This window comes from Tachysurus fulvidraco, chromosome 8 (genome assembly GCF_022655615.1).
Source record: "Tachysurus fulvidraco isolate hzauxx_2018 chromosome 8, HZAU_PFXX_2.0, whole genome shotgun sequence".
In the NCBI taxonomy this organism is placed as follows: Eukaryota; Metazoa; Chordata; class Actinopteri; order Siluriformes; family Bagridae; genus Tachysurus; species Tachysurus fulvidraco.
Genome location: NC_062525.1, coordinates 23,421,151 through 23,492,442, shown reverse-complemented (window position 1 = coordinate 23,492,442; position 71,292 = coordinate 23,421,151). Strand labels below are relative to the sequence as shown.

General features: G+C 40.8%; 4 protein-coding genes across 6 annotated transcripts in view; all 4 read right to left on the bottom strand.

Moving 5' to 3' along the window:
• Positions 1 to 5,124: 5,124 nt before the first annotated feature.
• On the bottom strand, positions 5,125 to 13,740 carry LOC113653613 (inactive all-trans-retinol 13,14-reductase-like). Of its 2 annotated transcripts, XR_007143670.1 has the most exons (12): positions 13,453 to 13,740; positions 12,398 to 12,580; positions 11,189 to 11,430; positions 10,895 to 11,090; positions 10,071 to 10,268; positions 9,681 to 9,800; positions 9,430 to 9,568; positions 8,689 to 8,798; positions 8,308 to 8,474; positions 7,293 to 7,335; positions 6,136 to 6,295; positions 5,581 to 5,714 (listed from the first exon to the last, which is right to left on the bottom strand). XR_007143670.1 is itself a non-coding variant. In XM_027163310.2 (11 exons), exons 1-11 carry the CDS (start codon positions 13,607 to 13,609, stop codon positions 5,578 to 5,580), a joined length of 1,809 nt encoding a protein of 602 aa, XP_027019111.2. In that variant the 5' UTR covers positions 13,610 to 13,736; the 3' UTR covers positions 5,125 to 5,577. The 2 variants fall into 2 exon arrangements, 1 of the variants encoding a protein (XP_027019111.2); XM_027163310.2 differs by lacking the exon at positions 7,293 to 7,335 and having other exon boundaries at positions 5,125 to 5,714; positions 13,453 to 13,736.
• A 4,991-nt stretch (positions 13,741 to 18,731) lies between these two features.
• On the bottom strand, positions 18,732 to 44,689 carry LOC113653612 (inactive all-trans-retinol 13,14-reductase-like). Of its 2 annotated transcripts, none has more exons than XM_027163309.2 (12): positions 44,608 to 44,689; positions 42,166 to 42,323; positions 41,840 to 42,022; positions 34,950 to 35,191; positions 34,656 to 34,851; positions 33,818 to 34,015; positions 33,377 to 33,496; positions 33,126 to 33,264; positions 27,185 to 27,294; positions 26,835 to 27,001; positions 20,155 to 20,314; positions 18,732 to 19,921 (listed from the first exon to the last, which is right to left on the bottom strand). In XM_027163309.2, exons 2-12 carry the CDS (start codon positions 42,320 to 42,322, stop codon positions 19,755 to 19,757), a joined length of 1,839 nt encoding a protein of 612 aa, XP_027019110.2. In that variant the 5' UTR covers position 42,323; positions 44,608 to 44,689; the 3' UTR covers positions 18,732 to 19,754. The 2 variants fall into 2 exon arrangements, with proteins under 2 accessions (XP_027019110.2, XP_027019108.2); XM_027163307.2 differs by having other exon boundaries at positions 42,166 to 42,344; positions 44,608 to 44,664.
• Positions 44,690 to 45,519: 830 nt separating this feature from the next.
• On the bottom strand, positions 45,520 to 49,883 carry LOC113653620 (inactive all-trans-retinol 13,14-reductase-like). The gene is made up of 4 exons (XM_027163318.2): positions 49,629 to 49,883; positions 49,292 to 49,458; positions 48,230 to 48,389; positions 45,520 to 47,996 (listed from the first exon to the last, which is right to left on the bottom strand). The coding sequence occupies exons 1-4, from the start codon at positions 49,735 to 49,737 to the stop codon at positions 47,830 to 47,832; spliced, it is 603 nt and encodes a 200-aa protein (XP_027019119.2). The 5' UTR covers positions 49,738 to 49,883; the 3' UTR covers positions 45,520 to 47,829.
• A 10,345-nt stretch (positions 49,884 to 60,228) lies between these two features.
• Positions 60,229 to 71,292, bottom strand: part of LOC113653618 (mucin-2-like) — a 21,818-nt gene continuing 10,754 nt past the window's right edge. Inside the window, exons 2-5 of the mRNA XM_047817844.1 lie at positions 66,655 to 69,533; positions 62,232 to 66,597; positions 62,049 to 62,125; positions 60,229 to 61,454 (exon numbers count right to left, since the gene is read on the bottom strand). Of these exons, the coding sequence (XP_047673800.1) occupies positions 61,377 to 61,454; positions 62,049 to 62,125; positions 62,232 to 66,597; positions 66,655 to 69,533 (7,400 nt within the window). The 3' untranslated portion in view covers positions 60,229 to 61,376. The remainder of the gene's footprint in view (positions 61,455 to 62,048; positions 62,126 to 62,231; positions 66,598 to 66,654; positions 69,534 to 71,292) is intronic.

Sequence of the window (71,292 nt, the reverse complement as noted above, 5' to 3'; positions counted from 1 at the left end):
GAATGTTTCATGTGAATATCAACCAAAGCTCTCGAGCTGCTGCCACATGATTAGCTGAATAAATAACTGCATGAGTGAGCATGAGTTCCTAATAAATTGACAAGATGTCACCCTGTGTATCTTTTCAATGAGATTTCACCATAAAAACAAGTTCCTAAGAAATTAATCCATGAGATTTCTTACTTAAGCATTTTGTTAGTAAAGGTTTTTAACGATCTGCAATGCCTCCTTCGAATAAACAGTGCAGGCTATTTGTTGGTACTTCAAGTATTAAAGTGTACAGCAGGGGGCAGGGCTTTTTAATTACACATCTACACATCATCCAATTAGTGTTTGGGCCTCAGAAACAAGCCCAGGCAGAAAACACATTTGTTTAAGCAAGGCTTTTGTGCATAGATATTTTTCTTAGTTAAAAGAGCAGATCTGGAGGATTCATAGACATTGGTGTGGTTTGGTGAAGTGGGATGTTTGGATGTTCTCGCCACCTCACTCGACAGTGAAGTAGCTGGATGCTTGACTTCCCAGGAAGCCCTCATGTCTGTGTCACCTCCTAGCTTTTACATTTACCCAGTTGAGAAGACGCCACTGTCCAGAGCGACTTCTGTTTTTTTATCATTTTGTGCAATTGAGGGTTGTAGGGCCTTACTCACGGGCCCAGTGGTGGTAGCTTTGTGGACAATGTATTCAAACTCACACCCTCCTGATTGGTAGTCCAACACCATAACCGAATAGGCCACCACATCCCATCTGTCCCTTTTAGATATGCTGTCCTAACTAGTCCCTGCTTGCACTTGGCACATAATGTACATAGTCTTAAAACAATGCATGATCACCAGCCTACCTAATATTCTGTCTATATGTCTCTCTCTGTTGAGCTACACATGATGCTCCTCAGAAACCAGTGGACCTAAATGCTTCTGTTCTCTGGACCTGCTTGGTCTATCCTGATGCCCCACTTCTGGATAGAGTCTCATCACTTGGACATGATGCTCACTGCTGCTGAAGATGCATCACACAGACAACCTGGATTTTCTTTGGCAAGCACTTGGAGACCATGGTGATGTTCAAAGGACTTTCCCTGAAAACAATAATTAATGCCTCACACCTCCAGGGTTGAGGGTTTGATTCCCGCCTCTGCTTTGTGTGTGTGGAGTTTGCATGTTCTCCCCGTGCCTCGGGGGTTTCCTCCGGGTACTCCGGTTTCCTCCCCCGGTCCAAAGACATGCATGGTAGGTTGATTGGCATCTCTGGAAAATTGTCCGTAGTGTGTGTGTGCATGAGTGAATGAGAGTGTGTGCGTGCCCTGTGATGGGTTGGCACTCCGTCCAGGTCGTATCCTGCATCGATGCCCGATGACACCTGAGATAGATACAGGCTCCCCGTGACCCAAGAAGTTCAGATAAGCGGTAGAAAATGAATGAATGAATGATTTGGGGATGAAATGTCTCTGAGGTAAATATCACTTTAAGGATCAGTTAAAGGCTGAAGTTCTGAATGTGCAGCCAGACAGACTTTAAATAACACGAGCATCACCCTAATCCTAATCCTAATCACATAACACCTAATATTTGTAACTTTTCACAGCGTGAAGGATTTAACGGAAGATCAAACTAGTTACAGGCTCCGTTTTCTTCCTGAACGAACCCTAAAATGAGTTTCAGATCTATTCCTGTGATGTCTGGAGGTGAGAGTAGAGTAATGTGATCGTTTTAATGCCCTATTGATTATGGCACCTTGTAAACAACAGGGGGAGATGGAGAGGCGGATGAAAAGAGGAAAGACGATCTCTGGTGTTTAAAGCCAAGAGTTCAGCCAAATCTCTGGAATCAATGTGTGCTGTTGCTGTTAACATAGCAAAGCAACATATAAGCAAAGAAAAATAAATAATTAAACCCATGCTTCACAGGTTCCCTGCAAAATCTGTTATTCTAGCTAATGCAGATTTCCGCTCAGTGCTCTTCTTTAATCTAACCCATAAAGCCTCGTTACAAATCTTTCCGTTCTTCTTCTCCCTCTCTGATAGATTTGCTCCATGTTACTCTTTTCCCACTTTCTGTCTTTGTTCTGCACTTTGTAAACCTCCCAAAATGGCCTCCCTCCCTCTGTTTTTTTTTCTTCTCTGAAGTGCATGTAACATAAGTTATAACCCGACGATCTGCACAATCCGCACATCTGAAATGGAAAAAGGTGGAGCGGCTGCCAAGAGGAATTCCAGCGTTATGAGTCGACCGACCGGCACGTCTCCAGTGATGAAACACTCCAGAAACCTAGATATATGATAGCAAATAATAAAGCAAGGAGATATTACCATGTACCCGCTATGACATAAATTTACAATCATTAAACCGACACTTTATTATTATTAATTCTATTATATTTTATTCTTAACCAGCTCGGATTTAAGACTACCTTATTATTATTATTGTTTTTTTTATCTTCTAGTTTTATAAAGCTGTCTTAGTAATCCTGCATATAACAGAAAGCAGAAAGCTAATAAAAGATAACAATTTAGCTTTCTGTCCGTCATCATTTGCTGAAACTTCTTCGTGTTTCATTAATTACAGAAATGGCTGCATGAGTCGTCCTGGCCAGCGTTGCAGCCATTTTACTGTTCTGTTCTTGTCTGGAACGATTTCTCCTCCCCTTTCCTTCACATTAGTTATAAACTCTCTCTCTCTCTCTCTCTCTCTCTCTCTCTCTCTCTCTCTCTCTCTCTCTCTCTCTCTCTCAAATACACACACACAACCAATGTAGGATTTCTGAGATCCCACTTATTCTCTAGCAGGGACATTCAGACAATATGAAGGAATCAAATTAATATTTATTAAAGCTTCGCACACGTCTTTCCTCAATTCTATACTATAAATGATAGACTTTATGACTATAAAGAGTCATTTTAGGGAAGAAAATGACTTCATAGTAACTTTTCATATGAATTGCCTTATGTAAATTCTTCCAAATTTGGATAGAGTGACATGAAAAGATGTCTGAACTGAGAAGAAACACTGAACAGTGGACTACTCGAGCTTCTCCTGGTGTTTAGGTGACCTTACAGTGTGTTAGTATGTTATTCTTCCCCACCCTTTTCAAGTTCTCTCTCTCTCTCTCTCTCTCTCTCTCTCTCTCTCTCTCTCTCTCTCTCTCTCTCTCTCTCTCTCTCTCTGTGTGTGTGTGTGTGTGGGGAAGAAAAAACATGATTAAAACCAGCTGCCTCTATTGGCCTCAACACAGCTGGGAAAGTCAGAAACAAAGGAAGCCTGGCCAAGCGCTGCTTGTAGGAGGGACATGTGGAAGACAAATACGTAGTGGAAAAGACACCAAGGAGAGACACATTTCTGTGGATGTGATATTTACAAAAAAAAAATATATTCATTCATTCATTCATTCATTCATTCATTCATTCATTCATTCATTTTCTACCGCTTATCCGAACTTCTCGGGTCACGGGGAGCCTGTGTCTATCTCAGGCGTCATCGGGCATCGAGGCAGGATACACCCTGGACGGAGTGCCAACCCAGGGCACACACACACACACACACACACTCTCATTCACTCACACACACACTACGGACAATTTTCCAGAGATGCCAATCAACCTACCATGCATGTCTATGGAGGAAACCGGAGTACCCGGAGGAAACCCCCGAGGCACGGGGAGAACATGCAAACTCCACACACACACAAGGTGGAGGCGGGAATCGAACCCCCAACACATGGAGGTTTGAGGCAAACGTGCTAACCACTAAGCCACCGTGCCCCCCTAATATATATACATAATAAATTAGTTTGGTGTTCATCAGAGCACTAAGGTCAAAGTCTACCGGTTTCTCCCTCTCATTCAAATGGCTTTCTATTTCATCTTGCTTTAGTTTTTTTTAATTCCTCTTCATCTTTCACAGAATACTTTACCTAAATAATTAGAAAAAAAAATGCCACATTTAGAACCCTTAAGCATTTATTTTATTGTCTGGAGGAACATCTTTCCCTTTACTACTATGTCTTTTCCTTTATTCGCAACCTTTTTGTCACAGGAACAACATTATAAGTATAAATGAAAGGAAATCCGAGCTTCTACATATAGTGAACCAGAGAATGTAACAGCCTCTAACTGCATGCTATGGTTTACAAAATGTTATTTTACCAGGAATCAGATTTTTCTCCGTCTGCCTTCTGACCTCCACCTGCTAGTTCAGCACAGTGGGAGTCTTCAGGAGATTGCACACTGAACTGCATTACTGTAACATGTCTGCTAATGTCAGTAATCCAGCGAACTACATGTGAGATGAGAGGAAACCAGAGAACGCAGAGGAATCCCACACAGACTAAAAGCTTATCTAAGAGCTGTGAGACGCTAACGTTACCTGGGCATGTTTTCATCAATTAGATAATGAACGGTCAAATATGCAATATACAAATACCATTAGTCAGTGAACTGGTAATTTAGATAAAATATCAATAAATCAGATCATCTCTAAGTGACCACATGATATCTCTGTATCTCACTGTGTTGACAGCGAATAGAGAAGAGCAGAGAGCTGGATGAGAGTTTGCATCCCGCTGCAGCTCCACACAGTGAAAGCATTCATCCCTCTCGCCTCCTAACCGTGTCTCCACCACAGCACTAGTCATTCATCAGGGTTCATGTTATGCCAACCAATCTGCACACTATTCCCAGAGGAAATGTCCACTTAGTTGACGAGGTGTGAGGTTTCCTGTAACGCCTTTGATTCCTGATCAGGAGCGAACCACACACAGGTCAGAACAACACCGGCATGAGGATTCACCTTAAACAGTTAAAGGCTTAATATCAGGTGTTGATTTGGGTTATTTATCCTGCCAGCACACAGGGACACACTTCCCTCTCTAGAGTAATATTCTGTCAAACCGTGTACTGAAATACAAATACAGGTCTATTAAGAGTGAGGAAATTCCCAAACACTATGATGTAAATGCAGAGTTAAACCAATGCCTTCCATCCATCCATCCATCATCCATCCATCCATCCATCCATCCATCCATCCTCTCTGTTCAGGGTTGCAGGAAATATATAATCTGCAGATTAAGAGTGCAAAGTTACAGCTCTAAGTGATAGTTATGGGTGGAAATGAAGGGGTGTGGTCTTTCTTTGCAATGTTATTAAAAAAATAATTTAATCTATGCATGAATTCCATATATACAGTAGATTTCAATTGAAACATATTGGATATGTTTGCTCTTTTATGGACATTTTTTAAATAATTTTTTATAAGGAATTAACAACAAATATTTCTTCCCGCATTTTTTTCTAACTTTTTCTGTTATTACAGCATTACATGTATGAATTCAAATAAATCTAGAAAGCGATCTAGAGGAATGAAAGTGTGTGACTGTGTGATGTAGTTTAAAAACGAAAAAAAAAATTACTGTAGGATGTCATTTTACCATGAATATTATGACATTTATAGAATGTTATATTTCTATAACATTTTGTAATCAAGATAAAATGCTAATTCATCGCTAATTAGCCGCTCATTGCTTCCATCGGTGGACGTAGCTTTTCCCTCTGATTCACTGCAGCTTTTTGACGTGTTCAGCAGTTCATCTCGCCTTCATCCTCTTCAGCTTCTTCTTTAGCATCATTAGGTCGATGTACACAATCTGTTTGAGCACCGTGGAAGCACAGAGAAGGCCACCGTGTAATGCACCTGCGATACCACAGCTAAACACGTCCTGACCTGCAAACCCGAACAAACACACAGAGTAACGTATTGGGTGAATAATCCATGGAATACAAGCTCACTGTGATGGAGCTCAACAAAAACAGGCACTCGTAGATATAACAATGAGGACAAGGAATCCTTAGGATTTCATAAAGATTCTATTGACCAACCCTTATTGACCAATTCTTTCCATAGCATGACTAACAACCATAGAAACATTTATGCCATTTAGTAGACACGCATGTCCAGAGTGACTTATCTCTTTTTGTATATACAGTATATAACTGAGCAACTGTGGGTTAAGGGTCTTGCTCAAAAGGCCCAGCAGTGACCAAACTCACAACCTTCCGTTCAGTGGCCTTAACCACTAAGTTCCCACATCCTCCACATACCAGACTCACTGTAGCTATGGAATATCACACAGGGCTTGTTGTACCTGAAATGAAGAGATTTTTGACAGGGGTATCACAACGGTTTCTGGCCAAAGCTTCTGCTTGGAAACGCTCCAAGTTGTGCTCAGCTGAGTACATGGCTCCAAGGTAAGAACCAAGATAGTGTGTGTTGGATAACGGACTGGAGACCTCCTGAAATACCAACTAGGGGAGAAAGAGGTAGAAAAACATGACAGAAAGTTCATGAATTAAAGCAACGGTTTTCAAGTGAATTCATACAAGTTATGTTTCAGCAGTGCAAAGCATGAAAACATGCGAACTTCAAGCCACAGTTACCATACGTTCACAGAAACTGGACAAGCCTATACTCAATCCTGTCTAACAATACAACCTGATGTAGTATTCTGCTTCTGTAGTCCATCCATCTCAAGGTTTGACATGGTGTGCATTCTGTGATGTCTTTCTTCTCAACACAGTTATAAAGCATGCTTGTTTCAGCCTTTTTGTTAGTGTGAAAGAGCCTGGACTCTGATCTCTCCGACACACGGGGTTGCAGCTCACTGGACATTTTTTGTTGTTTTGCACAATTGTGTAACTGCTGTCCATGGAAATCTCAGGTAATCAGCAGTCTTTCCAATCTAGGACTTTCCAATCTCCCCTTTATCTCCAACATCATAGAAAAGGTTGTAAAACAGCAGTTATGCTCATATCTACACAAGACTAACATTCATGAAATGTCAGGATACCAGTCAGGATCTGGGCCACATCCTAGCACAGAGACAGCACTGGTTCAAGTGGTAAATGACCTACTATTGGCCTCTGATCAGGGTTGAGTCTCTCTGCTGGTCTTACTTGACCTTACTGCAGCTTTTGACAATACTGACCATACTATACACCTTGTTGAACTAGAAAGCTAGAAAAGTCTGACAAGCCAAAAGTACTAGTACTAGTACCATAAGCAGCAAGACATCTGCTTTCTGATTACAGGGTAACTCTGGATGGACTTTGTTTCATCCTCTGCAGCAGTAAGATACCTTCTTGTGATGGAGCTTGAGGCTCATGTAGATAATATTACTAGGATTGTCCTCTTTCATCTCAGAACTATTGCTTAGAAATATAATGTCAATGACGTGATGCAGAAAAACTAGCTCATGCTTTTGTTACCTCTAGGGTTGATTATATATTATTGATAATGTCTTACTTTCTGGATGTTCCAGTAGGTGCATAAACAAGCTCCAGTTAGCCTAGAATGCGAGGGTTAGAGATGTTACTAAAATCAGAAGATATAAACACATCCCTCATATCTTATCCACACTATATTGGCTCCATGTCACATTTTCCATTACTTATAAAGCATTGAAATGTCTGGAGGTGCAGTACCTGTGTGAACTATTTTTTTATTTTTTTTTATGATCTTGGCATTCAAAACGCTATTAGGTTATCAGAAGCATACCTAATAGTACTGTGGAAGTCATGACCTAATGGTTAGAGAGTTGTGGGTTTGAGTCTCGGGCAGGCAATACCACGACTGAGGTGCCCTTGAGCAAGGCACCGAACCCCCCCAACTGCTCCCCGGGTGCCGCAGCATGAATGACTGCCCACTGTTCCGGGTGTGTGTTCACGGTGTGTGTGTGCACTTTGGATGGGTTAAATGCAGAGCACGAATTCTGAGTATGGGTCATGTCACTTTCACTAATATCCTGTCATTCTCTGCATCTCGGTCAAGCTACTCCTGATATACCAGTGAGTCTGAAAACTTCTGCTCTTCTGATCCATTCTGATGCACTACATCTGGTTAGAATCTCCTCACTTGGAGACCAGTCCAAGTGTGAAAAGACCCACATGGACATTCTTCAACAAGACATGACTGTTATACTTCAAATGGTTCCTCTCTTGGTTTGTTTCAAGGAGTTTTTCCTTTCCAACATCACCTCTGGCTTGTTCATTTGGGGTAAATTAAAAAAAAAATAAAGGTTAATAAAGGCTTCTATTCTATTCTGTACCCATTGTAATCCCAGACTGCTGTACTTTACTGACAGAACTGAAACCCAGTGTGAGCTGGTGTAGCCTCATTCTAAGGTCAAGATTTCAGAATGACATTTTTTTCACAATGAAGACATTTAGAAACTGCTCTGCCTTTATCTGTGCTCTAACTTTAATCGTCTGTGGCTTCGTTCAAATTATTAGCGCTGGTGCATCGTTGAAACGACGGCTACCTTGTCTCTCAGTTTGGGGAACTGGCTGCAGGCCCAGTCAAAGACATTGTTGGCAAATCTCATCTTGTAAGCTGAATAGTCATCCCCTCTTTTCCTTACTGGAGTGTCCTTCCACTCTTCAAACCATTCATACTTGACCATTATCAGCATGGTCATGCAAGATTTACCTGAAAAATGAACAGGACATGGTAATAATATTGGACTCAGTATTCAAACATTCAAAAATGAAGAGAAAGTCTTATTCTTCGAACGGACAGTAAACGGTGTGTGGTTCGAACTTGGAATCAGTACTGCATTTGGCATCGGATACTTGCCACATCACTGACCTGCATCTGGTAGTTTTAAAATCCAAACATTTTCTGCTGAATACTGAGGTTGTACCTGGTTGACGGATCTTTGACGTGGGATCTTTGGCAGATGGAAACGTAAAATACGTCATAGGAATGTTATCTGGAGCTTCCTCCTTCTCCAGACTGAAGTACTCATCCATCCTTAATATATAAACACAACATTAGAAGTGTAAAACCTCAGTGCAGTGCCACATGTGCTTAACAGGAATAGCTGTGCAGAAGCATGCTGGGTTTGAACATGTTCTTCCCACAGCCTGCAATATAATAAAAATAAAACCATGTCCAAGTGAAAAAAAGTGTTCTGGGTTTCTGAGTTCTGGGATTGTGCTGTGGTTAAATTTTTCTCAAGGATTAGACAACAGCACAACCTAGTGGGCTTTTTTATGAGAACAAGTCTGATGAGAAAACTAGAGCAAACATTTCAGAAAGTAAAATGTAAAGGAAAACTTCTTAAGGAAAACTAACAACCAATAAAATTACAAAGAATACAGATCCAATAAACTATCATATCTTCCTTTTACAAAGCAGATAATAAACAATGTTAAATGTAACAACAAACCAGTTTTCTTAATTATTCAAATAATTGATAATTAAAATAATAAACTGCTGTGGTATAAGGGGAATAAAACACTCCATAATATGCTGTTTATAAAATGAAAATATTTCACATCTGGTAGTAAAGGCTACTTGCTGCACTGATGTGCCCCATCAATTTTTTTTAACTATAACAAAACACCACATTGTGTCATATTCGGTACATAATAGTACTAACATGGCATCCATGTCATTAGACTTAAAGAGCCACGTGTTGTTGGATTTGATGCCCAGCTCCTCCTGTGTGGCATCGAAACCCGAGAACACTAAAAGACATCCTCGTCCAGGTCTCATCACATTCAGTCTCTTCTGAATCTCTGCAACATGAAATCATATCATGAAAACATAGGTCATGTTTAGTGCTGCATTTAACATGTATTAACATTTTAACACCTGATAATCCACCTAAAAAAGAAATAAAGTGATGACCTGGTTTGGTTTGTATATGTGGTGGAAGAAGTTTCTGAAAGGTGTTGAAGACTCCACAGTTGGAGATGATAACAGGAGCCCGCACTTCCACGTCTTCTTGGTTTTTTCTCACAGTGACGCCTAAAACAAAGCAAAATATACTACAGTGTGTTCCAGAGGTTCAGTAGAAATAATACCCAACAACTCATAAACTGTCACACTGTTTTGTATCATATTCATATCAATCATTGTGTTTTTAAGCTAAAAGAGGGAAAATTAGGCTAAAATCTAACTTTGCTAAACTGAACCCCATTCATCTGTGAGACTTCAGTGATTATTAATAAAACTATGGAAAAATCTGCGTTATAGTAAACATATTAGAATATGGCTGTAATCATCTCTCTCACTCACCATACGCAGCTCCGTTATTATCAAGCAGGATGCGATTTACAGGAGCACGGACCAGCACACGTCCACCGTATTTCTGAATGACCTTAGTGATGTGGAATGGGATTTCACTGGCACCACCTTTTGGGTAGTATGCTCCACGCTTGTAGTGGTGCAACAGCAAAGCATTAATGACACTGCTGGACTCTTTCGGTGGAACACCTGTCAATTAAAAAAATTAGTAACTAAATTCTAAAGAGTTTTATTGAATATTTTCACAGAAGTTATTTCCACACTTGTACTGTAGACTCTCGTCCTAATATCAAGGAAATATGACTATGTATTTGTCGGTAATTCTATATGAATATATGTATTTACATCTCATTTATAAAAATGAGCACTAGAGGGTTAAGGGCCTTTTTCAGGGGCCCAGAAGTTGCAGCTTGTTGGTACTGGGATTTGAGCTCACAACCTTCCAAGCAGTTTTCTAACACCTTAACCACTGAGCTACTACATTTCCATATATAGGTTATACCTGTAACTAAAAAGTCCAAAGCCTATTCCAGGAACATACCCTGAATGGGATGACACACTACCACAGGGCACCTGCACACACTCATAGCTTTGTGTACCCAATCCACCTACCAAAACATTTTTGGACAGTGTGATGAAACTAGAGAACATGTAGGAAACCCACTCAAACAAACAAACAAAAAAACCCAAGCTCAGGATGAAGCGAAGAACCCCGGAGCTCTTAGCCATCAACGCTACCTGTTGCACCACCATGCCACCACTGCTAGGTAAAACTGCCTGATTAATATATAGATTAATTACAAGAAGTGTCTCACCATAGAAAACATAATTGAAGATTAATTGGAGGTCCTTGTTGGAGGTCAGACTGTTGGCAAGTGTAGTGGCATCAGTGCCTACAAGGCGGAAGATGGAGGAGCAGAAATCAGCAATGCCACTTTTAAGCAGGAACAGTGCTATCCACTGAGGAATCAACTTCAGTGCAGTCAATAATGGTGTCTTCCTGGCTGAGATCTGAGGAAAAATACATGCATGTTTTTTTAGAGGGAAATGACAAAACTCCTCCAAAAGCTGAGAGATGATTCTGAGGTAAGAGATCTGATGTAAGATACCTTCATGATTTTGAAGAACTCCTCTACAGCTTTGGTATCATCAGGGAACTGTGCTTTCAGATGCTCCTCCATCTCAGTTTTGCCACTGTAAATTGTGTATTTCCTGACTTTCTCTCCGCTGCCTATCACTAAAGTGTCAAAATGCTTGTCCAGTTCCACAAACTGTAGTTGTCCTTCTGAGATCTGGTCCATAATGATCTTAAACAGACTGTTCTCATGGAGCTGACCAATGTAATGTAATCCTGTAGAGATAGATATACAGTATGACAGCACACTGCTGAAACCTGCATTTCTTTTATTTTTTTCTAATTGTTTTAACTTGAATTTTGTTGGTTGCGATAGCACATTAAACATGGGAAAAGGTCTGAACTAAAAGAACCCTTAAAATTCATCAAATTTGTTTGTAATTTATTTCTTATTTGTTCAAGTTACAACTAAGACCCTTCAGACTAGAACCATTTTTTACTGCAATAACAATTTTAGGTATGTTTTATTGGATTGAGACCTGGACTTGGGTTTTATCAACAACTCCTGTGTTGCTTTGGCATCACTGTCCTACTGATTTTTTTTTTAGTCTTAGAGTATCCATGGATCTTAAAATGCCCAATTACTTCTGAGGAAATGCATCACCACAGCATTGAATATCATGGGTCTTCAAAGCCACATCCCATTATTTAGCTGGGTCACTCTACTGCTTTCTGGCAAACTCAGACTCATAAAATTCCTTCATGCATTGACGCTGGGTTTTGAGCCATAGCCTTGTCTCACTAGCACCTGTGTGATATGATGCAGCTTTGATTTCCTCACAGTTCATACTTAGAAATCAAATAGTTTGGATAATATTTCAGAGTAATTTTCTGCGTTGTCTTCCTATGTCTATGAACCTCCATAGACTTTGCGATTACCTCTGATTACTTTTAAGAGGTTGAATATGTTTGCAAGGCACTGTACATATTTATTACTAGGCACAACTTAGCGGCTAATCAAGATTCTGGGCTACCAAGCTAGCCACATTGCATTAGCATCTTTTAAAATTATAGAGGCCTAAATGCCTGAATTCTTTAGCAACTACAATATGTTACAAATTATAACACTGAGTCGAGTTCATCTTCAGTTATCACTTTATCCCGGTCCGTGACATAAAGCTCTGTAGCTTATCACAGTGACCCTACAGATGAGGCAGGAATATACATGTTGAACATGTCTTACCTACATCAAACTCAAACCCTTTCTCTGTAAAAGTGTGGCAGCAGCCTCCAGCCTGGTCATGCTGCTCCAGTACCAGCACTCTCTTGCCTAGTTTGGACAGTGTAGCTGCCGCCGTCATGCCACCGATGCCACTCCCAATCACGATGGCGTCCAGATTCTCTGGAACCTTCTCTGTCCTGAAGCCTACAGGAAGAAATCACTAAAGTGTGAGAGCGATATTATTTTGATCAGGTTATGTAAAAAAAAAAAATCGTTTCTATCTAATAAAAATGGTAAAATGATCATAAAAAGGTTTAGATAAGCGTCTTTACACACTATAGGCAGTGGACAAAATTTGTTAATCTAATTAAGATAAGACAAGATAAAGGTGACATGTAGATATTTCTTTTGCAACGTCATCTAAAAAAAAACCTTATGCTCTATCTGCGACACTACTACTGCAAATAGATCCATGCACAATATATTTAATACATAGCATAATTACAATTTAATACAAATAAATATATTGCTCCAAAATTTAAAAAGCACATTTATAGACGCTGTTTGTTTTTACAACTGATAACTTGGTCCTGGCATTCAAATTAACCGTCTGCATTTTTTAAAATACAAAACGGAGTGAGACGCCGTGTAACAACTGGCTTTGCAAACTGAGGACACGACAGAGAAGTGCGTGTGAATGGAGGTCTATTAACAATAATATCCATAATCACACCAGGGTCAGACAGAGTAATCTCTGTGACTGGGAATAACCATGTGTTTTATATACCACATGTATAGGAAATGAGCATGACAACAGAAAAGTGTCTCTAGAATTCAAAAACCTTATTCTACTTCGATTTAATTTTTTTTTAAGTTTTTGTGTTTTATTTAAACAAAATATGTGTGATTCAGATGCCAATTTATGCTTTAAGCATGCGATGACGAAATTCACACAAACATCCAGGCATCACCTAATGTCAGTAACCCTAATAAACATAATCCAATTCTCCCTGTTATTGTTTTTTTTTTTTTTCCTTTTTCAAACCAACATGTACAGAATCCTCACACACACTCACCTTGCTTCAGAATTTTGGATCTCTTCTTCTGGTCCATCTCTAAAGGTCCGGGCGGTCTAACAGACTCCAGTGAGAAAGGGCTGGGTTTGCCAAACAGGAACCAGTAAGTACCGCCGGCCCAAACCAGAAACCACACCAACAGCACCAGGAACCACATCCTGAAGGAAACAACACAGCTGCTGTAGACAGAATGAGTAAAGCTGCACAGTTGCTGCTGCAGTGTTGTATGAACTGATTATTGTAGCACCACTGATGAAATTATTCTCGCATAAGCCATTTTATAACCAGCAAGTGCTAAAGGTCTAAAGACATGAGAGATAAATAAATTTATATGGCCAACAGTAAAGATAAGAGGTGATATATGGACAAAGAAAATAATCAGCTATAATGTAACATATGTAATGTTTGCTATTAGGTTTAGATTATAGGGCATTGTTATTTAGATATAGAGTAAATGCCATCCTGTCAAAAATGTAGCTTATTTTACATTTATATATATATATATATATATATATAATCAACCACAAAATAAGACCAGTCCATTGCTTAAATTTCAGGGATGTCCTTTCCTTTAGGAATGTTGTCTTTGGTGACAGGGATTGATTTGTATAAAATATATATATGGCGTACATGTCCATACTTTTACATGCAGCATCAGTAAACCAACTAGTTTATTAACGGTGCTTGCAAAGCAACATTCTTACTATTCTGCATACTCTTCCGGACAAAACTTTGGCGCGTGACTTGTCCCGCAGCTTTTGTCCTAGACCCATGAATGAGGTGTCAAATTGACCGGCTCATTGAGGAGAGGTGTGCTATGACTTTTTTAAGCGATCCGAATACCGGTACTTCCGGTACCAGGTCTCAAAGTGGCCATATTTCCCCATAAACTCCCATTATAAACTTTGAGGTTTATAACTCAGCAAGCTTTTAAACTTTTAAACATTTAAATTGGTGTACCGACTGGTCTTCCGGTTGTGCCACAGCCCCGCCACCAAAATATGGAAAATCAAAAAACTTTTTACAACATGGACATGTGACATATCAAAACACTCAGAATAATGAGGGGAACTTCCTGACATGTAATTTGATGAAGTTACGTGATGTCACGTGATTTCACATGAAAATAAAAAATTTGCACAACATGGACATGTGACATATCAAAACACTCAGCACAATCAGGGGAACTGCCTCACGTGGATTCTGGTCAAGTCAAGTGACGTCAGGTGATGTCACGTGAAAATTAATATTTAGCACAACATGGACATGTGACATATCAAAACACTCAGCATAAGTACTCCGGTTTCCTCCCCCGGTCCAAAGACATGCATGGTAGGTTGATTGGCATCTCTGGAAAAATTGTCCGTAGTGTGTGATTGCGTGAGTGAATGAGAGTGTGTGTGTGCCCTGTGATGGGTTGGCACTCCGTCCAGGGTGTATCCTGCCTTGATGCCCGATGACGCCTGAGATAGGCACAGGCTCCCCGTGACCCGAGGTAGTTCGGATAAAGCGGTAGAAAATGAATGAATGAATGAATAAATAGTAATAACTGCCTTTGCAAACTAAGGACACAACTCAGAGAAGTTGTAAGGCTTCACGTGCTGGAGGTCTATAAACATTATTATCCATAAACCAAACTCAACACACTGATCTCAAGTCATTCCAAATTCAAAGGGTAAATAAAAACTAGTTAATAAAGAAACAAAGGCAAGGATCACACATGAGTCAAAGCGAGTCAAAGCAAGAAAAAGCAATGCAAATCATACATAACAGTAAGACTCAGCAAGGCTTCACCTGAAAAGAACCATGTGCTTTATATACCATATGTACAGGAAATGAGCAGGACAACAGAAAAAGTGTCTCTAGAATTTTGGGGAGGTGCCCTCTGGTGGTGTGGACCTCACAAAACAGCGTTACAGAAATCCAAACATATGTTACAATAATGTACCACCAGATGGTACTCAAGATTCTTGGTTGTAGTTAAGCATTATGGAAGAAAAGTGTTGTTGCAATGTTAAGCCTATGCATATTGGAATCCTTCAGAAAGTGTTCTGTAATTACTACGAAGACATCAGTATCTAATAAAAAAAACTCATTTCTCCTTAAGGTCCTTGTCTACAGAAGTCCCTTGATTAAGAAGTTCTACTAGACTGGGACTCAATGTAGGACACAAGGGCAGGGGCAAGATCCTTGCTAACTGCCTAACAATGTACCTAATGAGGGATTCCTACTCACCAGTTTACAAGGCAGGTAAGTCCCAGGCATGCCCGGGTGTACAGAGTGCACAGGAATGGTTATCTAGCTGATCTATGAGGCAAGAGAGAATAGCAAAGCCCGAAAACTGTTCGGCTAGACCTTTGCAATGCCTATGCCTTTGCAATGCCATTCAACATAAACGTCTAGCACTAGAGCTGACAAAATACCATGACAAAACACCAGAGAGGATGAAATACTTCACCCTGGACTACAAAAGTTTCAGTTTGAAATTCACCTCTGGGACAGCATCATATACTGTACATAGCATCACCTAGAGCAGTGGTCCCCAAGCCCCGGGCAATGGACCGGTACCGGTCCGTGGACCAAATGGTACCGGACCGCCCAAGGAACATTAAATTATTTCCATTTAATTTACTGTGGTGTATTTCTCTCGGGTTTGTGCGACTTTCCATGTACGAGAAGTTAACCGGGAGCTGAGAGACGTCACCTAAAGCCGCACCAATACCGCGAATGCGCAAAATATCAATATATTGGGCCGGGTTTAGGTGACGTCTGGAGCTGAGCGGCTGCAAGCGGCAGTGGCGTTGTAGCTTTGGTGTACGAAACAGACGTCGTTAGAAAGTTAGAAACTCTGCCGGTGTTCTGGATTAAAGTCATAGCGGAATACCCTGAGATTGTCACCACAGCACTTAAATCCCTGATGCCATTTCCGACATGCTATCTGTGTGAAGCGGGGTTTTCTGCAGTGACGGCAACCGAAACAAAACAGCGGAATAAACTGGACATAAGCAACACAGTTCGGGTGTCCTTGTCTCCTATTACCCCAGAAGGAACCGTCTCGTTGTAAAGAAACAAGCTCAGGGTTCTCATTGATTCAACGTTATAGTGAGTTAAAAAGGCATGATTAAATGCAATTAAATAAAAATTATGAATTTTAATTTAATTGTATAGCCTTGTTAATTGTTTAAGAAGCCTGTGAGGAGCTTGGGAAAGGTCTTCAAGTGAACCCAGAGAGACACTACAACAGTTGTCAACTTGTACAGAACTGAAAGCTAGACTGTAAGCACAGGATAAGTCAGGAATTCTGTGATGTGGATTAACCAGTATGGTATGCTGACAAGACTTCTCTGGCCATTGCTGCTATAAGAAGATGCAATGACCATTGTGGAGGACATAGAATGAAAGATCAGCCAGTTTTTTGGAAGGTGGTTGTGCGTACCAAAAAGCCTAATCAGCATTGCCCTTTTGCAATTCGGATTGATCTAAGGAAGAATTTGACACTTATGTAAAAGGTTTAGGTATGACATAGGTCTGATTTGGTCAAACATCAGACTATTCTAATCAAGTGATTATGTTGGAACTCACTGTCCCAAGGAAGCCTGGATTGAGGAGGCCAATTAGTATAATGCCAAATATTTCAAACAGGGCGAGGAATGTACAGGTGCTGGTCATATAATTAGAATATTATCAAGAAGTTGATTTATTTCACTAATTCCATTAAAAAAGTGAAACTTGTATATTATATTCATTCTTTACACATGGACTGATTTATTTCAAATGTTTATTTCTTTTCATTTTGATGATTATAACTGACAACTAATCAAAATCCCAAATTCAGTATCTCAGAAAATTAGAATATTACTTAAGACCAATACAAAGAAAGGATTTTTAGAAATCTGGGCTAACTGAAAAGTATGAACATGTAAAGTATGAGCATGTACAGCACTCAATACTTAGTTGGGGCTCCTTTTGCCTGAATTACTGCAGCAATGCAGCGTGGCATGGAGTTGATCAGTCTGTGGTACTGCTCAGGTGTTATGAGAGCCCAGGTTGCTCTGATAGTGGCCTTCGGCTCTTCTGCATTGTTGGGTCTGGCATATTGCATCTTCCTCTTCTCAATACCCCATAGATTTACTATGGGGTTAAGGTCAGGCAAGTTTGCTGGCCAATTAAGAACAGGTTGGTCAGCAGCAGGAAGCATGAAGTGCTCTAAAACTTCCTGGTATATGGCTGCATTGACCTCAGAAAACACAGTGGACCAACACCAGCAGATGACATGGCACCCCAAACCATCACTGACTCTGGAAACTTTACACTGGACCTCAAGCAACATGGATTGTGTGCCTCCCCTCTCTTCCTCCAGACTCTGGGACCCTGAATTCCAAATTAAATGCAAATTTTACTTCCATCAGAGAACATAACTGTGAGAATAATTGTATAGAACAATCTTTTCTGGTAATGTTGCAGACTTTTTGTACTTTTTGTTAAACCTTAGTTTAACCCCCTCCCCACCATAGTGGGACCCCTTGCTTTGCACCTATTCCACTTGCAACACCGAAAGCAGTTGTAAGAAACATGATACTTTGGCTGGGATGTTCGTACATTGAGATAACGGCCAAGGCTGCTTTTGTGGACACTACCATTAAGCTCTGCACACACACATTACACCATCCTTCTTCTTGTACGACTATATATTTCTGTTTTACTTAATAAACTTTGGAACTTCTCTTTGAAAGACTGACGTGTGTTTCATTGAGACTTCCCCAAGGCCTTGTGGAGAACAGAAACCGAGCAGAGGAACGAGAGTTAAATTTTTGGTTATCCTGCCCATGCGGCAGATGAAAAGAGGGTTACCCTGTCCAGGCAACAGAAGAGAATTCCTTACAATAACTTTGGACCACTCAGCAGCAAAACCTTTCAAGGTGGCTCTGAATCAAGGAGTAGCATTCAAGCTGGATACAGGCTGGGGACCGATTGCCCTGGGTCGCCATCTTCAGTAAGTATTTTATCCTCTTCAGGGTTGCAGGGATTCCAGAGCCTATACCAGGAATACTGAGTGATGCAGGAATGGTGCAATACTGAGTGATGCAGGACTGTCTTTATATCAGGGGTCGGCAAACTTAAACACTAAAAGAGCCATTTGAACCCGTTTCCCACAGAAAAAGCCACAAAACCCCTTTGACATCTAAAATGAAGAAAACACTACATATATCGTTTTTTATCTTTATGGAAAGTATAGAAAAAAACGGTAGTGTGTTGCATTTATGAAATCAATGAACTGCTACAGGGTAAATGAAATTTTATTTCTGCAGGCAAACAAAAATAACAGAAAATAAAAATACCACATATTAGGCATATTGGGAAGCTTTCTCTCGTCAGCAGTAAAAGCAAATTAATCTGTCCACATCTCATTAAATGTTTTGTTTTCTTCAGAAACATTTCTTTTCTTGCATTTATCCATGTTTGCCTACCTGGGTTTGAAAAGCTTGATCTGAATTGAATGGAATTTTCAATTTCGCAAGTCGGCAGTTATGACGCATATTTTGAGCGACAAAAAAATTTAACATGATTTATTTTAATGTTACAAGAGCATCATAATCTTAGAATTTAGAATTACATTTTTTAAAAAACGAACTAACTAAAATAAAATAAAATAAAATTTGTATTTTCCAAATCTACAGGGAGCCGCAGCAAAGGGATGAAAGAGCCACTTGCGGCTCCGGAGCCGCGGGTTGCCGACCCCTGGTTTAGATTCACCAGTGACTTCTATTGGCATGTTTTATTAGTTAGCTATTTGAGAAAACTCAAAAAATATATTAAAAAAGTTAGAGTCATGGGTGGAAATAACGATTGTAATCTTTCTTGGCAATGTTATTAAATATGAATGAAATCTATGCATGAATTATATTTAATGATTAAGGTGGTCATATAAACATATTGCATATGATACATTTGTTATTATTAAGTTCATTACATTAATTTCTTATTCAGGGTTTTTTTTTTAATTAAGTCACAAAATCTCTTTTAAACTATTTTTGTTTGTTGAATTTTTTTGTCATTAAAACATTACAAGTATGAATTAAAGTAAATCTAGACTTGTGACCTGAAGTCTATAGGCATCAGGAGTAAAATGACATTATACATAGGTTTAAAATAAAACCAAGTAACAAAATATATTCATTAATGAAACAATTCGTTCGTTCGTTCGTTCGTTCGTTTACTAGTTGCTAATTAAAACACATTAATTTCTGCCACTAATTAGCAGATTGTTGCTTCTCTAAGTGACTGTAGCATTTCATTCTTATTCACTGCAGCTTTTTGACATGTTCAGCAGTTCCTCCTGCTTTCTTCCTCTTCAGCTTCTTCTTCATCTTCAAGAGGTCAATGTACACAATCTGTTTGAGCACTGTGGTGGCACATAGAAGGCCACCATGTAATGCACCTGCAATACCAAAGCTAAACACGTCCTGACCTGCAAACCCGAACAAACACACACACATTTAAAGTACAAAGTAAACAAATTTAAAGCAGGAGCTGAGCAGTCACTAAATTTCATAAGAGTTCTAAAAGTGCCTCCATCCATAAGCGACCCATCCTTTTCAAAGTATATCAAAGAACCATGGAAACATTTATATACTGTATATAGCACTTTTAGGACGTCTGGCAAATTCTGTAAAGGTAAATATATCACACAGGGCTTGTTACCTGACATGAAGAGATTTCTGACAGGGGTATCACAGCGGTTTCTGGCAATGGCCTCTGCTTGGAAGCGCTCCAAGTTCTGCTCAGCTGAGGACATGGCTCCGAGGTAAGAACCAAGATAGTGTGAGTTTGTTAATGGAGTGGAGACCTCCTGAAATACCAACTAGTGGAAAAAGAGTTCAGGAATTAGAGCAATACACTCACTGACAACTTTACCCTTGTGCAAATCATGGTGCAGCAGAACAAATCATGATCAAGAGTCAAGAAGCTTTTATTGTCATTTCAAACATATATAGCTGTTGCAGTACATAGTGAAATGAGAATATTTCTCCAGGATCAAGGTGCTACATAAAACAAAGACAGGGCTAAGACTTATGGATGTAATGCTAGAAGGAACACAGTTTCTTAGCAGCAGGTTCCTGAGATAGTGTATAAGATTGTGCAAAAAACAGCAACAACTGAAATACTGTACAGTATGAGCAAAATGACTGAAATGATAGATAGTGTGTGTAAAGAGCAAAGAAGTAAAAAAGTATGCAAAATAGCATGTAAACAGTTTTCTAAACAGTAAGCATGTAAACAATTTGATGAATGTAAGCAGCATGTAAACAAGTTGATAGATATACAGTATATTAGAAGTGTGTGTATGTGGTGTAGGTCTGTGCAGTCCATACAGATCATGTGCATGTGTATGTTGTACTCAGTACAGTTCAGTTCAGTTATTAAGGAGTCTGATGGCTTGTGGGAAGAAATTGTTACACAGTCTGGTTGTGAGGGCCCAAATGCTTCGGTACCTTTTTCCAGACGGCAGGAGGGTGAAGAGTGTGTGTGAGGGGTGTGTGGGGTCATCCGCAATGCTGTTAGCTTTGCGGATGCAGCATGTGGTGTAACACTGTAAATCACGTTTCACTACTAGTCTCACATTTCACTGCTAATTATATATGCCCTATATAATTGTGTATGTGAAAAATAAAAATCTTGAATCTTGAAGTGTCCATGATAGAGGGAAGAGAGACTGCAATGATCTTCTCAGCTGTCCTCACTATCCGCTGCAGGGTCTTGCGATCCGAGATGGTGCAGTTCCCAAACCAGACAGTGATGCAGCTGCTCAGGATGCTCTCAATGGTCCCTCTATAGAACATGGTCAGGATGAGGGGAGGGTGATGTGCCTTTCTCAGCCTTTGTAGGAAGTAGAGACGCTGCTGGGCTTTCTTGGTGATGGAGCTGGTGTTGAGTAACCAGGTGAGGGTCTCCACTAGATGAACACCAATGCCTCTTTTCCAACAAAAAGAACCGGGTACTGGTTCAGAGCTAGCGCTAGTGCTGGTTCAAAGCTGGTTCCACTGGCAAACCTTCTAAGAACCGGTTTGCCTTTCCACCGGCTAGAGAGCCATCACAGCGCCGAGTGTGACGTCACTGTATACGTGTCACGTGTCCCAGCAACTTTAGCGCAGCAGCGGCAAACACAAACACAACAACAATGGCGGATGTTGCTTTACCGTTAATGCTCATGGTTTTGCGAACATACATTAGCATCCAAACGCGGCGAATAAAATGTGTACGTGCAGCTCCGTGTAATCTGTATAAACGGAGGTTGTAATCGATAAAGTACATAACACTATCATGTGTGCTGATAATGTATCATATCGCGGTAAAGTAAAAGTGTATTAAACATTAGTATACTTAAGGTACATTATAAATGTGCTAACAGTAGCCCCGCCCCCAGCTCCTGACACAAGCGGTTCTTAAGTCTAGACCAGCAACATTTTGGTGCTACTTAAGAACCACTTTTCCTTGTTCAGAGCCGGTGCTTTGGTGGTCGAAACAGAAAGAACTGGTTCTAAATTAGGCTCTGGCTCCGAACCAGCACTCGACCTGCCTCGGTGGAAAAGGAGCACAAGAAATTTGCTGCTCTTGACGATCTCTACCGATGATCCGTCAATGTTCAGCAGAGAGTGGTCGCTCTGTGCTCTTCTGAAGTCAACAACCATCTCTTTAGTTTTATCAAGAGACAGGTTGTTGGTTCCACACCAGGTAGTTAGATGTTGCACCTCCTCTCTTTATGCTGACTCGTCGTTCTTGCTGATGAGACCCACCACAGTCGTGTCATCGGTGAACTTGATGATATGGTTTTATCTGTGCATTGCTGCACAGTCGTTAGTCAGCAGAATGAACAGCAGTGGACTGAGCACACAGCCTTGAGGAGCTCCAGTGTTCAGTGTGGTAGTGTTGGAGATGCTGTTCCCGATCGGGACTGACTGAGGTCTCCCAGTCAGAAAGTCCAGGATCTAGTTGCAGAGGGAGGTGTTTAGTCCCAGCATGCTCAGCTTCCCAATCAGGTGCTGACGGATGATTGTGTTGAATGCTGAACTAAAGCATTCGTACACAAGTGTCTTTATTGTCCAGATGGGTGAGGGCTAAATGGAGGGCTGTGGCAATGGCATCATCTATGGAGCAGTTTAGATGATACTCGAACTGTAGGGGGTCCATTGAGGGAGGTAATGGTGTCTTGATGTGCCTCATGACAAGCTTCTCGTAGAACTTCATAATTATTTGTGTGAGTGCAACGGGACGATTTCATCATGGATGACTGCTCATCAGTTAAAGCTCAATCCTAGCAAAACTGAACTGCTGTTCATCCCTGGTGATTCATCCCCAGGTCATGATCTTGCTATATCCTTGCACAACGATCTGATCTCCCCTTCAGCCACAGCTCGCAACCTTGGGGTAACCATGGACAATCAACTGTCCTTTTCCTCTCATGTTGCTAATGTGACTCGCTCATGTCGGTTTCTTCTCTACATCATTAGAAGGATTCGGCCATTTTTGTCCACACAGACTGCTCAGGTACTTGTTCAGTCTCTTGTCATTTCTAGACTGGATTACTGCAATGCACTGCTGGCAGGTCTACCTATGAACGCAATCCGTCCTCTGCAAATGATCCAAAATGCAGCTGCCCGGCTTGTTTTCAACCTGCCAAAGTTCTCACATACCACCCCGCTGCTGCGATCCCTCCACTGGCTTCCGGTAGCTGCACGCATCCGATTCAAAACACTGATGCTGGCCTACAAAGCCAAAAATGGACCAGCTCCCTCTTACCTCAAAGCCCTCATCATTCCTCGCACTGCACCCCGCAACCTCCGATCTACCAGCACTGCTCGACTGGTTCCACCATATCTCAGGGTAAGAGGCAAGTATACTACAAGACTCTTCTCTGTTCTGGCACCAAGGTGGTGGAATGAACTTCCCCTAGAGGTCCAGACAGCTGAGTCACTGGCTATTTTCAAGCGGTGGTTGAAGACCTACTTATTCAGGAAACACTTCAACTAGCACTTCTTTCCTTATCTTTTGCATTTAAAAAAAAAAAAAAAAACCTTTGACACTTTTTCATTGTAACTTTGAACAAATGTTTTAAACTCATGGTATCTTAAGTATGTAACCTAGTGAACCAGCATTAATGTATTCAATGTTAGAGATTTAAGCACTTATGTACGTCGCTCTGGATAAGGGACTCTGTCAAATGCTGTAAATGTAAATGTAAATGTCATTGAGGCAGGACACTGTAGACTTCTTTGGAACGGGGACAATGGTGGTAGTTTTGAGGCACGTGGGAACAACGGCGCTGCTCAGGGAAATGTTGAAGATGTCCGTTCTGCACATTCTCTGAGCACCCTGCCAGGAATGTTGTCTCGTCCAGCAGCCTTCCTTGGGTTAACTCTGCATAGAGTTCTCCTCATGTCGGCAGTGGATAGACAGAGTACCTGGTCGTCGTGGGGAGGGATGGTCTTCCTTGGCGTTACGTTGTTCTGTACCTCGAACCGAGCGTAGAAGTCATTCAGCATGACTGGGAGGGAGGCATCACTATCACAGGCAGGTGAAGGGGTCTTGTAGTTCGTGATCACCTGTATGACCTGCCACATGCGCTGGGTGTCTCCACTGTCCTGGAAGTTGCTGTGGATTGTATAGGCGTGTGCACGCTTTGCCTCTCTGATGGCTCGGGCCAGTTTGGACTTGCTGTTCTTAGGGCCGCCCTGTCCCCTGTTCTGAAGGCTAGGTCTCTAGTCCTCAGCAATGCACGCATGTTAGCAGTCATCCGCAGCTTCTGGTTGGAGCATGTAGTGATGGTCTTGGAGACGGTCAAATCATCAATGCATTTGCTGATGTAACTGGTCAGTCATATTTCTGCTCAAAAGACTTTTAAATAGTGCATATTTGAGTGCTGTAGCCTTCCTGTCAGTGTGATAATGTCTGGGTTTTGATTTGAACTTTTTCTGATGCCTCTTTTCCACCGGAAAGAACCGGGTGCTGTTTCAGAGCTAGCGCTATTGCTGGTTCAAAGTTGGTTCCACTGGCGAACCTTCTAAGAACCGGTTTGCCTTTCCACCGGCTAGAGAGCCATCACAGCGCCGAGTGGGACGTCACTGTACACGTGTCACGTGTCCCAGCAACTTTAGCGCAGCAGCGGCAAACACAAACACAACAACAATGGCGGATGTTGCTTTACTGTTAATGCTCATGGCTTTGCAAACCTACATTGGCATCCAAACGCGGCGAATAAAATGTGTACGTGCAGCTCCGGGTAATCTGTATAAACGGAGGTTGTAATCGATAAAATACATAACGTTATTTTATCGTGAACACAGAAAAAAATGTAGCCTTAGCATGTAGCTACCTACTATCATGTGTGCTGATAATGTATCATATCGCGGTAAAGTAAAAGTGTATTAAACATTAGTATACTTTAGGTACATTATCAAATGCGCTAAAAGTAGCCCTGCCCACAGCCCCGGACACAAGCGGTTCTTAAGTCTAGACCAGCAACGTTTTAGTGCTACTTAAGAACCACTTTTCCTGGTTCAGAGCCGGTGCTTTGGTGGTCGAAACAGAAAGAACTGGTTCTAAATTAGGCTCTGGCTCCGAACCAGCACTCAAACTGCCTCGGTTGAAAAGGGGCATGAGATGCTATTCTGACCACCATGGTTGTAAAAAGCTTGAACCAATTTGGACATTTTCATAGGACCTCTTTTATCAACAAGGCCTTTCCACCCACAGAACTACTCCTCGGTGTGTAAACTCTAGAGACTATTGTGTGTAAAATTCCCAAGAGTTCCTCAATAATCAATAGCATGTCTGCATTAAAAGCCATGGAAGTTTCAAAGTAATTAATTTTTTACACTGCTCAAAAAAAATAAAGGGAACACTTCAACAACACACTGTTACTCCAAGTCAATCATACTTCTGTGAAATCAAACTGCCCATTTAGGAAGCAACACTGATTGAAAATCAATTTCACATGCTGTTGTGCAAATGGAATATGAAAAGGCAAATAACAATACACCCCTAATAAAGAAGTGGTCCTGCAGGTGGTTACCACAGACCACTTCTCAGTTCCTATGCTTTCTGGCTGAAGCTTTGGTCACTTTTGAATGCTGGCGGTGCTTTCACTTTAGTGGTAGAATGAGACGGAGTCTACAACAAACACAAATGGCTCAGGTAGTACAGCTCATCCAGGATGGCACATCAATGCGAGCTGTGGCAAGAAAGTTTGCTGTGTCTGTCAGCGTAGTGTCCAGAGCATGGAGGCGCTACCAGGAGACAGGCCAGTACATCAGGAGACGTGGAGGTGGCCGTAGGAGGGCAACAACCCAGCAGCAGGACCGCTACCTCTGCCTTTGTGCAGGGAGGAAAACTGCCAGAGTCCTGCAAAATGACCTCCAGCGGGCCACAAATGTGAATGTGTCTGCTCAAACTTTAGGAAACAGACTCCATGAGGGTGGTACAGTATGAGAGCCTGACTTCCACAAGTGGGGGTTGTGCTAACAGCCAAACACCGGGCAGGACATTTGGCATTTGCCAGAGAACACCAAGATTATCAAATTCGCCACTGGTGCCCTGTGCTCTTCACAGATGAAAGCAGGTTCACACTGAGCACATGTGACAGATGTAACAGAGTCTGGAGATGCCATGGAGAACGTTCTGCTGCCTGCAACATCCTCCAGCATGACCGGTTTGGAAGTGGGTCAGTAATGGTGTGAGGTGGCATTTCTTTGGAGGGCTGCACAGCCCTCCATGTGCTCGCCAGAGGTAGCCTGAGTGCCATTAGGTACCGAGATGAAATCCTCAGACCCCTTGTGAGACCATACAGTGGTGCGGTTGGCCCTGAGCTCCTCCTAATGCAAAACAATGCTAGACCTCATGTAACTGGAGTGTGTCAGCAGTTCCTGCAAGACGAAGGCACCAATGCTATGGACTGGCCCACCCGTTCCCCAGACCTGAATCCAATTAAGCACATCTGGGACATCATGCCTCATCCACCAACGCCACATTGCACCACAGACTGTCCAGGAGTTGGCGGATGCTTTAGTCCAGGTCTGGGAGGAGATCGCCCAGGAGACCATCCGCCACCTCATCAGGAGCATGCCCTGGCATTGTTGGGAGGTCATACAGGCACGTGGAGGCCACACACACTACTGAACCTCATTTTGACTTGTTTTAAGGATATTACATCAAAGTTGGATCTAAGATGTGTTGAATAATTGCATATATATATATATATATATATATATATATATATATATATATATATATATATGATATTTATAAACTATGCTCTCTCTTTAATCCATTGTGACTTTTAATTTAAAATATTGCATGCATCGGTGCATTGAAGAAACAATGGATACCTTGTCTCTCAGTTTCGGGAACTGGCTGCAGGCCCAGTCGAAGAGATTGTTGGCAAATCTCATCTTGTATGCTAAATAGTCATCCCCTCTTTTCCTTACTGGAGTGTCCTTCCACTCTTCAAACCATTCATACTTGACCATTATCAGCATGGTCATGCAAGATTTACCTGAAAAATGAACAGGAGATGGTAATAATATTGCAATCAATATTCAAAAATATGGACAGTAACTGGTGTGCGTTTCGAACTTGGAATCAGTACTGCATTTGGCATCGGATACTTGCCACATCACTGACCTGCATCTGGTAGTTTTAAAATCAAAACATTTTCTGCTGAATACCGAGGTTGTACCTGGGTGACGGATCTTTGACGTGGGATCTTTGGCAGATGGAAATGTAAAATACGCCATAGGAATGTTATCTGGAGCTTCCTCCTTCTCCAGACTGAAGTACTCATCCATCCTTAATATATAAACATAACATTAGAAGTGTGAAAACTCACTGCAGTGCCACTTTGCCACATGTGCTTAACAGGAATAACCATGCAGAAGTATGCTGTGTTTGACCATGTTCTTCCCTCTAGTGGTTTCACTTAAGAGATGGTTATAAGAACCTGTCCTTCAATGCTTCTCATGCCTGGTAGTTATTGTGACTAGAGGTTCCAGTTGCTTTCCTAAAACAGGTTCCAGCAGACCGTTCCCATGGGATTTTGGTAGGTACAGATTAGCTTGGTCAGATGATGAGCAGGCGATGCTTCTAAGCCAATGGTTGATGATGTTTTGTTTTTACATGTCCTGTTTCATTTGAATCCTGCTTATAAAATCATGATGTTATCAATGATCGGGGCCCTCCCTCTCTCATGTTACACGTGGAGTGTTGGGTCCTGCTGCACAGCTGAACACAATAAATACGTTAAACCTTTTTTACTCTTGCCCATGCCTACCAGTGTGATATTTTATGCTTTAATCCTCTCAAACCTCAAAACTTCCACAACAAGTTGTAGGCAGGATTCCGCACATGAGGATTGGCTATGGGAACTCCCGAGGAAGTGTACTGCAGCCTTGGAGGCTGTTAACTTCTCCTCGAACTGCAAAATTGGCCATGAGCGCAAGAGGACTCAGGAGTTCACAGTGAGCCACATCAACGTTGGATCAAAAGTAATTGGACATGTGGAAGGTGAGAGAATTTATTTTTATTTGTGTTAGAGAACACTGCTTAATCTGCTAAGTAATTGTAAGAGTTTTTCCAGAATTTAAATTTAAATATTTAATATTTAAATTCATTAGTGTTGACTAGTAAGACTATATTGTTGGTTGTTTCTGTGTAGAAACGGCTGTAAAGACAGGATTTTAACCTGGATCTGTCAACAGGTCAGGAACCTGTATAGGCACCTAGTGCAAGGCCTAGAAATAAAAAGTAAAAGATTAGGTGCTAAACGTATCTTGTTTGCGAGGTTTTCAGAAAACTCACCGCTAAGAGCTGACAAGCTGTGTAGACTCTTTAGAGAGCAAAGCAGGTTGGAGGAAAAGGGTAAAGGCCAACAAAAAAGATAAAGTACACACACATAGCATAGACAGTCAACATTAAACTAAGATAGTCATGGGCAAGAGTAAATCTAAGAGCAAGCTCAGTGCAAACAGTGTGTTTCACTGGACCTACTGTGAATTAAATGAGAAATAATTATGGTCCTGATTCTGTGTCACAACTAATGTGGTGGGTGACGGAGTGTGGCTTCCCTGACGGTGGCAGTTTTAGCTTGAAGCAGTTAGAATTGCTGAAAGGTAACCTGACCCAAATGGAAAAAGATAATGTCAGGAAGAAGAAGAAGAAGAAGAAGAAGAAGAACAGGGTAGAATTAATCTGGACAGCCTTTCACATGTGAAAATTAGAGGCTGAGAAAAGGTTGAGAAAAGCACAATCTACTCCAAAAGACAGTATCTATACAATATGTACAGAATACACAAAGTAAGAAGCTCACAAAGTCTCCAGTGTCTTAAGTCTTTTTCAGATGATCCTGACCTAGATGGACCGAGTCCTTGATCAGGTCTGGCAGCAGCTGCGTCATGTCGACAGGTGTGCACAGACACAGAGCCAGCTCGTGCAGAGTAAAAGAAGAGACCACTCTCCCAATCGCGGATCATACACGACAGAAAGAGAAGCAAAAGGAGAATACTGATTCTGAAACTGTTGAAGAAGAGGCTTCAACTTCAGACGTTAAAGTGCAACTTCAGAGTGTGATTTCAATGCCCATGGTAGAAGTAGCGGGACCGGATGGAGACCCCATATTAGTACACCATCCCTACTCATGAGAACCTTCATGACCCGAGAGAAGTTGGGGGAAAATTTTGGTGTGGAGTTGGAACGTTTTTGCAAAGAATTTCATCCCACCTCACTTGAGCTGAGGCGCCTGTTGGGAAGAAAAACTAGCAGCAGACATAACACGGATTAAGTATGAATGGCCGTATGAAAATCTGTGCATGAGACATCCAGATCATGAGAGTGGGAGGAATGCGACATACTCTAATTTCATAACATAATTACATGAAGTATGCAAGGCTTTTCCAGTGAAAATGGATATGACAAAGATTGTGCTGTGCAAACAGGAGGACGGCGAGACAGTTGCACAATATTTCCATTGCCTCCAATACAAAACGTGCAAAGTGGCCTTATTCCCCCCCAGTATATGAGTGAGGGGGTAGTGAGAGCGTAGAGGAAGAGGAAGAGGGGGAGACAGTGGATGTTTTATTTGCGGAGGACAAGATCACTGGGCAAAGGAATGCCCCAAGAGACGCGACGAGGAACGTGCATGACCATCAACATCTCTGGTCGGGGTTTAGGGGGTCAGTCCTAAAGGGATGGGTGAGTCAAAAAATTTGATGCTTTTCTGATTCAGACTTATATGTTAAAGTTTTGAATGCTTTTGATTTTCCTGAAAAGAAACATTCTCCACAAGGTACAGTACATACTGTACAGTGGGGCAAATCAGCCACCAATTGCAAGTTCTCCCACTTAAAAAGAAGAGAGAGGCCTGTAATTTTCATCATACAGTAGGTACACTTCAACTACAGTATGAGACAAAATGAGAAAAAAATCCAGGAAATCACATTGTCTGATTTTTAAAGACTTTTTGCAAATTATGGTGGAAAATAAGTATTTGGTCTATAACAAAAGTTCATCTAAATACTTTGTTATATACCCTTTGTTGGCAATGACAGAGGTTAAACATTTTCTGTAAATCTCCACAAGGTATTCCATTCCATCATGCAGATGTCCTCTTGAGCAGTGATGTTTTGGGGCTGTCGCTGGGCAACATGGATTTTCAACTACCTCCAAAGATTTTCTATGGGGTTGAGATCTGGAGACTGGCTAGGCCACTCCAGGACCTTGAAATGCTTCTTATGAAGCCACTCATTCATTGCCTGGGAGTTGTGTTTAGGATCATTGTCATGCTGAACGACACAGCCACGCTTAATGTTCAATGCTCTTGCTGATGGAAGGTGGTGAGATATCACACTACTTAGCTTGACATGCCAAATGTGAAAGTAAAACACTGTACTGTGCTAAACCCTGCAACTCTTCTCACCATAGAAGCAGATTGCGAACCACATAATTGTGTTGCAGTTGTAAATGAAATTTGCAGTCCTAGGTCTGATATGCAGGAGACGCCATTGCAGAATCCAGATCTTGAGTTTTTTTGTGGATGGATCAGCCTTCAGAGATCAGAAAACAGGCCGCAACTGCGTAGGGTATGCAGTAGTTACACAACATGAAATGATTAAAGCAGAATCATTACCAGAGCATCTCTCTGCACAAGCAGCCAGATTGGTTGCTTTGACTACACCATGCAGGTTGGCAAAAGACAAAACTGTCACTATTTACACCGACAGTGGATATGCAATTGGAGTACTTCATGATTTTGGTACAGTACTCTGTGGAAACACAGAGGTTTCCTGACTTCTTCAGGTAAAGCAATCACACACAATTGCCTGATTTCTGAGCTCTTGGATGCAATCCTATTACCAAAATCTATTGCCATATGTAAGTGTGAAGCACACATTGGGAAAAATGATCCCATTTCACATGGTAATGCACAAGCAGATGCAGCAGCAAAATCAGCCACACAGAAAATGTCTGTGAATGACAAAACTTTGTTTTATGTTGAAAAAAATGTACTCCCACAGCGGATCTCAAAGATCTTCAATCACAATCTACAGCCCAAGAAAGAGCCACATGGAGAAAAGCGAGATGTGTGGAAAGAAATGGGGTTTGGTACAGCCCCAATGACAAACCACGCTTGCCAAATAAGTTGTTTCCTTACTATAATAAGTTGACGCAAGAGTAAGACCATGCATCAAAAGGAGGGAGGTACAAAAGTATCTCTAGATATCGGTACAACAAATATTTTGTGAGCGATGCTGTGTTATTATGCAACCTTGTCCTTTATTCTTTCACAAATTCATAAGCAGGTGAAAGAAACACTGGGTGGTGGTGAAGGATTTTGTGAGGAAATGCTGGAGAATCAGGAGATGGCTTGGACTATTTCAGGTCTTCTGACCACGCAGACTGCGGTGAATGTTGCAGAGAGAGCGACGTGGCTTCATGTTAGCCACTGTAAGTGGGTTCCCGAGCCAGAGGAAAAACCAGCAACCGACAGCTGATAAGAGGAACGAGAAGGAGCATCAGGGCACACAGTGATGTGCTAGTAACCTCTCCCATGAGCTCCAACTCACTTTCTATGACGCGTATAATGTCCGAGTCAGAAGAAACCCAATCAGAAGAGACGATCAACAGAGACAAGTTAAAAGCTCCTGGTAGGATGAGGAGCCTTTTCCCTAGAGTCCTAGGGATCATTGGAATCCTTATGATCTGCCTGTTAATAGGAGAGAATGCAGAAAAGACTCCCACCCTTAGTAGAAGTCGCAGAGACGTGTCTGATGATGACTTTCTTCCGCCAGAACATATACTAAAAGGTAAACTGAGTAAATTATTCGATTCCTTCTTCCCACAGTATGGGATGACTCCGGTACGGAATCAACTAGAAGTCACACATTATCGGCTTGCCACATATTTTTTCCACTAATCGTTCTTACTCGCAGCCCTTAGATTGACTAGAATTCTATTCTATTAGCTAAAGAAGGAGGTGTATGTACCATGATAGGAGAGCAATGTTACACCTTCATTCCCTTTAATGATGACGACCATGGGACTATCTCTGACACACTGCATGATATGCACAAGTAGCAGACCTAATGAGACGAGGCGAACACTGAGGTTATAGTTGGGGACTTTGGTATACACTGTTCGGACAGTGGACTCTCGATCTATCAATGATAATCCCAGTGATTGTGGTATTAATCTTATTATGTTTGTTTGGCCCAGACTGATCCAGAAACAAACAAAGGTGAAAACAGACAGTAGAGACTGTGAATTGTAGTGAAGTTACAACAAGATTAATGCTTTGCCTTTAACTGCATTTTTTATGGGTCCTGTCCCCACAAAAACAGCATATTGTCAACTGAAGATCATGTATTTTATGAAGCATTCATGAGAACTCTACAAGGGAAGTGATATGCTGATGTAAGATTGTACATGATTGAGCTTAGTTTAAGGCATATGTGAATATATTCTAGCTGATTAATTTATACTGATTAAGCAATTGATTAACAATGTTGTGGATTAAGTAGTTGATTTACAATACTGGTATACATTAAGAAAAAAATTTTGTGTATTGTCCGAGGGACAAAAGGGGAGATTTTTTTTACTCTTGCCCATGCCTACCAGTGTGATATTTTATGCTTTAATTCTCTCAAACCTCAAAACATATGAGTTCCGGGATTGTGCTGTGGTTAAATTTCTCTCAAGGATTAAACAACAGCACTACCCAGTGGGCTTTATATGTATGATGAGAAAACTAGGTCAAACATTTAAGAAAGTAAAACATAAAGGAAAACTAAGTTTGTAATCTGTAAAGATTACAGATAAACTAAACTATCATATCTCCTTTTACACAGCAGATAAGAAACGTCTCACAATGTTAGATGTAACAAAACAGTTTACTGTTTTGTTACAACTAACGTAACTTTTCACTTAACGTAACAATCAGTTTTAAAATAATTGTAACTGCTGAGATATAAGGGGAATAAAACACTCCATAATATGCTATTAATAAAAGGAAAATATTTGACATCTGGTAGTAATGGCTACTTGCGGCACTGATGTGCCCCATGAATTTTTTTACAATAACTATAACAAAACACCACATTGTGTCATATTCGGTACATAATAGTACTAACATGGCATCCATGTCATTAGACTTAAAGAGCCACGTGTTGTTGGATTTGATGCCCAGCTCCTCCTGTGTGGCATCGAAACCCGAGAACACTAAAAGACATCCTCGTCCAGGTCTCATCACATTCAGTCTCTTCTGAATCTCTGCAACATGAAATCATATCATGAAAACATAGGTCATGTTTAGTGCTGCATTTAACATGTATTAACATTTTAACACCTGATAATCCACCTAATAAAGAAATAAAGTGATGACCTGGTTTGGTTTGTATATGTGGTGGAAGAAGTTTCTGAAAGGTGTTGAAGACTCCACAGTTGGAGATGATAACAGGAGCCCGCACTTCCACGTCCTCTTGGTTTTTTCTCACAGTGACGCCTAAAACAAAGCAAAATATACTACAGTGTGTTCCAGAGGTTCAGTAGAAATAATACCTAACAATAATACCTAACAATACTGTCATACTGTTTTGTATCATATTCATATCAAGCATTGTGTTTTTAAGCTAAAAGAGGGAAAATTAGGCTAAAATCTAACTTTGCTAAACTGAACCCCATTCATCTGTGAGACTTCAGTGATTATTAATAAATGGATTGGAAAATTACCAAAAATTTACCATAATTACCATAAATTACTATGGAAAAATCTGCGTTATAGTAAACATATTAGAATATGGCTGTAATCATCTCTCTCACTCACCATACGCAGCTCCGTTATTATCAAGCAGGATGCGATTTACAGGAGCACGGACCAGCACACGTCCACCGTATTTCTGAATGACTTTAGTGATGTGGAATGGGATTTCACTGGCGCCACCTTTTGGGTAGTATGCTCCACGCTTGTAGTGGTGCAACAGCAAAGCATTAATGGCACTGCTGCACTCTTTCGGTGGAACACCTGTCAATTAAAAAAATTAGTAACTAAATTCTAAAGAGTTTTATTGAATATTTTCACAGAAGTTATTTCCACACTTGTACTGTAGACTCTCGTTCTAATATCAAGGAAATATGACTATGTATTTGTAAGTAATTCTATATGAATGTATGTATTTACATCTCATTTATAAAAATAAGCACTAGAGGGTTAAGGGCCTTGTTCAGGGGCCCAGAAGTTGCAGCTTGTTGGTACTGGGATTTGAGCTCACAACCTTCCAAGCAGTTTTCTAACACCTTAACCACTGAGCTACAACATTTCCATATATATAGGTTATAACAAAAAAGTCCAAAACCTATTCCAGGAACATACCCTGAATAGGATGACACACTACCACAGGGCACCTGCACACACTCATAGCTTTGTGTAGCCAATCCACCTACCAAAACATTTTTGGACAGTGTGATAAAACTAGAGATGTAGGAAACCCACTCAAATAAAAAAAGAACATGCTAAACTCCACACAAACATTAACCCAAGCTCAGGATGAGACAAAGAACCCCGGAGCCCTTAGCCATCAACGCTACCTGTTGCACCACCATGCCACCACTGCTAGGTAAAACTGCCTGATTAATATATAGATTAATTACAAGAAGTGTCTCACCATAGAAAACATAATTGAAGATTAATTGGAGGTCCTTGTTGGAGGTCAGACTGTTGGCAAGTGTAGTGGCATCAGTGCCTACAAGGCGGAAGATGGGGGAGTAGAAATCAGCAATGCCACTTTTAAGCAGGAACAGTGCTATCCACTGAGGAATCAACTTCAGTGCAGCCAATAATGGTGTCTTCCTGGCTGAGATCTGAGGAAAAATGTGTGTATGTTATTGGGGGAAATGACAAAACTCCTCCAAAAGCTGAGAGATGATTCTGAGGTAAGAGATCTGTGTGAATACAATACCTTCATGATTTTGAAGAACTCCTCTACAGCTTTGGTATCATCAGGGAACTGTGCTTTCAGATGCTCCTCCATCTCAGTTTTGCCACTGTAAATTGTGTATTTCCTGACTTTCTCTCCACTACCTATCACTAAAGTGTCAAAGTGCTTGTCCAGTTTCACAAACTGTAGTTGTCCTTCTGTGATCTGGTCCATAATGATCTTAAACAGACTGTTCTCATGGAGCTGACCAATGTAATGCAATCCTGTAGACATAGATATACAGAAGATATACTGTATTACAGCACACTGGTGTTAGAGGAAACCTGCATTTCTTTTATTTTTTTCTAATTGTTTTAACTTGAATTTTGTTGGTTGTGAAAGCACATTAAACATGGGAAAAGGTCTGAATTAAAAGTCATTAAAAGAATCCTTAAATTTCATAAAATTTGTTTGTCAAATGTATTTCTTATTTATTTAAGTTAAAAACTAAAACCCTTAAGACTAGTACTTAGTAGAACCACTTTTTGCTGCAATAACAATTTTAGGTCTGTTTTATTGCATTGAGACCTGGACTTTTACTTGGCCCTTTACCTTTGAAAGAACATTTACCTTGAGTTTGATTAACAACTCCTGTGTTTCTTTGGCAGGACTGTCCTACTGAATGTTTTTTTTTTTTAAGTCTTGGAGTATCCATGGATCTTAAAATGCCCAATTACCTATGATGAAATAGGCATGGTATATCATGGGTCTACAAAACCAATTCCCATTATTTAGCTGGGTCACTCTACTGCTTTCTGGCAAACTCCAGACTCAAAATTCCTTCATGCATTGACCCTGGGTTTTGAGCCATAGCCTTGTCCCACTAGCACCTGTGTGATATGATGCAGCTTTGATTTCCTCACAGTTTATCCAACAGTGCGTACTTACAGTGGGTACAGAAAGTATTCAGACCCCTTTAAATTTTTCACTCTTTGTTTCATTGCAGCCATTTGCTAAAATCAAAAAAGTTAATTTTATTTCTCATTAATGTACACTCAGCACGCCATCTTGACAGAAAACAGACATGTAAAAAATGTTTCAAATTTATTAAAAAAGAAAAACTGAAATATCACATGGTCATAAGTATTCCGACCATTTGCTCAGTATTGAGTAGAAGCACCATTTTGAGCTAGTACAGCCATGAGTCTTCTTGAGAATGATGCAACAAGTATTTTACATCTGGATTTGGGGATCCTCTGCCATTCTTCCTTGCAGATCCTTTCCAGTTCCGTCAGGTTGGATAGTGAACGTTGGTGGACAGCCATTTTCAGATCTCTCCAGAGATGCTAAATTGGGTTTAGGTCAGGGCTCTGGCTGGGCCAGTCAAGAATGGTCACAGAGTTGTTCCTGAAGCCACTCCTTTTTTATTTTAGCTGTGTGCTTAGGGCCATTGTCTTGCTGGAAGGTGAACCTTCGGCCCAGTCTGAGGTCCTGAGCACTGTGGAAGAGGTTTTCTTCCAGGATATCTCTGTACTTGGCTGCATTCATCTTTCCTTCAATTGCAACCAGTCGTCCTGTCCCTGCAGCTGAAAAACACCCCCATAGCATGATGCTGCAACCAACATATTTCACTGTTGGGATTGTATTGGGCAGGTGATGAGCAGTGCCTGGTTTTCTCCTCACATACCGCTTAGAATTAACGCCAAAAAGTTCAATTTTGGCCTTATCAGACTAGAGGATGTTATTTCTCATAGTCTGGGATTCCTTCATTTGTTATTTGGCAAACTCTATGCGGGCTTTCATTTGTCTTGCACTGAGGAGAGGCTTCCATTGGGCCACTCTGCCATAGAGCCCCAACTGGTGGAGGGCTGCAGTGATAGCTAACTTTCTGGAACTTTCTCCCATCTCCCTACTGCATCTCTGGGGCTCAGACACAGCGATCTTTGGGTACTTCTTTACCTCTCACCAAGGCTCTTCTCCCACGATTGCTCAGTTTGGCTGGACAGCTAGGTCTAGGAAGTGTTCTGGTCGTCCCAAACTTATTCCATTTAAGGATTATGGAGGCCACTGTGCTCTTAGGAACCTTGAGTGCTGCAGAAATTCTTTTGTAACCTTGGCCAGATCCGGGCCTTGCCACAATACTGTCTCTGAGCTCCTTGGGCAGATCCTTCAACCTCATGATTCTCGTTTGCTCTGACATGCACTGTGAGCTGTAAGTAGTAGTAGTGACTTGGAGCAGCAGACTTGGAGCAGCAGACTTGGAGCTCGGAGCTCTCGCATCTTCCAATTTATATGCTTGGCTGAGTATTTTTTTAATTCCGAGTTATCTTGAGTTTACACTTTAACCTACTTGCATCTTACTTCTTGACATTGTATTTACTTGTCTCGCAGCGTCCGCTTCTAGCCAGCTAGCATAACTAGCCTGTTAGCTCGGCTACCGCTAGTACAAGCTCTCGCAACTTCCACATTTTCATTTCACAGACTGGAGTGAGAGGCATGGAGTTGACTTGCTCAGTCCAGTGGCTCTCTCCCACTCTGCTCTCCTCCACATCCATTCTCATCTTTTAGAAGCAAATGATAGACAATAAATAAATAGGTTAAATAGTCCGCTTCCAGCCGGTTAGCACAACTAGCCTGTTAGCTTGGTACAATCTAGTACAATCTGTTGTACTTGCTCTGTAACATCATGTCGGTTACGTCTCTGCCTTTGAGTGCAGGTGAGGATGCATTGGAGCTGCACTCGGTGGAACTGGAGCAGGTGAAGCAGGCTAAGAAGCAGGCTCAGACCACATCTCCAGGACACTGAACACCTTCTGACTGGTAAAGTACTCTTTAAATTTAAATAGCCATAATTCACCTCAGCACATTGACACAAAAAAATGCACACATAGCTCACCCTATAGAAACTGTGTCTGTTCCCCGAGTAGTGAGCTCAAAAAAGTAAATACGTGAGAAGTTCTCGAAATAGTCTTACTGTAATTACACCAGAAAAATACCAAAGAAACAAACAAAAACAGTTCTTAAGGTTTGGGCTTCTGAACATTAGATCACTTGCACTTATTGTGAATGAAATATCTCAGAAAATAGCCTTACTGCACTCTGCCTTACCAAAACTTGTATTAAACCAAATGAATACATCAGTCTAAATGAGTCTACACCATCAGGATATATCTATAAGACTACAGACTAACTATGTCTCTCCACGTTATCGACTCGGTAGAACTATTATTCCAACCACTAAAGACAGATTCTCAAATAGACACTTTTGCCCCAGTCAGATTACAGAAGGTTAGAGATAAAACACTTGCACCGTGGTATAATAGTCATACTCACACCTTCAAGAGGGAGACCCGTAACCTCGAACGGAGAAATGGAGAAAAACTAAATTAGAGGGTTTTTTTGGGTTTTTTTTTATTTATTGGTCTGTTACTCAGATGTACATAAACATAGCAGTACAGTCTCAAGTATACAATAAACAACAATTAAAAGTGGACAACCAGGTGAAAAAGATAGCACATTCAGGCAAATAACAAAATGTACACTGTAACACAGAGGATCAAGAGAGGTTGTTAATGTGGCACCAGAGAGGTGTCCATATATGCCAAATGTCATTAGACCTTTGGTGTATGTCATAAGTGAGTTTCTCAAGTGGAAGTAATATGGACATTTGAGACAACCACATTTTAACAGAAGGTGCCTGAGGAGAAGACCACAATAATAATATACATTTCTTTGCCAGGTAAACCAAATTTAGAAACAGTTGCCTTGTCTGGAAGTCAAACACAGTCTCAATTCCACTATACAGCAGATACAATTCCAACGAGAAACAAAATTTCAACTTAAGGAGCCTTTGTAAAAAATGATGTACTTTAGTCCAAAAAGAAAAGATTGTCACAATACCAGAAGCAGTGAAGGAATGTTCCTTTATGTTTCTTGCAATTAAGACAGAGATCAGAGGAGTCTTTGTAAATCTTTCTATGATGTGAAGGTGTAAGTTAAACTCTGTTAAAAAAATCTGTAGTTGGGTTTGTGAATCTGATATTTTGCAGAGATATAGGGAGGACAGGATTAAAAGCAGTAGGTGAGAAAAGTGTGAGTTCAGTTGGAATCTTAAGATACAGTTTAACATCTCTCCATATCCGAAGGGTGTTTGAAATGGTGAAACTTGTTGAGGCACATTTAAGCTTTTTGGTATTTGCAATAAAAGGCAGAAATTTTATTGGGAGAGGAGCACAAGCCCTTGCTTCCAGATTAAGCCATCTAGAGTCCTTTCATTGTACCAACTAACCATATGCTTCACCTGTGCTGACCAGTAGTACAGACGAAAGTTTGGTAAGGCGACTCCTCGCTTATCCTTTGGTTTCATTAATTTGTTAAAACTAATTCGAGGAATTTTGTGGTTCCAGATGAATTTAGAAAAGTGCTTATTGATGTCTTTAAAGAAAACATTTGGTAAATGAAAGGTAGGGATTGAAATAAACTTAGGTAGAATATTCATTCTGATCACGTTAATCCTGCCAAGAAAAGAAATAGGGAGTGTCCGCCAGGTGTTAAGGTCTTTTTTAATGGAATCCAGAAGAGGGGCATAATTTGTTCTAAAATAAATCTGTAAATAGTAGTGTGACGAATATGCCGAGATATTTTAAACCAACAGTAGTTATTTTGAAGGGTGAGAGAGATTCAAGATCATTTGGAGCAGAAATTTTAAGAGAAAGCGCCATGGATTTTGACAAATTAATTTTATATCCAGATAAGCTACTATATTCTGAAATAAATTAGAGGTTTTTAGAATTGCGTATAAGGACAGTATGTCCAGCTACAGACAGGCTCTAAAAGCTGCTAGGGCTGAGCACCTGAGCAAACTCATAGAAAATAACCAGAACAATCCCAGGTTTTTATTTAGCACAGTGGCTAGTTTAACAAAAAAAAAATGAAATCTGAACACACTATTCCATCACAGTTCAGTAGTGAGGATTTTATGAGATTCTTCACCGATAAAATCGAAAGTATCAGGAATAAAATAGGTGACGCTCAACATACGAGAGCAACTAGTGACACAATCTCACCTAAAGCGTTAAACAGCTTTACAATTACAGGACAGGAAGAGATAGATAAACTTATTACTACAGCTAAATCAACAACATGTTCACTAGACCCCATCCCACCTAAACCACTGAAAGAAGTGTTACATAAAGCTGGTGAGCCTCTTCTTAATATCATTAACTCCTCGTTATCTTTAGGTTACGTTCCGAAGTCTTTTAAGTTGGCAGTTATTAGGCCACTCATCAAATAACCTAACATAGACCCAAATGAACTATCAAATTACAGACCTCTCTCACACCTTCCGTTTATGTCTAAAATACTTGAAAAGGTTGTGTCTGTTCAACTGAGCTCCTTCTTACAGGAGAGCAACATCCTTGAAGAGTTTCAGTCAGGTTTCAGGCCCCATCATAGCACAGAAACTGCACTTGTAAAAGTTACAAATGACTTGTTCTTAGCTTCGGACCAAGACTGCATGTCCTTATTAGTTCTACTTGACACTGCTGCCTGAGTCACCTCAGACTTGCTCATAGGGGGATAAATACATAAAGATTGTGAACTATATATATCTAATAATAATCTTGAATTTTTTATTCTGTTAATTCTTTTTCTTTATTATTCGTTATTTCTTTTATTATTCCTTATGTTTACCTTCTGCTCTATGTTGACGCATTCCAATTTACACGACTACTATCTTAGTCCATTCTGGTCTCCAAATCGATCCATTTTCCTTTCCAAAGCAGTGAGCTTCTCCGTGATGTTATCCAAAGTAGTGAGCTTCTCCGTGATGTTATCCATATTGCAGTTAATAGTCCCAGCCTCAGTGCTGACCGCTCTGCCCACTGCATCAATCATGACGGGAAGCCTTGGGAGGTTTTGGACAGCTGTTACCGTTTTCTAATTTTCTCGATAAACCAGGGCAATGCCTAATCCAATCAGCATAACTCCTGTTATCGTGGTTCTGAATAGGTAGATATCTTCAATGTCCTCCACAGAAAGAGCCGCCAGATACACAACCCGCCACCTCTCCCACTCGTCCATCGTATAGCCAGCTGCAAAAGTTCCGGCAGGGCATTCAGGTTCCCCCAAACCCAAGTTTCTTTTCGAGAAGATGGTGTCAATTAAGGTCTTATATAGACAGGTGTGTGTGTGCCTTTCCTAATCAAGTCCAATCAGTTTAATTAAACACAGCTGGAATCCAATGAAGGAGTAGAACCATCTCAAGGAGGATCAGAAGAAATGCACAGCATGTGAGTTAAATATAAGTGTCATAGCAAAGGGTCTGAATACTTACTGTATGACCATGTGAAATTTCACTTTAATAAATTTGCAAAAAGGTCTACATGTCTGTTTTTTTCTGTCAAGATGGGGTGCTGAGTGTACATTAATGAGAAATAAAATGAACTTTTTTGATTTTAGCAAATGGCTGCAATGAAACAAAGAGTGTAAAATTTAAAGGGGTCTGAATACTTTCCATACCCACTGTAGATATCTAATCATTTGGATATTATTTCGAAGTCATTTTCTGTGTTGTCTTCCTATGTCTATGAACCTCCATAGACTTCACAATTACCTCTGATTACTTTTAAGAGGTTGAATATGTTTGCAAGGCACTGTACATATTTATTACTAGGCACAACTTAGCGGCTAATCAAGATTCTGGGTCACACAGCTAGCCACATTGCATGAGCATCTTTTAAAATTATAGAGGCCTAAATGCCTGAATTCATTAGCAATCAAAACTACTTTAATATGTTACAAATTATAACACTGAGTCGAGTTCATTCATCTTCAGTAATCACTTTATCACCTGGTCAAGGACATGCAGGTCTGTAGCTTATCACAGCAACCCTACAGATGAGGCAGGAATATACATGTTGAACATGTCTTACCTACATCAAACTCAAACCCTTTCTCTGTAAAAGTGTGGCAGCAGCCTCCAGCCTGGTCATGCTGCTCCAGCACCAGCACTCTCTTGCCTAGTTTGGCCAGTGTAGCTGCCGCCGTCATGCCACCGATGCCACTCCCAATCACGATGGCGTCCAGATTCTCTGGAACCTTCTCTTTCCTGAAGCCTAAAGGAAGAAATCACAGAAGTGAGAGAGCGATTTTATTTTGATTAGGTTATGTAAAAAAAATTGTTTCTATTTAATAAATATGGTAAAATGATCATAAAAAGGTTTAGATGTACCAACACAGAATCCTCACACACACTCACCTTGCTTCAGAATTTTAGATCTCTCCTTCTGGTCCATCTCTAAAGGTCCGGGCGGTCTAACGGACTCCAGTGAGAAAGGGCTGGGTTTGCCAAACAGGAACCAGTAAGTACCGCCGGCCCAAACCAGAAACCACACCAACAGCACCAGGAACCACATCCTGAAGGAAACAACACAGCTGCTGTAGACAGAATGAGTAAAGCTGCACAGTTGCTGCTGCAGTGTTGTATGAACTGATTATTGTAGCACCACTGATGAAATTATTCTCGCATAAGCCATTTTATAACCAGCAAGTGCTAAAGGTCTAAAGACATGAGAGATAAATTAATTTATATGGCCAAAAGTAAAGATAAGAGGTGATATATGGGGATAATAATCAGCTGTAATGTAACATATGTAATGTTTCTTAGGCCAAACCAAATTCTTAGAAATAATGAGTAAGAGCATTGCTATTACTGTAGGTTTAGATTATAGGTTATTGTTATTTAGATATAGTGTAAATGCCATCCTGTCAAAAATTAAGCTTTTTAAATACAGTGGGGCAAAAAAGTATTTAGTCAGCCACCAATTGTGCCAGTTCTCCCACTTAAAAATATCAGAGAGACCTGTAATTTTCATCATAGGTACACTTCAACAATGAGAGACAAAATGAGAAAAAAAATCCAGAAAATCACATTGTCTGATTTTTTTTTTGTTCTATAACAAAAGTTCATCTTCAATACTTTGTTATACCCTTTGTTGGCAATGAGACAGGTCAAACATTTTCTCTAAGTCTCCACAAGGTTTTTACACACTGTTGCTGGTAGTTTGGCCCATTCCTCCATGCAGATCACCTCTAGAGCAGTGATATTTTGGGGCTGTCGCAGGGCAACATGGTTTTTCAAATTCACTCAAAATCGCACGATACATGGCCCCATTCATTCTTTCCTTTACATGAATCAGTCGTCCTGGTCCCTTTGCAGAAAAACAGCCCCAAAGCATGATGTTTCCACCCCCATGCTTCACAGTAGGTACGGTGTTCTTTGGATGCAATTCAGCATTCTTTCTCCTCCAAACATGACAAGTTGAGTTTTTACCAAAAAGTTCTATTTTGGTTTCATCTGACCATATGACATTCTCCCATGACCATATGACATATGTACCTCTTCTGGATCATCCAAATGCGCTTTAGCAAACTTCAGATGGGCCCAGATATGTACTGGCTTCAACAGGGGGACACGTCTGGCACTGCAGGATTTGAGACCCTGACGGCGTAGTGTGTTACTGATGGTAGCCTTTTTACTTTGGTCACAGCTCTCTGCAGGTCATTCACTAGGCCCCCCCGTGTGGTTCAGGGATTTTTGCTCACCGTTCTTGTGATCATTATGACCCCACGGGGGGAGATCTTGCGTGTAGTCCCAGATCGAGTTAGATTATCAGTGGTTTTGAGGTTGTCTTCAACCAAGCTGCTTACCTATTGCAGATTCAGTCTTTCCAGCCTGGTGCATGTCTACAATTTTGTTTCTGGTGTCCTTTGACAGCTCTTTGGTCTTGGCCATAGTGGAGTTTTGATTCTGACTGTTTGAGGTTGTGGACAGGTGCCTTTTATACTGATAACGAGTTCAAACAGGTGCCGTTAATACAGGTAACGAGTGGAGGACAGAGGAGCCTCTTAAGGAAGTTGTTACAGGTCTGTGAGAGCCAGAAATCTTTTTTGTAGGTGAACAAATACTTATTTTACCAATTAATTCATTAAAAATCCTACAATGTGATTTCCTGGATTCTTTCCCCCATTCTGTCTCTCATAGTTGAAGTGTACCTATGATGAAAATTACAGACCTCTCATCTTTTTAAGTTGGAGAATTTGCACAATTGGTGGCTGACTAAATACTATATATATATATATATATATATATATATATATATATATATATATATATATATATATATATATAAAATACTAAAAGTATATTCCTATACAGTATTAGAAGTATTATAAAAACTATTGATTCTCTATGGTTCCAGTGCTTTTGGAACATTGACAAATAAGAACAGTCCATTGCTTAAATTTCAGATATGTCCTTTCCTTTAGGAATGTTGTCTTTGGTGACAGGGATTGACATATATATATATATATATGGCATAAATGTCCATATTTTTACCTGAAGCATCAGTAAACCAAGCTATACTATATGTACTAATTGCATGCAAAATATATTAAATACATAGCTTAATTACAATTTAAATAAATGTGTAATAACCGCCTTTGCAAACTGAGGACACGACTCAGAGAAGTTGTAAAGCTTCATGTGCTGGAGGTCTATAAACATTATTATCCATAAACCAAAAACTCAACAAACTGATCTCAAGTCATTCCAAATTATATATAAAATATATAGTTAAGAAAGAAACAAAGGCAAGGATCACATGCGAGTCAAAGCAAGAAAAAGCAATGCAGAACTTACACAACTTAAGACTCAGTAAGGCTTCACCTGAGAAGAACCATGTGTTTTATATAATAATAAGCAGAACAACAGAAGAAATTTCTTTAGAATTTAGGGGAGGTGCCCTCTGGTGGTGTGGACCTTCCCAAGATCATATCCAGAATGAGAGTAAAACTAAAACCACTTACTTGTAACTGTTAAAGTCAATGTCAAATTCAGTCTATTAAGTTTAATTTGACATATGCAAATCATATGGCAATCATTTCAATAATTACAAATAGTAGAAGTAGCGTATATTATTAGATTGTGGTTGGGTGCAATGTTTACTTAAAGAGCTGCAGAGAATCGCTGAGTATGTAGTGTGCGATGCTGTTGAGTTGACATTTAGAAGACCAACACAGTTATGTGAGCATTGAAAGCACCTATCAGATGTTAACCTGGTTAACTAACAGTTTGTTCGTAGCTAGATGATTGCAATGCTCCATGATATTGTGAGCCTTCGTCAGCTAGTGTGTCTGGGCCCCTATTTAATATGGTAGTATACTGCTTGGGACAAACCTCAACAGTCAACAGTTGAACAGTGAAGGTTTGGTATCCTGATTCTCACTCTTGGTTTTTGAATGAATCTTTTCCCCCTCAAGTGAGCGAGGTCAAGGGCTTGTACAGAAATACAGTGTATGATTAGGTGAGAGCACAGCAGAAAAAGGATGTACTGAGTTTGAGGGACAGTAAGTTGATAAGATAAAATGCTTAGTTCTTAATCCTGAGATGAAGTTTGGAGAATAAGATTAAGCATTTTGATAGACAGGTAGGAAGAGTGCTTTAGTGGACCGGAAAAAGCTTGACCAATACTCTGACATCTGTGAAGCTCCACATCTAGAGATTTGCAGAGATATTTTCTTTAAATAAACTGCTCATATATTACAAAAAAAATGAGAAAGGACAATCAATTTTATTAATATAGCCCATTTAACAAAGTGTCACAAAACAGCGTTACAGAAATCCAAACATATGTTACATTAATGTACCACCAGATGGTACTCAAGATACTCGGTTGTAGTTAAGCATTACGGAAGAAAAGTGTTGTTGCAGTGTTAAGCCTATGCATATTGGAATCCTTCAGAAAGTGTTCTGTAATTACTACGAAGACATAAGTATGTAATAAAAAAACTCATTTCTCCTTGAGGTCCTTGTCTACAGAAGTCCCTTGATTGAAGATTTCTACTAGACTGGGCCTCAATGTAGGACACAAGCTCAGGGGCAGTTGTTGAATCTTTTTCAAGATCCTTGCTAACTGCCTGACAGTGTACCTAATGAGGGATTCCTACCTTGACACACCAGTTTAAAGGGGAGTAAGTCAGAGCGCACAGAACAGAGCGCACAGGAATGGTTATCTAGCTGATCTATGAGGCAAACGAGAATAGCAAAGTTTCAACTGTTCGGCTAGACCTTTGCAATGCCTATGGATACATTCAACATAAATGTCTAGCACTAGAGCTGACAAAATACCATGACAAAACACCAGAGAGGATTAAATAATTCATCCTGGACTGCAAAAGTTTCAGTTTGAAATTCACCTCTGGGACAGCATCATATACATAGCATCACCTAGAGAAAACATCATCACTAGATGATCCTTGATTACCATGGCAATGATCATGCTAAAAACGGAATGTAGGGCCCCCTGTCCAGATTTGGCATAATTCACCCAATCATCAGTGCCAAAATGACAATGGCTCCTCCACCAACTAAAATTGCTCATTCCTTGTACAAATATGAGTTTCAAGCCAAACAAATCTGGGATATTTGTCCGGAATAAGACAAAAAGTGTTTTACAACCACTTTTGCTTCTTTCTGAGAAGAATCCAAATGCCATCTGTTTTTGAGAAGCCTGTGAGGAGCTTGGGAAAGGTCTTCAAGTGCACCCAGAGAGACACTGCAACAGTTGTACACTGTCAACTTGTACAGAACTGAAAGCTTGACTGTAAGCACAGGATAAGTCAGGAATTCTGTGATGTTGGATTAACCAGTATGGTATACTGACAAGACTTCTCTGGCCATTGCTGCTATAAGAAGATGCAATGACCATTGTGGAGGACATAGAGTGAAAGATCAGCCAGTTTTTTGGAAGGTGGCTGTGCCTACCAAAAAGCCTAATCAGCGTTGCCCTTTTGCAATTCGGATTGATCTAAGGAAGAATTTGACACTTATGGAAAAGGTTTAGGTATGACATAGGTCTGATTTGTTCAAACATCAGACTGTTCTAATCAAGTGATTATGTTGGAACTCACTGTCACCAGGAAGCCTGGATTGAGGAGGCGAATTAGTATAATGCAAAATATTTCAAACAGGAAAAGGAATGTAGAAGGTATGGGGAACCCATTTAGAAGGGATGCTCTATGCAGTCTCTATATTGGACACTCACTCTGCTTTTCATTAAAGGGTTGCAGGGAACAAGAGCCACCAAGAATATCATCAAAGCTGTCGAAAACCTTTCAAGATCACTGTGGATCAAGGAGTAGCATTCCAGCTGGATACAAGCTGGGGACTGATTGCCCTAGGTTGGCGTCTTCCGTAAACATTTTATCCTTTTAAGGGTTGCAGGGATTCCAGAGTCTATTCCAGGAATACTGAGTGATGCAGGACTGGTGGTTCAGTACAGGACACCGCACACAATCATGAACTCATTCACTACTAAGGACTGTTTAGATTCACCAGTGACTTCTATTGGCATGTTTCATTACAATAGACAGTATTAGAAGTTAGAGCCATGGATTTAAATAACGATCATGATCTTTCTTGGAAATGTTATTAAATATCAATGATTATAAACATATGGCATGTGATACATTTGGTATTATTAAGTTCATTATATTAAGTTCTTATTCAGGTTTTTTTTTTAAATTAAATCACAAAAACTCTTTTAAACATTTTTTGTTCATTTATATTTGTTTGTTGATTTTTTTTTGTCATTAAAACATTTCAAGTATGAATTAAAGTAAATCTAGCCTTTTGACTTGAAGTCATTTTGACTATAGGCATCAGGAGTAAAATGACATTATACATACCACAATATGTATAAAAAAATATAAGTACCACAATATATTCATTAATGAAAAGATTCCTTCCTTCCTTCCTTCCTTCCTTCCTTCCTTCATACACATTTTCATTCAAACACATTAATTTCTGCCACTAATTAGCAGATTGTTGCTTCTCTAAGTGGCTGTAGCATTTCCTTCTGATTCACTGCAGCTTTTTGACATGTTCAGCAGTTCCTCTCGCTTTCTTCCTCTTCAGTTTCTTCTTCATCATCAAGAGGTCGATGTACACAATCTGTTTGAGCACTGTGGCGGCACAGAGAAGGCCACCATGTAATGAACCTGCAATACCAAAGCTAAACACGTCCTGACCTGCAAACCCGAACAAACACACACACATTTAAAGTACAAAGTACACAAATTTAAAGCAGGAGCTGAGCAGTCACTAAATTTCATAAGGGATATAAAAGTGCCTCCAGCCATAAGTGACCCATCCTTTTCAAAGTATATCAAAGAACCATGGAAACATTTATATACTGTATATAGCACTTTTAGGACGTCTGCCAAATTCTGTAAATGTAAATATATCACACAAGGCTTGTTACCTGACATGAAGAGATTTCTGACAGGGGTATCACAGCAGTTTCTGGCAATGGCCTCTGCTTGGAAGCGCTCCAAGTTCTGCTCAGCTGAGGACATGGCTCCGAGGTAAGAACCAAGATAGTGTGAGTTTGTTAATGGAGTGGACACCTCCTGAAATACCAACTAGTGGAAAAAGAGTTCAGGAATTAGAGCAATACACTCACTGACAACTTTAACCTTGTTCAGACATGCAAATCATGTTGCAGCAGCACAAATCATGATATCCTACAGATTGAGTTCAAGAGCTTCAAGCTACAGATACTGGGAGTTAACCCAAGCTGCTTCTGTGAGCCTGTACCCAGTGTTGCCTCAGATTAATTTTTTGTGGCTGAAAGAAGTACTTGATGTAGTCTTCTGCTGTTGTAGTCCATCCTCAAGGTTTGACACATGCATTCTGAGATATCTTTCTACTCAAAAGACTTTTAAATAGTGCATATTTGAGTGTTGTAGCCTTCCTGTCAGTGTGAAAGAGTCTGGGTTTTGATCTGATCTCTCTGATCAACATGGTGTATCAACCCACAAGGCCAAAAAATCTACAACTGTCCATATAGTCTCCATTTTAGTGTCCATTATAGTCTCAGATTGCTGTACCTGGCTGATGGGATTAGTACATAATGTAAGCTGTCGTAGCTTTTTCTGAGATGATTTTCTGTCCACCATGGTTGTAAAAAGCTTGAATCAATTTGGCCATTTTCCTATGACCTCTTTTATCAACAAGTGACAGTTCAAGTGACAGTTCAAGTGAATTTCCACCCACAGAACTACTCTTCAGTGTGTAAACTAGAGAATATTGTGTGTAAAATTGTGTGCAAAAGCCATGGAAGTGTTAAAGTCATTGATTTTATAATGTTAAGCATTTCAATGATGCCTGATTGGCTTATTGGATAATTGCATGAATGAGGAGTACAAGTGTTCCATATATACTGTATATGAGAATATTAATAAACTATGCTCTATCTTTAATCCGCTGTAACTTTTAATTCAAAATATTGCATGCATCGGTGCATTGAAGAAATGACAGCTACCTTGTCTCTTAGTTTGGGGAAGTGGCTGCAGGCCCAGTCGAAGAGATTGTTGGCAAATCTCATCTTGTATGCTACATAATCATCCCCTCTTTTCATTACTTGAATGTCCTTCCACTCTTCAAACCATTCATAATTAATTATTATCAGCATGGTCATGCAAGATTTACCTGAAAAATGAACAGGAGATGGTAATAATATTAGACTCAATATTCAAAAATATGGACACTAACTGTTTTGAACTTAAAATCAGTACTGCATTTGGCATCAGATACTTGCCACACCACTGACCTGCATCTGGTAGTTTTAAAACATTTTCTGCTGAATACTGAGGTTGTACCTGGGTGACGGATCTTTATCGTAGGATCTTTGGCAGATGGAAACATAAAATGCATCATAGGAATGTTATCTGGAGCTTCCTCCTTCTCCAGACTGAAGTACTCATCCATCCTTAATATATAAACACAACATTAGAAGTGTAAAACCTCAGTGCAGTGCCACATGTGCTTAACAGGAATAGCTGTGCAGAAGCATGCTGGGTTTGATCATATTCTTCCCACAGCCTGTAATATAATAAAAATAAAACCATGTCCAAGTGAAAGAGCTGATTTAGTGCTAGGATTACGCTGTGGTTAAATGTCCCTCAAGGACAGCACTACCCTAGAACAAATCTGAACAGCGAGAAGAAATCTGATGAGAAAACAGGACCAAACAATGCATAATGTTTTCTTTACATCGCTGAAACATATGCTGTATTTTACCATTCACTAATATGATTACTTATTACTTCCATGTTAATTAATTCACATATTAATCCATATCTGGTGGCAATGGCACTGTAACAGAGATAAACTACTGTATAACAGAACACAGCATTTTGTATTGTTTATTATTTGCTTTAATACTGACATGGCATCCATGTCCCGCACTTTCACGTCCTCTTGGTTTTTTCTCACAGTGACGCCTAAAACGAAGCAAAATATACTACAGTGTGTTCAAGAGGTTCAGTAGAAATAATACCTAACACATAGCTCATAAACTGTCATACTGTTTTGTATCATATTCATATCAGCAGTCATTGTATTTTTCTCCTGTTCTGTACAGCACATTACATTTTTTACTCCATTTTTATTTTCACTCTATAAAACATAAAACAGACATTTTGAATTGAAAAGTTTGACTTGTTTAAATAATAAAAATGAAGCTAAAATCTTGATTATTAATGAAACTATAATGTACATTTTGGGTTTTGTCTTGCATTCTGGATTTCATGTCTTTTATTTTGTAACCTGTTTCTTAACTTTTGTGTCTTGCTTCCCTTGCCCTCATGTTATCTTGTTGTAGTCATGTGTTCTTCAGTTGTTGGTCATCGGTTCCCCGTGTGTATTTGACCCAGAGTGTTTACCATGTTGTTTGTCAGTTGTTGATCGTAATGGCTGTTTCATGTCCTACATTACATTACCAGCATTTAGCAGATGCCCTTTTATCTCATTTTTATATAACTGAACAATTGAGGGTTAAGGGCCTTGCTCAGGGGCCCAGCAGTGGCAGCTTGGTGGACGTAGGAATCAAACTCACAACCTTCCGATTGGTAGCCCAACACCATAACCATAATGCTACCACATCACTAGGTTACCAGAATCATGTCCTCATGATAATTGTTCCTGTGATACTTAGAGGTCTCAGAGGTGGTCTTACTGATGACTAAATTCCACATGCTATGGCCATCTGGTGCATCTGTGTCGTATATTGTTCATCATCTCAAGAGTTTGATGCAAATGCTTCATGGCCTAGGTCCTCCAGTGCAATGTAATCTGGGACCACCTCTGCACCAGGACCTTCTTCTCCACTGCCCAGTTCTGTCAATGCCCCATGGCCCCGGTCCTCCATAGCACCAGAACCCACTGCTCCATCATCCAGTTCAACATCCCAGATCTATTATTGCCCCATTGTCCAGGTCCACCACGGCCTAGGACCACCATTGCATGATGATGCAGCTCTAGTTTTTATTTAGTATCCTGTTTCTTATCTTTTGTCTTTCTTTCCTTGCACTTGTGTATGTCTCATGTTGTGATCGGTTGTTGTCATGTGTTCTTTGGATCTCGCTGTCATTGGTTCCCTTTATTTGACCCTGAATGTTTTTGTCCGTAATGGCTGTTTTGTGTGCTCATGATTCTTGCCTTGTTTTGCCATTGCCCTTGCCTGCATTACTTTGTGCTTTTGTTTCATTAAAATCTATTACCTGCATTTGGATCCATCTTTAAATGCACGTGACACCTTGTCATGATAAACATATTAGAATAAACTCACAACATAAACCTTTCATAAATGAAAGCCGACCATAAATTCTTAACCGAACTTTTATTCTTCCCCCACAGTCCCGTAACACCCCGATATAGGTTCCTAAGCATACTGTATGCCTCATAACATTACTTTAGGTAACATAATACTACACCCCCATTTCACAAATAAGATTCTTACTTTTCTTTATTTAACACATGGGGAAGCAAATAAACCAACAATGACTATACTTGACCTTCTTATTAGACACTGAACATGTAAATATAAAGGCAACAATTTTCAACAATCTTCACGATTTTTTTTTTTTTTTACACTTTCTCAAGAGAGGAGTTTCTCTACCTAGAAGGATGGGGTGGACTACCCAAAACCTTCAACCGAGTGTGGGGATCATTCTGCCCCATTGACCACATGGTGCTTCTCTCTAATTACAAACGAAGTCCTTTAGATACCCGGGAGGAGTTCTAATCCTGGAAGGGTACCGACTGGTCCATGGAGAGTTCAGTTGGGAACACAACTGAACTTCTGCCGTGCTGTATCTCTGCCGAGTCAGGTAGGTCAGAAGTCACAGGAGCTATTGGAGTTGGTGAGAGATGAAACCTGTTTCTCCTTAAGGTACCTCTGGGTGTCTCTATAAGGTAAGACCGGGGAGAGCCAGCGGTAGACACAACAGTGCCCTTTTCAGAAGTGTCTTTGACCCACACATTTTCACCCAGACGCAAAAACGTCATGTCATGTGCTTTGTGTCTTTGATTGAAACATTGTTCCTGTTTCAGTCTATATGTCAGTTCTTTCTGTTTTAGCTTTTCCAAATCTGCAGTCTCTGGAATGAGCTGAGACGGAATCACCGGAAGCTCGGCAGGACTGTAACCGTTGGCGAGAGGGGCCGCTCGGTAAGCCATAAGTACAAGGTAGGGGTCCGCAGACTTCTTAAGGAGATTTTTGATGGTCCTTACAGCTCGCTCCACCTCCCCATTACTCTGTGAAAAGCGAGGACTTGAAGTCACATGGTCAAAACCCGAGCCCCATGCAAAGGCTTGGAAACCCTCAGAAGCAAACTGTGGCCCGTTGTCCGAGCGCACCACCTCAGGAATTCCATGATGTGCGAAGATGGATTTGAAGTGTTCAATTACAGCTTCTGCTGACATCGAGGAAAGTTTGGAAACTTCAAAAAACCTAGTAGTCCACAATGACCAAGTAGTGCGTGTTGTCTTTCTGGAACAAGAGGTTTATGATCGGTTTCAATGTGGAAACGCTTCCCAACGAGAAACTCTGCAAACCGCTCACACGCCCATGTGGAGGCCAAAGCCTCCTTCTCTATTTCTGCATAACGTTGCTCTGTGTTACTGAGAGCCTTGGAAGCATATGCCACAGGTTTACATACATTGTCTGCTTGCTTTTGGAGGAGAACAGCACCTAGTCCATATGACGAGGCATCTGCAGAAACAACTGTATCCTTATTCGGATCATACATCGCCAAACCTGGTGGTGTTGTCAGTTCCTCTTTGATTTTCTCAAAGGCTTCTTGCTGATTCGACCCCCAAACCCACATATTGGACTTTTTCAGTAAGTGGCTGCATTTTCGCTGCCAAATGTGGTAAGAATTTACCGAGGTGGTTTACCATTCCCAAGAACCGCCTTACTTCACTGACATTACATGTCTCATTGCTTTTACTGCTTCCAGCTTATCTGGATCTGCGCTTACCCCAGATGCCTCAACGATCTGTCCAAGGAACTTGATTTTTGTCTTTAAAAACTCACATTTCTCATTGAGTGTGACTCCAGATTCCTGAAGCTTTGAGAAACAACACCTTCCAGTCCCACAAGAATCCTGGACATGCGCTTTTGGAAATGCTCAGGTGCAGAAGAGATTCCAAAGCATAGACGGTTATAGCAGTACCGGCCAAATGGAGTTATAAATGTGGTGAGCAAAGAGGATGCCTTCGAAAGTGGAATCTGCCAAAACCCTGCATTGGCGTCAAGTTTGGAAAATACTTTGGCTCCTGCAAGTTGTCCTAATGTGCTTTCTACTGAAGGGAGAGGGTGTTTTTCAATCATAACCAATTTGTTCAATTCCGTGAGATCTGTGCAAATTCTCACTTTACCTGAACTCTTCGGCACCACAACCATGGGAGCACACCATTCAGTTGGCTCCTCCACCTTTGAAATTACACCCTGCTGTTCCATACGCCTCAATTCTTCCTTCACCTTTGGTAAGAGAGGGAGGGAAATGCGTCTTGGAGTCGATATGGAGAAGGGTATTGCACCTGGTTTCAGCACAATGGTTTCACCTGGTTTCATCGTCCATTTTGCCTAAGCCACTGAAGAGTTGTGGAAACTCCTTTTCTACCCTTTCTTTAGAAGTTAAGCTAACAACATCAAGCCTAGCTACTAGTTGAAGTGCAGTTACTGCTGGTCTGCCCACCAAAGGCATGTACAACCCATCCACCACATAGATTTCCTGAGTTGTATGTTTGTTATGCTTGCCAAGGGTTGCTGAGAATTTCCCTTTTACCTTCAGTGATGTTCCACCTGGTCCCTGAAGGACTCTGCTGGGAGGTTTCAGTTTTTGGAAATGGCCCCGGTTGTACAGTGTAACTGGGACTGCTGTTACATCAGCCCCCGTGTCAATTTTGAACATCATCTTGAGATTGTCAATGTGTACAGTATCTCAGTCATCCAGGGGCTTCCTGTTACATCAGATGTCAGTGAACCAAGAAATGCAATGTCCTCCATTGTATCTGAAGCTATATTCACCTCATGTACTGTCTTTGCTCGTACATGCTCTAGCATAATGTCCCTTCTTATGACAGAGGTGACATGTTGCCTCTCTTGCAGGGCATCACTGCAAATTATGCCCCTTATTGTCACCACAACTCATACATAGCATCTGCTTTTTAGGCTTTATTTGAGGTGTTTTCCTTGCCAGCTGTCCAAAAAGTGGCTTTACTGGTTTTGTTTTCACATTACTGTACTGTTTAGTTTGTACACTATCCAGCTGTTCGTTTGCCATGTCCCACTTGAAGTTTGATTTGAGCTGTTCCTGTTGTTTGTTTACTAGTTCACTCTGTCGAACTCAAATGACAGCCTTCTCAAGTGTCAATTCAGGGTCCAGCTGTAGCTGTTCTGACAGCCTTTTATCTGTCAGACCCACGACGAGTCTATCTCTTACCATCTCATCGTGCAGATCGCCGTATCTACAGTGCTCGGCTAAACAGTGCAGCGCCTTTATGAAGTGATCCACGGACTCGCCCACTTCTTGCTGCAGCTGATTAAACTTCGCCCTCTCAAAAATCACGTTCCTTCGAGCTACGAAGTGATCATTCAATCTGTTCTTTACTACTTCATAGTCACTCGCCACTTGAGGACTTAAATGCAGGGAGGTGAGTATATCCTCGGCTTCCTCCCCCATCGTATAGATCAAGGCATTCACCTGATTTTCATCCGCCTGTGTCTCCAAGCCGGATGCAACACGAAATCTCTCGAAACGTTTTATCCATTTCGGCCAGTCATCTGCTTTGAGCGTGATTTTCTGACACCATGTTCTGTCGTTTAATAGGTACAACATAAACCTTTCATAAATGAACCACGCGACAGCCGACCATAACTTCTTAACCGAACTTTTATTCTTCCCCCACAGTCCCGTAACACCCCCAATATAGGTTGCTAAGCATACTGTATGCCTCATAACATTACCGTAAGTACCATAATACTACAGTAATCATCTCTCACTCACCATACGCAGCTCCATTATTATCAAGCAGGATGCGATTTACAGGAGCACGGACCAGCACACGTCCACCGTATTTCTGAATGACCTTAGTGATGTGCAATGGGATTTCACTGGCGCCACCTTTTGGGTAGTACGCGTCACGCTTGTAGTGGTGCAACAGCAAAGCATTAAAGAAAATGACTGACAAGGAGTTGGTTAATCTCAACCTCAGGCATATTGGCACACAAAATTAGAAACGCTTCAGCTGTTTGGAATTCATCATCTGATTGGTTGGATTCTACAGGATTTCCGGGAGAAGTGTGTGTCACGTTTCTTTATGGTTCGCCTGAAAAGTCATCGAGATGCTCAATTTCTCTCATGGAAGAAAACCGTCCTGAATACAAATGTAATAAATGAGCATTTATGGAGGATTAGTTAATGCGTTATAGGTTTGTTATAGACTGATTCATTTGCACAACATCTTTAAATGAACGATCTATGGTTGCACGATGGTCTGTTCAGGAAATAGTCTTTATCGCCCTTTAAATTCTCACGCCCCTAAGCATGGCACATAACAAAATGAACTGTGATTGGTTGGTTTTTATGTCAGTCAGACACCCTCTTGTAAATAAAAGCTGCTATGGAGTCCTAACCTTTCAGTGCAGAAGTTGAGTCAAGTGATCTGATTCGTTAAAAATAACTCATATTTATTTAAATGATGATACTGCCACCTTCTGGTTCAAGCAGGATTGAAAATAAATAAACATGTATTTAACATGGTGCTACAGAATCTCATTTTATTAAAATTACAATTTAATTAATTAAATTACATAAGGTGGATCATTGGATTGTTGTTTGAAAAACACAAACATTTTGTGTTAGGGTATAAAAAATCTATTAATCCCCCCTTCTCAAACTTTCTCAAAACCATACAGCAAACATTTCTGTGATGCTTTAAAAACACCTAAACAAACAAACAAACAAACCCCACATTCTGCTTCACTGAAAATGAAGCATCTATAAAATCTATAAAGCATCTATAAAATGAAGCATCTATAAAAATCATGACACAGCTGGAAGTCTTATCTTATTAATGAATTATGTTAACAGTTTGCTCGTGTGTTGTGTTTGTGCTTCTTGCAAGGATGACAGAGCTTTCTTTATTTTTTTGTGTGTGAAAGTTTTGGGGTACACTCATGATCATGTGCACCGTTGGATTAAAACCGATAGAAAAGAGGTGTTATTTGTGTAGTAACAGCGTTTAGCTCAGGAGTTATTGAAGTGACACTCAGTCACTCAGTGACAGTAAATAATGTAAATGTAAACAATGTCCTTTCTACAGCGGTTTTAATAGTGCAACCGAGAGCTCCTGAGGAACTAATGGGTCATCGTAAACTCTGAATTCAGCACAGACCTGATTGCTGATAAAGACCAGACCAAACAGCTGACTGACACAACAAAGTTCAAATAAGGCATGACAGGCGGCTCCATCCACAACAATCCCATGAGACACTGGTTGACCATACAGATCAATCCCTGGCAGGGTGTCCAACGGGCGACGAGACTCCAACCAAGGATAGAATATCAGGATTGACGAAGTAGCTCCGTAAGAAGAGACGATCAGGTTAGGAACTCGGAACACTGGGCACTCAGGAGTGGCATATATAGCTCGACAGAGAGAGAGAAAAATCGTTAGGTATGATTGTAACATGATGATATGACAGAAACTCAAAGAGTTTCATAAAGTAGCAGAATAAAATTTTACAATAAACAAATATACAAATGACTTAAATCACTTAAAGCCCCACCTTAAGTTTGAGTCTGCTGCTGGCGTGGAGTGACACCACACCACATGCAGAGAAAGTAGTGGTTCGTCTAAAGATGTTCACTGACAGTTTTCAGATCTTTGACATCCTTATCTTCATGTTTAGAGATGTGTACCTCACTGATGTTGATTATTTTCAACATATATACTGTATTAACAGCACATACATATATACACAACAGTATTATGGACTTTCAATATTTTATTAATTACAGAATTATAGATAATAGTAACATTTAACACTAATCTAGTCCAGTGACGTCTGTGCCGGTCCCAAGCCCGGATAAATAGAGAGGGTTGCATCAGGAAGGCCATCCGCCGTAAAATATTGCCAAATTTAACCATGCGAATCGTCAATATGAAATTAATACCGGATCGGTCGAGGCCCGGGTTAACAACGACCGCTATCGGCGCCGTTGACCAAAGGGCGCTGGTGGAAATTGGGATATTGTTAGAAGTACAGGAGGGAGGAGAGTGCACAGACAGAGAGAGAAGATGAAAGGTAAGAGTATAGGACTGAGAATAGGAACTCTGAATGTTGGTACTATGACAGGGAAAGGTAGAAAGCTGGCTGATATGATGGAGAGAAGGAAGGTGGATATACTGTATGCACGGGTGAGAGTGGTGATAGGAGTGGATTTTAATGGACATGTTGGTGAGGGGAACACAGGTGATGAGGAGGTGATGGAGAAGTTTGGAGTTAAGAAAAAGAACCTTGAAGGACAGATGGTAGTGGACTTTGCTAAGAGGATGGACATGGCTGTGGTTAACACTTATTTTCAGAAGAGGGAGGAACATAGAGTGACTTACATGAGTGGAGGTAGGAGAACACAGGTAGGATGGTGGTGTGTAGGATGACTCTGATGGTCTGTAAGAGGAAGAGGTCAAAGATAGAGAAGCAAATTAAGTGGTGGAAGCTGAAAAAGTTGGAATGTTGTGAGGAATTTAGACAGAAGTTGAGGCAGGCTCTGGGTGGTCAGGTAGTGCTGCCAGATGACTGGGAAACTACAGCAGAAGTGATCAGGGAGAAAGGTGCTGGGTGTGTCATCTGGAAGGAGGAAAGAAGATAAGGAGACTTGGTGGTGGAATGAGGAAGTTCAGGATAGTATCCAGAGGAAGAGATTAGCTAAGAAGAAGTGGGATATGGACAGGACTGAAGAGAATAGACAGGAATACAAGGAGTTACAGCGCAGAATGAAGAGGGAGGTGTCTAAGGCCAAGCAGAAGGCATATGGAATTTTTAACTAGTTTGTTCAACAGGGTTTTAGAAAGTGAGAGGATGCCTGAGGAATGGAGAAGGAGTGTGTTAGTGCCGATCTTTAAGAATAAGGGTGACCTGCAGGGTTGCAGCAACTATAGGGGGATAAAGTTGATGAGCCATACAATGAAGCTGTGGAAAAGAGTAGTGGAAGCTAGGTTAAGGAAGGTGGTGGAAATTTGTGAGCAGCAGTATGGCTTCATGCCCAGAAAGAGCACAACAGATAAAATTTTTGCTCTGAGAATGTTGATGGAGAAGTATAGGGATGGTCAGAGGGAGTTGCACTGTGTGTTTGTAGACTTGGAGAAAGCGTATGACAGGGTTCCAAGAGAAGAGCTGTGGTACTGTATGAGGAAGTCAGGAGTAGCAGAGAAGTATGTCAGAGTGGTGCAGGACATGTATGAGAGGAAAGGAGTGGAGGTGGGACTACATCAGGGATCGGCTCTGAGCCCCTTCCTGTTTGCTATAGTGATGGACCAGTTGTCAGAAGAGGTCAGACAGGAGTCTCCTTGGACGATGATGTTTGCAGATGACATTGTGATCTGTAATGTGAGCAGGGAGCAGGTGGAGGAAAACCTGGAGATTTGGAGGTTTGCGCTGGAGAGAAGAGGAATAAAAGTCAGTCGTAGTAAGACTGAGTACATGTGTGTGAATGAAAGGGAGGGAAGTGGAAGAGTAAGGTTACAGGGTAAAGAGGTGAAGAAGGTACAGGAGTTTAAGTACTTGGGGTCAACAGTCCAGAATAATGGAGAGAGTGGGAAAGAAGTAAAGAAGTGAGTGCAGGCAGGTTGGAGTGGGTGGAGAAAGGTGTCAGGAGGTCTGTGTGATAGGAAAATATCAGCGAGAATCAAGGGGAAGGTGTACAGGACAGTGGTGAGACCGGCCATGCTGTATGGTTTAGAGACAGTGTCACTGAAGAAGAGACAGAAGTCTGAGCTAGAGGTAGCTGAACTGAAGATGTTGAGGTTCTCTTTGGGAGAGACAAGATTGGACAGGATTAGGAACAAGTACATCAGAGGGACAGCTCATGTTGGATCTTTGGGAGACAAAGTTAGGGAGGCCAGATTAAGATGGTTTGCAGATGTTCAGAGGAGGGAGAGTGAGTATATTGGTAGGAGAATGTTGGACATGGAGCTGCCAGGCAGGAGGCAAAGAGGAAGGCCAAAGAGGAGGTATATGGATGTAATTAATGAGGATTTGAAGCTAGTGGGTGCAAGTGTTGAGGATGCAGAATATTGGGATAGGTTATAATAATAATAATAATAATAATAATAATAATAATAATAATAATAATAAAGTTATATTTTATGGATTTTTATATATATATATATATATATATATATATATATATATACGTATATATATATACGTATATATATATATATATATATATATATATATATATATATATATATATATATATATATATATATATATATATATAAATTTAAAATTAAATTTGAATAATATTTTTTGTTAAATTAACAATTTTTGGTTGCCAGTCTGTTTTTTTTTTAGGAAAGTCGTCTTTGCATTCTCACGCATGGCTCATAACAAAATGAACTGTGATTGGTTGGTTTTTATTTTAGTCAGACACCCTCTTGTAAATAAAAGCTGCTATCAAGTCCTATCCTTCTAGCATTACATACTAGGTGTCGTTTGTTGAGTCAAGTGATCTGATTCGTTAACTCAATGAGTGGTACATATAAATTCAAGCAAGGTTGAGGAATTTCTTCTCTATTCATAAAAAATAAATACTTCATCTGGATTCAACATGGTGCTGCAGACTGTCATTATTATTGTATTGCTGTTTAAAGAACACAAACATTTTGTTTTGAAGCATCGACATCTATTTATTTATATCTCTGTGTACTGGTACAAAATAGTACTAATGATAAGTAGTCAAGTATATTGACACATTTCTTTAATTTCATCCCCAGAGAAGATTACAACAAACATTTTTATAAAGTTTTAAAAATCAATTTAATCAAATTTAAAACAAACTAACAAATAAATAAACTAACTAACTAGCTAGCTAATTAACTAACTACCTAACTAACTAACTAACACCACATTCTGCTCAACAGAAAATGACAGTTATTTGATTTATTTTTCATTTAGCACATTTTTCATTACCAGGAGCCAAAGCCATCTATAAAAATCATGACACAGCTGGAACTTAAATCTTATTAATAATGAAGTATGTTAACAGTTTGTTTTTGTGTTTGTGCTGCTTGCGAGGGTGGCAGAGCTTTCTTTATTTTTTGTGTGTTTTGGGGTACACTCATGCTGTGCACCGTTTGATTAAGGTGTTAAATACTTGAAATCTAAAATAATGTAGATATCCACTAACTGCATTATTTTAAGGTTCTAATTGTGCATCCAAAAACATGCAGGGCTCAAATGTATTGGCTAAGGGTTTTAAAATCCCAGCCAGGGAATCATTATCCCTGACACTATCCCCATTTTTTAAAATAAAAATGTAAATAAAGTCACTGTAGATAAGGGGGTCTGCTAAATGCCCAAAATGTTATACCATTATTACCATTTCTAGTTTTAAGTCCATGCTAAAGACCCACTTATTTTCTCTAGCCTTTTCATGATTGCCCAGGGTTTTATGTCTGTTTATATCTTATGGTTTATATAATTTTCTTTTAAGCTGGTTATTTTATTTTTTTTAATAATTCTTATTTTAGTTTCTTGAACTATCTTATTGTGTATGTGTGTATTTTTAAGTGTATGTGCAATGTCAAATGCACTGTGAAGCACTTTGGTCAGCCATGTGGCTGTTTGTAAATGTGCTATACAAATAAAGCTGAACTTGAACTTGAACTAATAATTGTTGTACCACTTGTTCACTTAGTGTGGATGGATTGGAGTTGTATTGGCCAAATAATGTATGCTGTTAGGTGCCAGCAGGGATAATAAAATCTATTCTTCAGACTTCAGGTTCATTCATTTAGATGAGTATTGTACAAATCGGGTTGCCATGTGGTTAAGGTGTCACTTTTTCGATCTTCTTCACTGTCATCCTAATGGTGCCATTAACCATAGCCTGAATGCGTTGATAAAACTGCAATAAAAAGAGAGGTAAGTGAAGTGACTTTTAACAGTACATTAATATTTATACATTATATACACAATGAATAGTGTAAATTTATGTAAAAAGAGGAACTAATTTGCAGAAGTTCCATAACATTAAATATAAATGGTTAAAAAATATGTGCTGTTCATTAATGAGTTCAAAATTGGGCAGACACTCCACACAATCTAATGACACATGTTATTTAACAAAAGTAGGATAGTGTGATTTTTTTTCTATAAAGAGATATTTATGCCAGTGTCAGTTACATGTGAGATACATTTTGGTATTATTAACTTCTCACATAATTAAGAATAGGAACTAACTTGTTACACAAACAGTACAAAGTTAAAAATAATTACAAACAACTAAGACATATGATACTAAACAATAATCATATAATTTGCTGTGGGATACGAGGAAGAAAAAACTTTGGCACTTGCTGTAATATGAAGATAATCAGCTTCAGAATGGCTATATGATACCACTCTGTAGGTTATTTCCTTATAAAAGTATGTTTAATTTCTTACTTATTGCCTTTTATCTTTATTATGTATTACAATATAGCATAAAGCATAGTCTTACCTCTTCTATATAAATGATGATATTTTCATTGCTTAGTTCAGTGATAGATTGCATCCTAACCACTACTTGAGCAGACTCTGTGATATATAGAAAAAAATACAAGTTAATTTTAACAACAATTAAAAACAAATGAACGAAATGCATCTAAAAATGCTATTTAATATCTTAGAAACGATACAATACTTGTTTCTGGTAAGGTGGTTGTAGATAGGTCTGTTGTAGTTGGATAGGTGGTTGCAGTAGCAGTTGTAAGAGAGTTGGTTGTGCTTGTTGTTGTTGAAGAATTGGATTGTGTAGAAGGCAAAAATATAGACAATGTAGTTGATGTTTGTGTAGTAGTTGTTGGCATCGATGTTGTCTCTGAAGAAGGTGAAGGCGGAGATGATGTTTCACCTGTAGTTGTTTGTGTAGTAGCTGTAGACGTGGATATTGGCTCTGGAGAAGATGAAGGCATAGATGGTGTTACATATGGAGTTGATGTTTGTGTAGTAGCTGTAGATGTGGATGTTGGCTCTGGAGAAGATGAAGGCATAGATGGTGTTACATATGGAGTTGATGTTTGTGTAGTAGCTGTAGACGTGGACGTTGGCTCTGGAGAAGATGAAGGTGGAGATGATGTTTCACCTGTAGTTGTTTGTGTAGTAGCTGTAGACGTGGATATTGGCTCTGGAGAAGATGAAGGCGGAGATGATGTTTCACCTGTAGTTGTTTGTGGTGTAGTAGCTGTAGACGTGGATATTGGCTCTGTAGAAGATGAAGGCGGAGATGATGTTTCACCTGTAGTTGTTTGTGTAGTAGCTGTAGACGTGGATATTGGCTCTCTAGAAGATGAAGGCGGAGGTGATGTTTCACCTGTAGTTGTTTGTGTAGTAGCTGTAGACGTGGATATTGGCTGTGTAGAAGATGAAGGCGAAGATGACGTTTCAACTGTAGTTGTTTGTGTAGTAGCTGTAGACGTGGATATTGCCTCTGTAGAAGATGAAGGCGGAGATGATGTTTCACCTGTAGTTGTTTGTGTAGTAGCTGTAGACGTGGATATTGGCTGTGTAGAAGATGAAGGCGAAGATGAAGTTTCAACTGTAGTTGTTTGTGTAGTAGCTGTAGACGTGGATATTGCCTCTGTAGAAGATGAAGGCGGAGGTGATGTTTCACCTGTAGTTGTTTGTGTAGTAGCTGTAGACGTGGATATTGGCTGTGTAGAAGATGAAGGCGAAGATGACGTTTCACCTGTAGTTGTTTGTGTAGTAGCTGTAGACGTGGATGTTGGCTCTGTAGAAGATGAAGGCGGAGGTGATGTTTCACCTGTAGTTGTTTGTGTAGTAGCTGTAGATGTGGATATTGGCTCTGGAGAAGATGAAGGCGAAGATGATGTTTCACCTGTAGTTGTTTGTGGTGTAGTAGCTGTAGACGTGGATATTGCCTCTGTAGAAGATGAAGGCGGAGGTGATGTTTCACCTGTAGTTGTTTGTGTAGTAGCTGTAGACGTGGATATTGGCTCTGGAGAAGATGAAGGTGAAGATGATGTTTCACCTGTAGTTGTTTGTGGTGTAGTAGCTGTAGACGTGGATATTGCCTCTGTAGAAGATGAAGGCGGAGATGATGTTTCACCTGTAGTTGTTTGTGTAGTAGCTGTAGACGTGGATATTGGCTGTGTAGAAGATGAAGGCGAAGATGACGTTTCAACTGTAGTTGTTTGTGTAGTAGCTGTAGTCGTGGATGTTGGCTCTGTAGAAGAAGAAGGCGGAGGTGATGTTTCACCTGTAGTTGTTTGTGTAGTAGCTGTAGACGTGGATATTGCCTCTGTAGAAGATGAAGGCGGAGGTGATGTTTCACCTGTAGTTGTTTGTGGTGTAATAGCTGTAGACGTGGATATTGGCTCTGGAGAAGATGAAGGCGGAGATGATGTTTCACCTGTAGTTCTTTGTGTAGTAGCTGTAGACGTGGATATTGGCTCTGGAGAAGATGAAGGCGAAGATGATGTTTCACCTGTAGTTGTTTGTGGTGTAGTAGCTGTAGACGTGGATATTGCCTCTGTAGAAGAAGAAGGCGGAGGTGATGTTTCACCTGTAGTTGTTTGTGGTGTAGTAGCTGTAGATGTGGATATTGCCTCTGTAGAAGATGAAGGCGGAGGTGATGTTTCACCTGTAGTTGTTTGTGTAGTAGCTGTAGACGTGGATATTGGCTCTGGAGAAGATGAAGGCGGAGATGATGTTTCACCTGTAGTTGTTTGTGGTGTAGTAGCTGTAGACGTGGATATTGCCTCTGTAGAAGATGAAGGCGGAGGTGATGTTTCACCTGTAGTTGTTTGTGGTGTAGTAGCTGTAGCCGTGGATATTGCCTCTGTAGAAGATGAAGGCGGAGGTGATGTTTCAACTGTAGTTGTTTGTGTAGTAGCTGTAGACGTGGATATTGGCTCTGTAGAAGATGAAGGCGGAGATGATGTTTCACCTGTAGTTGTTTGTGTAGTAGCTGTAGACGTGGATATTGCCTCTGTAGAAGATGAAGGCGGAGGTGATGTTTCACCTGTAGTTGTTTGTGTAGTAGCTGTAGACGTGGATATTGGCTCTGGAGAAGATGAAGGCGGAGATGATGTTTCACCTGTAGTTGTTTGTGGTGTAGTAGCTGTAGACGTGGATATTGGCTCTGTAGAAGATGAAGGCGGAGATGATGTTTCACCTGTAGTTGTTTGTGTAGTAGCTGTAGACGTGGATATTGGCTCTGGAGAAGATGAAGGCGAAGATGATGTTTCACCTGTAGTTGTTTGTGGTGTAGTAGCTGTAGACGTGGATATTGCCTCTGTAGAAGAAGAAGGCGGAGGTGATGTTTCACCTGTAGTTGTTTGTGGTGTAGTAGCTGTAGATGTGGATATTGCCTCTGTAGAAGATGAAGGCGGAGGTGATGTTTCACCTGTAGTTGTTTGTGTAGTAGCTGTAGACGTGGATATTGCCTCTGTAGAAGATGAAGGCGGAGATGATGTTTCACCTGTAGTTGTTTGTGGTGTAGTAGCTGTAGACGTGGATATTGGCTCTGTAGAAGATGAAGGCGGAGATGATGTTTGACCTGTAGTTGTTTGTGTAGTAGCTGTAGACGTGGATATTGGCTCTGGAGAAGATAAAGGCGAAGATGATGTTTCACCTGTAGTTGTTTGTGGTGTAGTAGCTGTAGACGTGGATATTGCCTCTGTAGAAGATGAAGGCGGAGGTGATGTTTCACCTGTAGTTGTTTGTGGTGTAGTAGCTGTAGCCGTGGATATTGCCTCTGTAGAAGATGAAGGCGGAGGTGATGTTTCAACTGTAGTTGTTTGTGTAGTAGCTGTAGACGTGGATAATGGCTCTGTAGAAGATGAAGGCGGAGATGATGTTTCACCTGTAGTTGTTTGTGTAGTAGCTGTAGACGTGGATATTGCCTCTGTAGAAGATGAAGGCGGAGGTGATGTTTCACCTGTAGTTGTTTGTGTAGTAGCTGTAGACGTGGATATTGGCTCTGTAGAAGATGAAGGCGGAGGTGATGTTTCAACTGTAGTTGTTTGTGTAGTAGCTGTAGACGTGGATAATGGCTCTGTAGAAGATGAAGGCGGAGATGATGTTTCACCTGTAGTTGTTTGTGTAGTAGCTGTAGACGTGGATATTGCCTCTGTAGAAGATGAAGGCGGAGGTGATGTTTCACCTGTAGTTGTTTGTGTAGTAGCTGTAGACGTGGATATTGGCTCTGGAGAAGATGAAGGCGGAGATGATGTTTCACCTGTAGTTGTTTGTGGTGTAGTAGCTGTAGACGTGGATATTGGCTCTGTAGAAGATGAAGGCGGAGATGATGTTTCACCTGTAGTTGTTTGTGTAGTAGCTGTAGACGTGGATATTGGCTCTGGAGAAGATGAAGGCGAAGATGATGTTTCACCTGTAGTTGTTTGTGGTGTAGTAGCTGTAGACGTGGATATTGCCTCTGTAGAAGAAGAAGGCGGAGGTGATGTTTCACCTGTAGTTGTTTGTGGTGTAGTAGCTGTAGATGTGGATATTGCCTCTGTAGAAGATGAAGGCGGAGGTGATGTTTCACCTGTAGTTGTTTGTGTAGTAGCTGTAGACGTGGATATTGCCTCTGTAGAAGATGAAGGCGGAGATGATGTTTCACCTGTAGTTGTTTGTGGTGTAATAGCTGTAGACGTGGATATTGGCTCTGGAGAAGATGAAGGCGGAGATGATGTTTCACCTGTAGTTCTTTGTGTAGTAGCTGTAGACGTGGATATTGGCTCTGGAGAAGATGAAGGCGAAGATGATGTTTCACCTGTAGTTGTTTGTGGTGTAGTAGCTGTAGACGTGGATATTGCCTCTGTAGAAGATGAAGGCGGAGGTGATGTTTCACCTGTAGTTGTTTGTGGTGTAGTAGCTGTAGCCGTGGATATTGCCTCTGTAGAAGATGAAGGCGGAGGTGATGTTTCAACTGTAGTTGTTTGTGTAGTAGCTGTAGACGTGGATAATGGCTCTGTAGAAGATGAAGGCGGAGATGATGTTTCACCTGTAGTTGTTTGTGTAGTAGCTGTAGACGTGGATATTGCCTCTGTAGAAGATGAAGGCGGAGGTGATGTTTCACCTGTAGTTGTTTGTGGTGTAGTAGCTGTAGACGTGGATATTGCCTCTGTAGAAGATGAAGGCGGAGATGATGTTTCACCTGTAGTTGTTTGTGTAGTAGCTGTAGACGTGGATATTGGCTCTGGAGAAGATGAAGGCGAAGATGATGTTTCACCTGTAGTTGTTTGTGGTGTAGTAGCTGTAGACGTGGATATTGCCTCTGTAGAAGATGAAGGCGGAGATGATGTTTCACCTGTAGTTGTTTGTGTAGTAGCTGTAGACGTAAATAATGGCTCTGTAGAAGATGAAGGCGAAGATGATGTTTCACCTGTAGTTGTTTGTGTAGTAGCTGTAGACGTGGATATTGCCTCTGTAGAAGATGAAGGCGGAGATGATGTTTCACCTGTAGTTGTTTGTGTAGTAGCTGTAGACGTAAATAATGGCTCTGTAGAAGATGAAGGCGGAGGTGATGTTTCACCTGTAGTTGTTTGTGTAGTAGCTGTAGACGTGGATATTGGCTCTGTAGAAGATGAAGGCGAAGATGATGTTTCACCTGTAGTTGTTTGTGTAGTAGCTGTAGATGTGGATATTGGCTCTGGAGAAGATGAAGGCGGAGATGATGTTTCACCTGTAGTTGTTTGTGTAGTAGCTGTAGACGTGGATATTGGCTCTGGAGAAGATGAAGGTGAAGATGATGTTTCAACTGTAGTTGTTTGTGTAGTAGCTGTAGACGTAAATAATGGCTCTGTAGAAGATGAAGGCGAAGATGATGTTTCACCTGTAGTTGTTTGTGTAGTAGCTGTAGATGTGGATATTGGCTCTGGAGAAGATGAAGGCGAAGATGATGTTTCACCTGTAGTAGTTTGTGGTGTAGTAGCTGTAGACGTGGATATTGCCTCTGTAGAAGATGAAGGCAGAGGTGATGTTTCACCTGTAGTTGTTTGTGGTGTAGTAGCTGTAGACGTGGATATTGCCTCTGTAGAAGATGAAGGCGGAGGTGATGTTTCACCTGTAGTTGTTTGTGGTGTAGTAGCTGTAGACGTGGATATTGCCTCTGTAGAAGATGAAGGCGGAGGTGATGTTTCACCTGTAGTTGTTTGTGTAGTAGCTGTAGACGTGGATATTGGCTCTGGAGAAGATGAAGGTGAAGATGATGTTTCAACTGTAGTTGTTTGTGTAGTAGCTGTAGATGTAAATAATGGCTCTGTAGAAGATGAAGGCGAAGATGATGTTTCACCTGTAGGTGTTTGTGTAGTAGCTGTAGACGTGGATATTGCCTCTGTAGAAGATGAAGGCGGAGATGATGTTTCACCTGTAGTTGTTTGTGTAGTAGCTGTAGAGGTGGATATTGGCTCTGGAGAAGATGAAGGCGAAAATGATGTTTCACCTGTAGTTGTTTGTGGTGTAGTAGCTGTAGACGTGGATATTGGCTCTGTAGAAGATGAAGGCGGAGGTGATGTTTCACCTGTAGTTGTTTGTGTAGTAGCTGTAGACGTGGACATTGGCTCTGTAGAAGATGAAGGCGAAGATGATGTTTCACCTGTAGTTGTTTGTGGTGTAGTAGCTGTAGACGTCAATATTGCCTCCGTAGAAGATGAAGGCGGAGGTGATGTTTCACCTGTAGTTGTTTGTGTAGTAGCTGTAGACGTGGATATTGGCTCTGTAGAAGATGAAGGCGGAGGTGATGTTTCACCTGTAGTTGTTTGTGTAGTAGCTGTAGACATGGATATTGGCTCTGGAGGCGTTGAAGGCGGAGATGATGTTTCACCTGTAGTTGTTTGTGTAGTAGCTGTAGACATGGATATTGGCTCTGGAGGCGTTGAAGGCGGAGATGATGTTTCAGTTGTAGTTGTTTGTGTAGTAGCTGTAGGTGTGGATGTCTCTGGAGGCGGTGAAGGCGGAGATGATGTTTCAGTTGTAGATGATGTTTGTGTAGTATCTGTAGGTGTAGATGGCTCTGGAGGCGGTGAAGGCGGAGATGATGTTTCAGTTGTAGATGATGTTTGTGTAGTATCTGTAGGTGTAGATGGCTCTGGAGGCGGTGAAGGCAGAGATGATGTTTCAGTTGTGGATGTTGTTTGTGTAGTAGCTATAGGTGTTGATGTCTCTGGAGGCGGTGAAGGCGGAGATGATGTTTCAGTTGTGGATGTTGTTTGTGTAGTAGCTGTAGGTGTTGATGTCTCTGGAGGCGGTGAAGGCGGAGATGATGTTTCAGTTGTAGATGATGTTTGTGTAGTAGCTGCAGGTGTGGATGGCTCTGTAGGCGGTGAAGGCAGAGATGATGTTTCAGTTGTAGATGATGTTTGTGTAGTATCTGCAGGTGTGGATGGCTCTGTAGGCGGTGAAGGCAGAGATGATGTTTCAGTTGTAGTTGTTTGTGTAGTAGCTGTAGGTGTGGATGTCTCTGGAGGCGGTGAAGGCAGAGATGATGTTTCAGTTGTAGTTGTTTGTGTAGTATCTGTAGGTGTGGATGTCTCTGGAGGCGGTGAAGGCGGAGATGATGTTTCAGTTGTAGTTGTTTGTGTAGTATCTGTAGGTGTGGATGGCTCTGGAGGCGGTGAAGGCGGAGATGATGTTTCAGTTGTAGATGATGTTTGTGTAGTATCTGTAGGTGTAGATGGCTCTGGAGGCGGTGAAGGCAGAGATGATGTTTCAGTTGTAGATGATGTTTGTGTAGTATCTGTAGGTGTAGATGTCTCTGGAGGCAGTGAAGGCAGAGATGATGTTTCAGTTGTGGATGTTGTTTGTGTAGTAGCTGTAGGTGTTGATGTCTCTGGAGGCGGTGAAGGCGGAGATGATGTTTCGGTTGTAGATGATGTTTGTGCAGTAGCTGTACGTGTGGATGTCTCTGGAGGCGGTGAAGGCGGAGATGATGTTTCAGTTGTAGATGATGTTTGTGCAGTAGCTGTAGGTGTGGATGTCTCTGGAGGCGGTGAAGGCAGAGATGATGATTAACATGTAACAGAAGAGAACAAATGTTGACAGCATCAGGAAAGATGGGGATAGGCGCAAACATAAACACAGGGATAACAAGTAAAAAAAAATGAACAAAAGAAACAGACAGGGATCATAAATTCACAAGCACAAGAACTGGGAAAACATGATACAAAAACTGACATGCAAAGACGAGGACTCTACACTATTCGGGGGGCGGGGGGGGGATAAATAGACATAATGATTAGTCCATTACGAACAGGTGACTATTGACAAGAAACGTGACACAAAACACACTGCTGGAACACCCAGCTATTGTTCCGGCAGAGAATGTCCAAGCAAAAGTCCTGACAGATAGTGAATTATTAAAAAAGGACACATTCAGAATTTATAAACTTCTGATGATACAAACAATTGATGTTTATTGTCTTTTTAATACAGATAAGGTAAAATATACTATATAACTATGTTTGTGTTTTGTGGTAAATGATTAATAGGATGTAAAATGAACATAATGTAAACATTGTCAAGGAATCAAGATAATGTCCCATTAATTATGACACATGGTGGCTCATAAAAGGAACGCGTGACAGAAAATAACATGTGACAGTTTTCATCAGTAATGGGAAGTATTTACGCTGCCTATATTTAAGCTTGTGTTATTTATTTATGGTGTGTGATGATTAATAATGCTTTCATTTGCTTGGTTATATGACCAGATTTTCATGTTCTGTTTCCAAATGTCTGTAAGAAACATTACCAAACACTACCGGGGATTGCCACCACGACAGGCACCGGAGACCTTACGGCCACAGCTCCGTGCGGCTGCATCGACAATGGAGGTGGAGAACATGGTCCACTCGGACTCAATGTCTCCAACCTCCCTCAGGATCTGGTTGAAGCTCTGCCGGAGGTGAGAGTTGAAGATCTCTCTGACATGAGACTTTGCCAAACGTTCCCAGCGGACCCTCACAGTACGTTTGGGTCTGCCAAGTCTGTCCAACTTCCTCCCCTGCCATCGGACCCAACTCACCACCAGGTGGTGATCAGTTGACAGCTCCGCCCCTCTCTTTACCCGAGTGTCCAAGACATACGGCCGGAGGTCAGATGAAACAACCACAAAGTCGATCATCGACTTCCGAACCTAGGGTGTCCTGGTGCCATGTGTACTGATGGACACCCTTATGCTTATACATGGTGTTCGTTATGGACAAACTGTGACTAGCACAGAAGTCCAATAACAGAACACCACTCGGGTTCAGTTTGGGGGGGCCGTTACTCCCAATCACGCACCTCCAGGTGTCACTGTCGCTGCCCACGTGAGCGTTGAAGTCCCCCAGTAGAATGATGGAGTCCCCGGTCAGGGCACTTTCTAGTACCCCTCCCAGAGATGCCAAGAAGGTCGAGTACTCTACACTGCCATTTGGCCCATAAGCACAAATAACAGTGAGAGACCTCTCCCCGACCCGAAGGCGCAGGGAAACGACCCTCTCGTTCACCGGGGTAAATTCCAACACATGGCTGCTGAGCTGGGGGGCTATGAGCAAGCCCACACCAGCCCGCCGCCTCTCACCACGGGCAACTCCAGAGTAGTAGAGAGTCCAGCCTCTCTCGAGGAGTTGGGTTCCAGAGCCCAAGCTGTGCGTGGAGGTGAGCCCAGCTATCTCTAGTCGATATCTCTCAACCTCCCGCACCAGCTCAGGCTCCTTCCCCCCAGCGAGGTGACATTCCATGTCCCTAGAGTCAGA

Excerpts from the sequence above, each read along its gene's own strand:
- LOC113653620 (XM_027163318.2), bottom strand. The coding sequence starts at position 49,737 with ATGGATGAGTACTTCAGTCTGGAGAAGGAGGAAGCTCCAGATAACATT. Across the intron at positions 49,459-49,628 it reads GATAAAGATCCGTCACCCAG|GTAAATCTTGCATGACCATG; the intron begins GTACAACCTCAG and ends TTCATTTTTCAG. Across the intron at positions 47,997-48,229 it reads CAGAAATCTCTTCATGTCAG|GTCAGGACGTGTTTAGCTTT; the intron begins GTAACAAGCCTT and ends TCGGGTTTGCAG.
- LOC113653612 (XM_027163309.2), bottom strand. The coding sequence starts at position 42,322 with ATGTGGTTCCTGGTGCTGTTGGTGTGGTTTCTGGTTTGGGCCGGCGGT. Across the intron at positions 35,192-41,839 it reads AGGGTTTGAGTTTGATGTAG|GATTGCATTACATTGGTCAG; the intron begins GTAAGACATGTT and ends CTATGTCTACAG. Across the intron at positions 34,016-34,655 it reads CTTCAATTATGTTTTCTATG|GTGTTCCACCGAAAGAGTGC; the intron begins GTGAGACACTTC and ends TTTAATTGACAG.
- LOC113653613 (XM_027163310.2), bottom strand. The coding sequence starts at position 13,609 with ATGTGGTTCCTGGTGCTGTTGGTGTGGTTTCTGGTTTGGGCCGGCGGT. Across the intron at positions 8,475-8,688 it reads GTCAAAGATCCGTCAACCAG|GTAAATCTTGCATGACCATG; the intron begins GTACAACCTCAG and ends TTCATTTTTCAG. Across the intron at positions 6,296-8,307 it reads TCCCCAAACTGAGAGACAAG|TTGGTATTTCAGGAGGTCTC; the intron begins GTAGCCGTCGTT and ends TTTCTCCCCTAG.